Below are 72089 nucleotides of genomic sequence, written 5' to 3' on the forward strand. Positions count from 1 at the left end.
GTATTCATGTAGTATTCATGTAGTAGTTCATGTAGTATTCATGTAGTAGTTCATGTAGTAGTTCATGTAGTATTCATGTAGTATTCATGTAGTAGTTCATGTAGTATTCATGTATTAGTTCATGTAGTATTCATGTAGTAGTTCATGTATTAGTTCATGTAGTATTCATGTAGTATTCATGTAGTATTCATGTAGTAGTTCATGTAGTAGTTCATGTAGTATTCATGTAGTAGTTCATGTATTAGTTCATGTAGTAGTTCATGTAGTATTCATGTAGTAGTTCATGTAGTAGTTCATGTAGTAGTTCATGTAGTATTCATGTAGTATTCATGTAGTAGTTCATGTAGTATTCATGTAGTAGTTCATGTAGTAGTTCATGTAGTAGTTCATGTAGTAGTTCATGTAGTAGTTCATGTAGTAGTTCATGTAGTATTTATGTAGTATTCATGTAGTAGTTCATGTAGTAGTTCATGTATTAGTTCATGTAGTATTCATGTAGTAGTTCATGTAGTAGTTCATGTAGTAGTTCATGTAGTAGTTCATGTAGTAGTTCATGTAGTAGTTCATGCAGTAGTTCATGTAGTAGTTCATGTAGTAGTTCATGTAGTAGTTCATGTAGTAGTTCATGTAGTAGTTCATGTAGTAGTTCATGTAGTAGTTCATGCAGTAGTTCATGTAGTAGTTCATGTAGTAGTTCATGTAGTATTCATGTAGTAGTTCATGTAGTAGTTCATGTATTAGTTCATGTAGTATTCATGTAGTAGTTCATGTAGTAGTTCATGTAGTAGTTCATGCAGTAGTTCATGTAGTAGTTCATGCAGTAGTTCATGTAGTAGTTCATGTAGTAGTTCATGCAGTAGTTCATGTAGTAGTTCATGTAGTAGTTCATGTAGTAGTTCATGTAGTAGTTCATGTAGTATTCATGTAGTATTCATGTAGTAGTTCATGTAGTAGTTCATGTAGTATTCATGTAGTAGTTCATGTAGTAGTTCATGTAGTAGTTCATGCAGTATTCATGTAGTAGTTCATGTAGTAGTTCATGTAGTAGTTCATGTATTAGTTCATACAGTAGTTCATGTAGTAGTTCATGTAGTAGTTCATGTAGTAGTTCATGTAGTAGTTCATGCAGGAGTTCATAGGTGAATAAATAAGTTAAGATAGACACATAACTGATATTAAATGTACAAGATGAGACGACTGGTCTGGAAATACAACGTACCGGTCATGATTATTATCACATTACAGCACATTAGCATCAACGTTATTAATAAATTACCGACTGTAATTACATTAATTAATGACAGAAAACGGATGAAGATTGTTTTTGCATTAATTTCCCCCAAGAATCAGACTTGTCGTCGTGCCTTTTACTGTTTATTGTGGCTTTATTTTGAAAGGAATAACAGGAAGTACTTTTGTCATTTAAACCTTCTAACTTTACACTGACTGCAGTTACCTTGTATAACCGCTAGAGGGCGAACTGTTGCAATCCTTTATTGAAAAAACACCATAGAACTCGGTTTATTACATAATATATATGGTAAATCTACATTCCATACAAATACATTTGTAATTGAAACGAGGTTGATAAAGGGAACAGTAGATTGGACACTGTATGTTCGTTCGTTTTTATTTATTTCAACATGTATAAATGTATTTAATCCCACCCCCTTTCCACAACTAAACTTCCTCCCACTCCTTTTCGAACATGTAACTGAAATATGTGTTTTGATGTGTTTTTTTTCTTTATGTGGTGGAATGTAACCTGTATTTGTTTTCTTATCTTTTCTTTTTTTTATACATAAATTATATGTCTGTATTTACTTTTTATACTATACACTAATTTGTATAAATAAATATATATCATCTTTACAAAAATAACCTGTTTAATACCAGATGTAAGCTCTATCATAAATATAATATAGTATGTAAACCTGAGAATAAAGTGTGTAGAGATTGAATGTCCCATGACAATTATACAGTAATATAATATGAAAATAATGTACAAACAATAATAAATAAATTAAATACATGACATTTAAGTAAAATAATACAGCAAAGTCCATCATACAAGGGGTAAGTAAGGATATCAGTCTTCTAAATCAGTGGGAAAATGTCTTAACACTTCATACATTTCTTGTGCTTTTGTTTCAGTTATTAGTTTTAAAGATTTTAAATATAATCCAAATTAATTTAAATCACAGCCGGTATGTTAAACATGTCCGGTCCTCGATTCTTCTCTTTTTTAGGTTTCATGATCTGTTTTATGTTTCATATCTTGTGTCTTGTCAATATTGTCTTTTATTGCAGTTTTGCACTTTGGTCTGCTGTTATTGTTTAAAGTGCTAAAAAATAAAGTAAATACATAGCTTTCAACACTATTTTGTATAAAGTTTATACAGTTATACAATCTGCAACTTTACTGTATTAATAACAACACAAATAAAATGAAATACAACAAAATAAAAAACATTTGTAGCTTTTCTTTATTTTTCTACAGTTTCATGACTGGTGTTACGGTGTTACGACCGCCCTCTGGTGGTGACACTAGAAACTACAGTTTTGTTCCATTTAACGACATTATCGTCTGTAATTCATTTTAATTACAGAACTATTCATAGATTACCGACTGTAATTACATTAATTAATGACAGAAGACAGATGAAGGTTGTTTTTGCACTAATTTCTCCTCGAATCAGACTCGTTTTGCCTTTTTAACTGTTTATTGTGGATTTATTTTGAAAGGAATAAAAGGAAGTACTTTTGTCATTTAAACCTTCTAACTTTACACTGACTGCAATTACCTTGTATAACCGCTAGAGGGCGAACTGTTGCAATCCTTTATTGAAAAAACACCATAGAATTCGGTTTATTACATAATATATACTATAAAAATAAACTATATTATACTATAACTTTATTATACTATAACCGGAACTGTCACCTCGAGGAAAACCCTTAAAAAAGAGAAAAAAGAGACTCCTCTAACCGTGAAACTGTGGTTTTGTGTTGCTTCTCACAGCAGGTTTGGGTTTTTTTCTTAATTCTTTTATTCGTGTCAAAGGTTCATTCTAAAACAAACATGGTAAATCTACATTCCATACAAATACATTTGTAATTGAAACGAGGTTGATAAAGGGAACAGTAGATTGGACACTGTATGTTCGTTCGTTTTTTTTTATTTCAACATGTATAAAAAAAACAAGAAGGAAAGATAAGAAAACAAATACAGGTGGACATTCCACCACATAAAGAAAAAAAACACATCAAAACACATATTTCAGTTACATGTTGGAAAGGGAGTGGGAGGAAGTATAAATGTATTTAATCCCACCCCCTTTCCACAACTAAACATAAATTATATGTCTGTATTTACTTTTTATACTATACACTAATTTGTATAAATAAATATATATCATTTTTACAAAAAGAACCTGTTTAATACCAGATGTAAGCTCTATCATAAATATAATATAGTATGTAAACCTGAGAATAAAGTGTGTAGAGATTGAATGTCCCATGACAATTATACAGTAATATAATATGAAAATAAGGTACAAACAATAATAAATAAATTAAATACATGACATTTAAGTAAAATAATAAAGCAAAGTCCATCATACAAGGGGTAAGTAAGGATATCAGTCTTCTAAATCAGTGGGAAAATGTCTTAACACTTCATACATTTCTTGTGCTTTTGTTTCAGTTATTAGTTTTAAAGATTTTAAATATAATCCAAATTAATTTAAATCACAGCCGGTATGTTAAACATGTCCGGTCCTCGATTCTTCTCTATTTTAGGTTTCATGATCTGTTTTATGTTTCATATCTTGTGTCTTGTCAATATTGTCTTTTATTGCAGTTTTGCACTTTGGTCCGCTGTTTTTGTTTAAAGTGCTAAAAAATAAAGTAAATAAGTAGCTTTTTTTTATTCTTCTGCAGAAAGTTTGATGACTGTTGTTGCGATGATGAGAACAGACCGCCCTCTGGTGGTGACACTAGAAACTACCGTTTTCTTCCACTTAACGACATTATCGTCTGTAATTCATTTTAATTACAGAACTATTCATAGATTACCGACTGTAATTACATTAATTAATGACAGAAGACAGATGAACATTGTTTTTGCACTAATTTCTCCTCGAAACAGACTCGTTTTGCCTTTCTAACTGTTTATTGTGGATTTATTTTGAAAGGAATAACAGGAAGTACTTTTGTCATTTAAACCTTCTAACTTTACACTGACTGCAGTTGCCTTATATAACCGCTAGAGGGCGAACTGTTGCAATCCTTTATTGAAAAAACACCATAGAACTCGGTTTATTACATAATATATACTATAAAAATAAACTATATTATACTATAACTTTATTATACTATAACCAGAACTGTCACCTCGAGGAAAACCATTAAAAAAGAGAAAAAAGAGACTCCTTTAACCGTGAAACTGTGGTTTTGTGTTGCTTCTCACAGCAGGTATGGGTTTTTTTTCTTAATTCTTTGATTTGTGTCAAAGGTTCATTCTAAAACAAACATGGTAAATCTACATTCCATACAAATACATTTGTAATTGAAACGAGGTTGATAAAGGGAACAGTAGATTGGACACTGTATATTCGTTCGTTTTTATTTATTTCAACATGTATAAAAAAAAGAAGAAGAAAAGATAAGAAAACAAATACAGGTGGACATTCCACCACATAAAGAAAAAAAACACATCAAAACACATATTTCAGTTACATGTTGGAAAAGGAGTGGGAGGAAGTATAAATGTATTTAATCCCACCCCCTTTCCACAACTAAACATAAATTATATGTCTGTATTTACTTTTTATACTATACACTAATTTGTATAAATAAATATATATAATTTTTACAAAAATAACCTGTTTAATACCAGATGTAAACTCTATCATAAATATAATATAGTATGTAAACCTGAGAATAAAGTGTGTAGATTGAATGTCCCATGACAATTATACAGTAATATAATATGAAAATAAGGTACAAACAATTATAAATAAATTAAATACATGACATTTAAGTAAAATAATACAACAAAGTCCATCATACAAGGGGTAAGTAAGGATATCAGTCTTCTAAATCAGTGGGAAAATGTCTTAACGCTTCATACATTTTTTGTGCTTTTGTTTCAGTTATTTAGTTTTAAAGATTTTAAATATAATCCAAATTAATTTAAATCACAGCCGGTATGTTAAACATGTCCGGTCCTCGATTCTTCTCTATTTTAGGTTTCATGATCTGTTTTATGTTTCATATCTTGTGTCATATCAATATTGTCTTTTATTGCAGTTTTACACTTTGGTCCGCTGTTTTTGTTTAAAGTGCTTAAAAAATAAAGTAAATCTGTAGCTTTTTTTTTATTCTTCTGCAGAAAGTTTGATGACTGTTGTTTCGATGATGAGAACAGACCGCCCTCTGGTGGTGACACTAGAAACTACCGTTTTCTTCAATTTAACGACATTATCGTCTGTAATTCATTTTAATTACAGAACTATTAGTAAATTACCGACTGTAATTACATTAATTAATGACAGAAGACAGATGAAGATTGTTTTTGCACTAATTTCTCCTCGAAACAGACTAGTTTTGCCTTTTTAACTGTTTATTGTGGATTTATTTTGAAAGGAATAACAGGATGTACTTTTGTCATTTAAACCTTGTAACTTTACACTGACTGCAGTTACCTTGTATAACCGCTAGAGGGCGAACTGTTGCAATCCTTTATTGAAAAACACTATCGAATACAATTTGTTACACTATAATATATGAAATATATACTATAAAAATATACTATACTATAACGTGCTGACAGAGTACTATAATATATGATATATACTATAAAATATACTATACTATAACGTGCTGACAGAGTACTATAATATATGATATATACTATAAAAATATACTATACTATCACGTGCTGACAGAGTACTATATTATATGATATATACTATAAAAATATACTATACTATAACGTGCTGACAGAACGGCCGTCTTGGTCCAGACCTGGTGACGTCACATACGACCAGTGGAGGTTAGTGGTATTTCAGAATCCTAATTACTAATTCATCACAATCAGTCCAATTTCAATTTCACCCTTTTATTCACTGTACGCGGCTATTTGATTGAATTAAATGTTTGACTATAAATACAGTTTGGATTTTGTGTCCACAGTAGCAAACCTCCAAAGCTGTGATAATGCCCGACTTTTGTTCCACCTGGATGTTCAATTTACAAAAACATTTAGAGAAAAAAGTGTGTGCTGATGGAAGCAGAGAAGTCCCATTTTAATGTGACTTTTTTAACGGTTTACGTCCTTCTGTGTTGTGGCTCTGTCGTCTCCACCTCGTCTCTCTTCATTATTTAGCTTTTTATGTGTAAAACAGCGTAAATGTTACGTGGTGAAAATGCGGCTTACAGAGACATCGGTAATAAACCACATTATCATCTTCCATCTACAGGTTCAAAACCAAATAGCCTACAAAGAAAAGATTTTTGCCAAATACAGAGCAGAGGAGACATGAGGTAGTGATTGTGTGGGGATTCAGCATAATGTACGTATATAAAATGGTATATATAATAATGATCATATTGTTTATGATAAGATGTGTATATTTATATATATATATATATATATATATATATATATATATATATATATATATATATATATATATATATATATATATATATATATATATATATATATATATATAAATTATATGTTGTATATGTATATTATTTATAATTGCTCTGGTATATTATTTATTATAATATTTAGAATGCTCAGGTGTAATATTGCAATGAAGTGCTGTAATATTTTTATAATGTAATAACAAGTATATTTTTTGAGAAAGTAAAGCTTGCTGTTATATTTATTTATATTTATTTTTATTTTGTATTCAAGCCAAATTGAAAAAGAAACCAGCGTTAGGACCTCATAAGTTTTTACTTCCTCCTTTTCGGGCATGAAGGTTTATTTCCCTTTGATTTGTTTAATGACTGTTTATTTGTATCCTTTTCTGATGTTTTGTGTAATTGTTTTTCTTTTTTATTTAATATGTTCGAAATAAAGATTCCAATCAATTATTATTTATATGTTTAATATTACTTGCATTAAGTATAAAGCTCATGAGTGTGTTGAAAATTGTCTGTTTGATAGGAAAAGGTTCGTCTATTGACCAACGTGGTGATGCAGTGTCCAACTCTCACCAGCAGAGGGCGCTGCACTGTGTTCGGGGACAATGGAAGTCTCGCGGGATTACAGTGAGAACGAGAACACACTTGAGAGAGAAGACGTGTGCGGCGTAACGAGGATAAGTAATACTTATTTCTTGCTGTTTGCAGGTAAGAATGGAGAGTTATAATCGTGTACTTGATGGGTGAATGTGTAATGTGTGAGTTTATGCTTGGATTTTATGTTTGTATTGTTGATAAACGTAAACCTAACGGAATCAGCCGGTGGGGCTCGTTGCCTAGCAACCGCGTAAGGCGGGAAAGAGCTCTGAGCCCGGACTGCTGGAATTAGAACTGATATTAAATGTAGAGTTCATAGATGAATCAATAAGTTCAGATAGACACAGAACTGATATTAAATGTACAAGATGAGATGACTGGTCTGGAAATACAACGTACCGGTCATGATTATTATCACATTACAGCACATTAGCATCAACGTCATGAAGGAAATAACGGCGTGTGTGTTGATTCCTCAGTAAAGTAGCAACATTATTAGTGCAGTTATGGAGGGTTTTTAGTAGCAATACTTGACTAAAGTGACAGCACTCTTGCAGGGTTCTGGGCTCGTCAGCATCTTCAGCGGGATGTCAGAAACAGAAACATGGACTGTTGCTGTCGAGGACCTAAAGGCCAGTGGGAGTTTCTACGACGGCTCATTCACCACTTTACCACCATGGAAGACGGGAGGATGCTCTTCCTCTTCAAACGGTGAGCAAAACGCTTTTCTTCCTGTGTGCAGTCACTGAACTGCCCATTTAGCAACTTGTTATTGTTGATGTTAAAAAGGAGAATTGGGGTCTCCAGGAAATATCTGGTTTAGAGCGGCAAGGTATGTATGTGTGTCCAAGTTAAAGGACACGGATACGGATTTCCAGGTCAGATGAATTTATTTAACTGTGGTCTGTAACAATACAAACAAGAGAAAAAACCTATTAATATACCGAAACCAGAATACAAGTAAATAACATAACATAAATGTTTCATTAGTCATTAATGTTTTCATCAATCAAATAATACAGCAAATGACCAATTAATATTAACACACCACCTCCAAAGAAGTTTATAAACAATAGAAATGAACATAGTTGCATAACTAATATATTATATAACAGCAATTCAACTGTAGCTTAAACAAAGTGTGAACGGATAAACATGCTGATGTTCATTTCACCTTATAATGTCAATAAGCTCACCTTTAGGAATCTACACACAGTAATAAACTCAAAAAACAGGCGGATGGCTAAAACAGACGAAGAAAAGAGCACCATCTATCGGCAGCCACATGAAGGAAAAAGTAAACTGCCTTCACTCGACGGCGTCGGCACATAACGGTTGTGGTGCATTCAGGGACCGTTGGTAAAGTCTGCCGAGTCCAGTAACGTAAGACAATTAAAACCACAATGGAAAAATGAATAATATAAAATACTATGAACTAGTAAACATAAACAGTGTGGGGTTTCTAACAGATGTGATTATTGTCCTTTGCTGCTTTGATTAAGCAGCACATGAGTCCACTGAAGTTGTTGTTTACTTTTGTTTATGTGGAAAAATTAGCCCCACGGGTTGTTGTGAGGCTGAATAATGATCATTTACATGTAGTATTATTATTATTATTATTATTATTATTATTATTATTATGATTATTATTATTATTATCATATATATACAGGATGAGGAAAAGGTAAAAGCATTTGTGCTTCTCAGACTGATATATCAAAGGTGGTTGCATACATTCATGAGATGTGTGTGTGTGTGTGTGTGTGTGTGTGTGTGTGTGTGTGTGTGTGTGTGTGTGTGTGTGTGTGTGTGTGTGTGTGTGTGTGTGTGTGTGTGTGTGTGTGTGTGTGTGTGTGTGTGTGTGTGTTATGTCTCACCCAGCAACCACTGCATCTATAAATATCTAAATATCTGTCTCTAAAACTGAGACCCTTTCGGTTCCAATTAACACCAAACATTTGTGGAAAGCAACTAACTTTGTTTTCTTGGCCACGCTGGTGCGTCTAGTGCACTTTTCCACCAGCACCTACTCGGATCATCTCATCTCAGCTCGGCTCGACTCGGCCTGGTTTCTTTTCCATAACAAGTCACAACTGGAGCAGAAGTAGGAGGTTGGAGTGAAGCTGCTGTGACGTATTTGATTGTGTATCTAAACAGAGACAAAAGACAACAACACTAAAGATGTAGAACCTGGAGAAGATGATAGATGTGCTGCTGGTCTGTGGCTTGTGTTCCATATAAAGTTAAAAAATGAGAGTGAGAGAAGCTTCAAACGGCAACCATTTTAAATGTTTTTTGTTTATCTCTGCGCTGCTAAAAGGTCAGCTGGAGCAGTGAGCAGCTATGAAGAGACAGAGCTCCTGGTGGATCTGGTCGTTCCTTATCTCCCGTCTACATCTTTTTAATTCTTTCCTCAGCCACCAGGTTTATGAACATCTGCACATCAGAGTTGGATCACCAAACAGACTTCTGCTGCCGTTGCTGCTGGAATAAAATGAACAAGAAGCCGTCAGAGTCGCTCTTTCTCTGATGTCACATCCTGACTCAAACGTCTGACTCCAACCCCCCGACCAATCGGTGGCCTGGAGTGTGATGACATCACAGCCCGACTCAGCTGCTTAGAACCTCGGCAGAGAAATTACGGAAAAGTATCTACTCGGCACGTTAGACCCCTGGTGGGAAAGAACCAAACCGAAGCGAGTCGAGTCGGGCTGAGTAGGTTCTAGTGGAAAAGCTCCAGAACATTCATCAGGTGGATGCAGGACTTTTCATGCCCTGACCCGAGTTCAGAGAACGACACCATGATAAGAAGCCAGTTTAGGTGGTTAAAGTGAGCACTGATAAGTTAAAGTGGTTCTGATCCACATTTGTACACCTGTCCTGTATTTGAAATAGTTACCGGTGCGCTTTAGGCGTCCAGTGAAAGGATGACAGAGAGAATTACAGAAGTGGACGATGAAACTGCAACCAGTTGTAAAACATGGAATATTGTGGAATTTGCTCATATCTGAGTCGGGGTGCCATCAATGTTACGGTCTGATAAAAGTGGAGGTAATGCAGATTGAGCAGCACTCCTGACCCTCAGCAGAGACACTGACAGCAACTGAAACCTTTCTGAATCCAAACTTCTGAACCTAAAGATGAAAACTTTGCAGTTTCTGTAAATGAAACTGCAAAGTGACAGATTCTACACAACGTTGTACGACTGAAGCCCCTAAAACAGGTCCAACGACGTCCCGACCTGGACTGAGAGTCTTTTCTCATCGTTCTGCCTGCAGTCCCACGTTATGGTCACATGACTTCAGCTATTTTTGAAAAGATTGGTTTGAAATGAGTTTCTTTACAAAACAAATACATTTACACAAACAAATGTGTTTTTGGAAAAATCTCTGAACACTCACGACCACCAGGGGGCGACCATGCTCTCTCTTCTCAGCAGTCACGTGGTTTCTTGTAACTGCAGGGAGGAAGTGCAGCTCTGATTCTAACTGGTAAAAGTATTCAGAGTTCAGACTCCATGTTGATGTGGACGGAGCAGCAGAGGAGACCAGGTTAGTGTTGGTTCAGTCTTCTTCTGCTGTTTAAATGTCATTTCTGTGGTTCTGGTTGGAGTCCAGCTGAGGGGTGAAGTGAGATCTGAGGTTTGGGTTCAGATGGAAACACATAACAGAAGTATAGAAGGTCCTTATAAGGACAGCTGGACAGGCGTGTGTGTGCTGAACTTCCTGTTTCTGAACATTTCCTGTTGTGGTGGTTTCTGTTATATCTACATTTTAACAGGTCAGTAAACTGTATTTATGCGATGATTCAGTCTCATGAAGTTGATTTAATGTACAAAGATCTCAGGGAAGGTGTTACTTTGGGTATGTGGTGACTTAAAAAGACTTGAATCTTGTTTTTCTGCTGCGTGACGTCGTCTCCACAGACAGATGTGTCAGGTTCTCAGAGGTTCTCCACGCTGGAAATAACTGTTTGATCAGATTTGATTGAATTTGTTGCCAAAACTTTGCTGCATTATTTTGAACATGCAGATAAATGTAATGTGACGAAAATAGCCACTACCTGTCAATAACGTGTGTGTGTGTGTGTGTGTGTGTGTGTGTGTGTGTGTGTGTGTGTGAGAGATCCTGATGTTCAGAAGAGTTTTCCGGATTCTACAAGTTTGATTTATTTCAGTAACTGAGACTTTTTTAAGCTCCAAGTTTCTATTTTCTTCAGAACTTTAGACTTCTCTCTGACACTTGAATTTAACACAAAGTTCTTTGTAAGTCTGTAAGTCAGGGGGTTGTTTACCGAACAAAGAAGGAAGTTAGCGTTGAGCTAACAAAGTAGGATTCATGGTTAAACTAACCAACATCTGAAGTCCGACTGTTTCCTGAAAACTGTTGTTTTATGATCTCAGAGAAATAAACGGATGTTTTTGTGTAGAAAACTGAACAGGAGCAGGTAACGTTCAGGTTGGGGCTCTTTAGTGAGAATCAGTGAAGAAGTGGTTTCCTGGATGACTTCATCAGTCTTTCTTTGAGTGTTTAATGAAACAGAAAATATCTTCTCCAGGTGAAGACTCGGCTTCACAGATCCCACCTGGACAGAAATGTTGGCGTCAGGTTAGAGGAGACTCAGCTTCAGGTCTGTCTCATCGTCAGTATCAGTAAAACCACTTTCTTCCTCCTCAGGAGTTTTGACAAAGTCCTTCAGTGAACGTTTTTAAATTGATTTCATGACTTAGTCGTGTTCTAATAAAGTTTCTGTCTACAGATTCAAAGATGGTCGGTGTTTCTGGTTCATGTCTCTGAATGACTGAAGTCCAGAAGATGGATGATTGTGTGGAGGAAGAGGAGGAGAGACCAGAGTCTCCAGGATCCAGCTGTCCGTCTATGAAGAGTGACCGGTCCAAAGAAAATCCTCCAGACTTCAGTAAAGAACCTGGACCCTCAGACACAGAGTAAGACAACTGCTGTTAACTGATTCTATGACTCATCATGACTTTATATTTTCTGTCCATGGTGGTTTATTTGATGATTTAGTTTCTTCAAACATCACTTTTTCCTTCTGGTTCCTGTTTTTCCACCACGGAGTCTTCTGTGTTGCTCAACCATGTGGTCCTGCTGGTTCAGAGAGCAGAGTTTGGTTCAGGATGAAACCAGCTCTCCAGATCCTACTGATACTAGTACTACTACTACTACTACTACTGCTACTACTGCTACTACCACTACTACTACTACTACTACTACTACTACTACTACTACTACTAGTACTACTACTACTACTACTACTACTACTACTACTACTACTAGTACTACTACTACTACTACTACTACTGCTACTAATAATAATAATACTACTACTACTACTACTACTACTACTACACTGGTTCAGGATGAAACCAGCTCTCCAGATCGGTCCAGGAGAGTCTGCAGCAGTTTTAGGACTCTAGTTCTCCTTCATCACATTAAAAACGAATCACTCACACATGTTTTGTTAGTAATACATAGATAGATTAAATACAAATATAAAACAACATAAACTTCCATATAATTGCATGATGGGATTTAGTTTTAATACATTTTTTATTTATAAACTAGATTCAATCCTATCACACCTCCTATTGTTCTCTTTCTATATTAATAAACCTTTTATTTACTGTTACAAATGTAAGGCATTAATTCATGTAAAGGTTTGACACAAGTAAAACAGACAGAAGCTGCTGCTTCCTGCTCTCATGTATTATGAGCCGCCAGCGAGAAACTCTCTCTACTGGACAAACCATGGTGACTCGTTGATGACATTAAAAACTATCAGTTAAAGATGTTTTGCTAGTTATAAATAGATAGATTAAATAAATCAATAAGATTATCAAAGAATGAAAATCAAAGAATTGATATTAGACATTAATAATAGTACCAACCTTTCTCAAATACAAAAATGAGAATATTTACAATTTGCAATAAGAAAACTCTCTGTTGCTTTTGGTAAACGGATTAAAACATTGCTCCATTATTACTCTAGTCAGAATCGGGGGGAAGAAGATAAAGTAGGAATCTCAAATACTCAGACTCAATCAGAGCAGTTGGACCTTAACAAAGCCCCGGGTGCTTTTGTCAGATCACGGTCCAAGTGGCAGAAGATGGAAAATCCATCCTTTATGAGACTGGAAAAACCAAGACAAGGAAAATCTGCTGTTTCTTCTTTATTGATTAAAGGGGAGGAATGTACAAACTCAAAAATAATATCTAAAGAGTCTTTGAATGTTTGAATGATGCCTCTGCGATAAAGTACGGCCGAGCAAATTAGGAAGGAATCTTTGCCATTTTCTCCACTTTCTGCCGTCTAGCATTGCCACGGTAACACTATTGAGGGAGAAAAGTAACAGCCATGGAAGGCACGATGGAGACGCACGTGTAGATGTCTGCCATGCCTGGGAGCACGTTACGGTCCGGGACGCATTAACGGATGAAAAAACGCTTGGAAGAATAAGTGCAAGAAGAAAAGGGAAACCGATCCTGGATCCTAATATCTCGCCCGGGCAAACTGGTTTTCCTTGTTTTTTCTGGTGTTTCTCTTTCTTCCACTACTGGCATACACATAAACTTATGAATGTAAAACATATACACTTAAATAAATGAATGTGGTCTTCCAGAAGCATCAGTTTTATTCCCGTCTGGAGGCTGAATTCAAACAGAAAAGCAGCCGCACTTTTACTCTCTGAGACCACCTGAGCTTCTGGACACTGTTGACTCATCTGGATGTTTTTCTACAACAGTCAGAAATGACTTTAGTGATGAAGACATGTTTTCACAGAGGGAGGAAGAGGAGAAGAGTTGGTGTGGAGGAGCAGCCGTCCAGTCAGAGCAGAACTGTACCAGGTAAGACTGAACTTCTGTCTGCTGATGGACTCATTTCTGACAACTGGAAACACTTTTGTTCTGTAGTTTCAGAGTTCTTCTTGTCTTTCAGCAGATGCTGGTCTGCAGGAGGTCCTAGATGAACACAAGACCAGTCTGAGGAGCAGATGTGAACATGTGACTGAAGGAACTGATGAACCAGGAAGTAGAACCCCCCTCAACAGGATCTACACGGAGCTCTTCATCACAGAGGGACTGAGTGAAGAGGTCGATACCCAACATGAGGTGAGGCAGCTGGAGACAGCTTCCAGGATGAAGAGCCGCCATGACGCTCCAATCAGGTGCCAGGACATCTTTAAAGCCTTACCTGACCAACGTGGAGCCATCAGAGTGGTTCTGACGAACGGCGTCGCTGGCGCTGGGAAAACCTTCTCGGTTCAGAAGTTCTCTCTGGACTGGGCCGAGGGCTCGGAGAACCAAGACGTCACCGTGGTGATTCTGCTCTCGTTCAGGGAGCTGCACCTGATCGGAGATGAGCAGCTCAGTCTTCTCAGGCTGATCCAGGTTTTCCATCCATCGTTACAGAAGCTCACAGCAGAGCAGCTGGCTGCCGGGAAACCGTTGTTCATCTTTGACGGTCTGGATGAAAGCAGACGTTCCCTGGACTTCAACAACGGTCCGGTCGTGTCTGACGTCACACAGAGCTCATCGGTCAACGTGCTGCTGACCAACCTCATCCAGGGGAACCTGCTTCCCTCAGCTCTCATCTGGATCACTTCCAGACCTGCAGCAGCCAATCAGATCCCTCACAAACACGTGGACAGGGTGACAGAAGTACGAGGCTTCACCGACGGCCAGAAGGAGGAATACTTCAGGAGGAGGTTCAGGGATGAAGAGCGGTCCAGCAGCATCGTCTCCCACATGAAGACATCCAGAACCCTCCACATCATGTGTCAACTCCCGGTCTTCTGCTGGATCACTGCTACAGTTCTGGACCACATGTTCACCACAGAGCAAAGAGGAGAGCTGCCCAAGACCCTGACTGACATGTTCTCCCACTTCCTGCTGGTCCAGACCAAGAGGAAGAGGAACAAGTACCAGGAGGGACATGAGACGAGTCCACAGGAGCTGACGGAGGCTGACAGGGACCTTCTCCTGAAGCTGGGGAGGCTGGCGTTGGAACATCTGGAGAAAGGAAACATCATGTTCTACCAAGAAGACCTGGAGCAGTGTGGTCTTGATGTCCCAGAGGCCTCGGTGTACTCAGGAGTTTGTACCCAGATCTTCAGGAGAGAGTGTGAGGTCTTCCAGAAACCCGTCTACTGCTTTGTTCATCTGAGCATCCAGGAGTTCCTGGCTGCAGTCTACGTGCTCCACTGTTGGTCCACCGAAAACACAGATGTGCTGGAGAACTTCCTGGGAGGAAACTACAGATACTCATCTCTGGATGAGTTCCTGGAGAGAGTCATGGAGAAATCCCTGGACAGTAAAAATGGCCACCTGGACCTGTTTGTCCGCTTCCTTCATGGTCTCTCTGTGGAGTCCAACCAGAGACTGTTAGGAGGTCTGCTGGACCTGACGGAGAACGATCCAGAAACCATCCAGAGAGTCATCAACAACCTGAAGCAGAACACTGGCAGTATCTCTCCTGACAGAAGCATCAACATGTTCCAGTGTCTGATGGAGATGAACGACCTCTCAGTCCATCAGCAGATCCAACAGTTCCTGAAGTCAGAGAACAGATCAGAGCAGGAACTCTCTGAGATCCAGTGTTCAGCTCTGGCCTACATGCTGCAGATGTCGGAGGAGGTTCTGGATGAGTTGGACCTGAACAAGTACAAGACAACACCATTGGGTAGACTGAGACTGATTCCAGCTGTGAGGAACTGCAGAAAGGCTCGGTGAGTCCAGATGGATCAATAACACCATCAGTTAGCAGTTTAGTTCTTCAAATCTGGTTTTGATCTTGCAAATGAAAACTTTTAAAGTCGGATGTGTTTGTTTTATTCTGGGTCACCTCAAGTCACCTCAACCAGAGGTTCATGTTTCAAACACTTGATCTAGTTGATGTTTCTGCTGCTCAGAGATGAATCTATGTAACGGAGAGAGATGAAACATCAGAACCACATTTTGTTGATGTGAACTTACAGACAGTTTTACAGAGAACTCATCACATCACACATTTTCATTGAGATTATTGAAGAAGTTTACCAGTTTAAACGGCTCAGAGTTGTAAACCTACAATAGTTTTATGTGGACACAGTTGTACTTGGTACGTGACTTTAATTCTGGTAACTCTGGTTCTGTGATCTCCTGCACCGTCCTGTAACTCCTGTGGGTCAGTCTGGCTTTAAATCAGACTTTATTACAACTGACATCATGTTTTCTCTCATCACAGATTTGTTGGTTGTTTTCTCTCAGAGACTGAATGTGAAGTTGTTGCATCCGCTCTGAAGTCCAACCCCTCCCATCTGACAGAACTGGACCTGAGTCAGAACCAGAAGCTGCAGGATTCAGGAGTGAAGGTTCTGTCTGGTGGACTGGAGAGTCCAAACTGTAGACTGGAGACTCTGAGGTCAGTCCACTGGAGATGTTTCCACATTTATCCACTTATCATCCTCCAAAGATGGAACTGTCTCCAAAAGTTATGTCTCTAATAGAATAGAATAGAATAGAATAGAATAGAATAGAATAGAATAGAATAGAGGTTTATTAGCATTTGCACCAGACGGTACCGGTACATTGGAATTCTTTCTTTCGTTCTCCCAAAGTCAGGCAAGGATAAATAACTATATAACGACAATTAACATACATTGCAATAACAATAATGTACATATAATACAAAAATATATACACCGGTATACAATGTCCTTGTATAGCTGAGGACCCTGAGTTGCATCACCGTTAAATACAGGACATTTACCAGGTAGATGAGAGATTTATTGTACATTTTACTTCTGCTTTCAGGGCTTTCCACAAGCGCCGGCTACCGGCCATATAGCCGACTACACAATTAAGTCCAGCCGGCTACTTTAATGACCATTATTTTTATAGCCTATAAATATTATTTTTCGATTTTAATAAAATTAAATGTTTTTCTCACAGACTGATAATAATGTCAAACTGAACCGCACTCATTAAAGTTGTGATTCACTCTGCTTGTACTGATAATAACCTCAAATTACTCTGATCACCGCTGACTTCATTGAGAGAAACTCCGCTGCCCGACATGGGTGTGTGCGCGCGCTCAGCGGAGTGAATGTGTCGGAACTCGGAGGCAACAAGCAGAGCTCACCATGATGCTTCTTTTGTCACCATAAAAACGGTACGTCCCTACTTACTCAGGCTATCCCCTGCAAAATTTCACCAGTTTAACCAGTTTGTATTAAAAAGAGACGCCAAAAGAAAGCCTAACCGCATTGCATCGTTTAGCCCAAAACGTTCTACCGGTAATCCAGTCTTCTCTTCAATAGTTCAATTAGCACCACCTGCGACACGTGAGAGTGTTTTCATACACTTCATTAGTTACGCTAATGAATAAAAGAAGATGCAATATGTTGTTGTAATAATAATGATATGATAATAATATATAGAGTAGATATTGATGGTGATAATAATAATAATAATAATAATAATAATAATAATAATAATATAGCAAATGTCTGAGAAATTCATATAGCCTGCCTATTACGCAGGCACACTTAGACTAATATAGTGTTTCCTACAATTGTACAGGCTTGGCAGGGCGCCAGGCCAATGGGAGCCCCCGCCAGGCCAGAAAAGAAAAAAATATGCCAAAAATAAGCGACGTATCTATCCATTCATTCAGAAATCAATAATAATTTCCATTTGGGAGCCTCTGTGCGGCGCTGAATATACAATGCGGTGTGTTGCGACTTGCCGCCGCCTTCTCAGTGAGTAAGTCACTTTAGGCTAATACTGTGAGAAATAACCTCTCATAATAGCGGTACTACAGTTAATAAATGTAATAAATGCTCCTACTGCTGTTTCTGCCGGCTACTGAGTCCCGTAAGTGTCGAGTGAGTTTTAACTCCTTAATTACTAACCAGGAATGTGACACCATCAGTCACGCACAGTACACAAACTGTGATGTTAGAGAGCCACCTTTTGGTCAATTTAAGCAACAGCATCGCCAGCTGCTTGACAGTGGCTCAACTCATATTAGTTTACTGTTTTTGTTGTTAATAATTGCAATTGCATTGCAATTTAATCTATGCAATTGTGAAAATAAATGAAAAACTGTGAACAACCGCATTCGGTAGGCTATTCGGTACTCAGTATTCAGCCAAGTCTTTACATTTTATTCGGCTTCAGTTTCGGCCTCAAATTTTCATTTCGGTGCATCCCTAGTTTTTTCTGTGGGCACCACTGGTAGCATTTTGGATTTTTGTTTAATAATGTTGAACTTGACTCCCCAGTTGTCTATATTTTTTGTTTTGTTTTTATTTTATGTTTTTACTATTTCAATAAATATGAATATGTTATTATTATTACATTTAAGACCAGTGTATATGATTGTGGCTACGGCGTGACCACCAACAACAACCCCCCACCGGCTGGCTACTTATTTAATATGGCTGGCTAGTCTGTGCCTTAGTGGAACGCCCTGTGCTTTTGTAAGTATTGCATTGTACGTTGTGAGGGGGTTGAGCTTTCTTCACCAGAGCTGCAGTGTGTTTTGCCCAGCTGAGGCTTCACTGATCTGAAGGCCCAGGAACCTGTAGCTCTCAGTCCGCTCAACCACAGTCCCCTGAGGAGAGGAGGCTGCAGAGGGGGGGCTTTTTTCCTGAAGTCCAGGATGACTTCTTTTGTTCTGTCCAGTTTCAGAACCAGATCATTGTCTCCCCCATAGACAGTGATTTAGTGGACCAGGTTCCTGTGCGATGACTCGTCCTTCCCTGTAATCAGACCAAGGATGGTTGTTAGGCTCGAGGGAAGGAGGGCAGACCCAAATGCAGGAAGACACGGGCAAGGTTCAGAGTTAACAAAGTTTAATAAACAAAAGGCACTCCACCCGAGGAAAGGAAGACAAACACAAAATCACGGCCCGTAAAAACGCGGCTTGAGAAAACAACGGGAAACAAAGTAGCGGCAAGGCAAGTTCAGGAAAACAGGCGGAGTGCGGGGCTCTGAGCAGGAGAATAATCCGACACCGCAGCTTGTGGGAGGTTTATGAGCAGGCTGGATGATGAGGCTGAATAGTTGTGGAGAAAGTGATCAGGATCAGCTCCGGCCAAGTCTGACCAGGCTTTGGCGCCCTCTGGCGCCTTACCGGGCCTGTCGGGGTGGTCGTGGTAGAAGGCCCGGAGGAGGTCTTTGTCCAAGATATGTCGTCGTGGGATCCATAACCGCTCCTCCGGGCCGTACCCCTCCCAGTCCACGAGGTACTGGAACCCTCCACCTCTGCGGCGGACGTCCAACATCTCCCAAACGGTGTATGCCGGTGCTCCATCCACGATCCGGACCGGGGGAGGATCGTCGGCTGGGGGTGACAGGTCGGACTCCACCACCGGCTTTACCAGGGACACGTGAAAGGTGGGATGGACCTTCATGGAGTCCGGGAGCCGCAGTCGTACCGCCGCTGGGTTGACCATCCGGTCGACCTGGAAGGGGCCACGTACCGCGGTGCCACCTCCACCCTCAATGGCAATGTCGTGTCCTTCACGTGTGGTCGTGAACTTACTGATGACGTCATGTTTCCTCATATTCTGCACTTCACTGCATCACCAGTGAGTGTCGCCAACGGACAAAACCTCTGAAATGTGCGTACGCCAGACATGATGTGTGGGTGAAAGACCGCAACTTTCCACGTTCAAATCACTTTTTGAACATTCGACCGTGAGCGTAGAAAGTGGCGTACGCACGTTTTTCATGCGCCGCACGTTTTGTACATGAGGCCCCAGGTGTTGCAGAATTGAAGTGCCAATGCCACCGCATCATCCACTGATCTGTTGGAGCGGTAGGCAAACTGAAGAGGTCAACAGTGTCTGGCAGCACAGAGTTGAGCTGTCGGAGGACCAGCTTCTCCAGACTCTTCATGGAAACTGAAGTGAGTGCCACGGGTCTGAAGTCCCAGTACATCAGGTCAGAGTACATGTTTGATAAGTACTTTGTACTTTCTTATGTTTGTAGTCTGCAGTTTCCTGAGTCTGAACTAGTTTTAAAACAGCTGCAGGTTTTGGCATGAGGTGAGATTACAGAACCCAAAAGCAGGAGACCCAAAGGTGACAGAGGGCAGCAAAGTCCTTTATTTGAACAAAACATAAACACATACAAGAGAGAAACCTGAAGATGACTGGAAGGCGTGCAGACTGACAACCAGCACAGAGCCCCCTCAGGGACCGACGCCACCCTCCATGGTCTGTTCCAGTGGGGGGGCTACAACCTGAGCATCAGCACCTACAGAGCTTCTACAACAGATTCTACCAGCTACTGTAAGGCTGTTGGCTCCGGACACCAAGGAGGGAACCCCCACTCTCTCACTCAGAACCATGAACCCCCCGGGACTCTGGGACATGCACAATACTTCCTAGGTAGCTGTTTTTAACTTGTACAAATGGCAGTAAACTCTGTTCTGTTCTATTCTATTCTATTCTATTCTATTATATTCTATTATATTCTATTCTATTCAATTCTAGCAGAAAACTTCAGGATGTTCATTAAAAGGTGAACATGTCAGAGGAACAAACAGGAACCAACATCATGGACATAGAACTTTTAAACCTGTTTTATAAAGTCCCGATACCAGTGATGACCCACATGAACTTGATGACAAAGTTGATATTTGAAGAAATTACTTTTTGTTCAGATTGCAGGACTGCAGGATGTCAGAGATCAGCTGTTCTTCTCTGGGCTCAGCTCTGAAGTCCAACCCCTCCCATCTGGAACATCTGGACCTGAGTCTGAACTACCTGCAGGATTCAGGAGTGAAACATCTGTGGGGTTTTCTGAAGAGTCCAGACTGCAGACTGGAGACTCTGAGGTCAGTTCACAGATTTAAAACATCGTAGACGCTTTGAAAAGTCCGTCCAAACAGATCCTCCATAAACACAGATGAAGCTAAGGAGTGTGTTCAGTCAGAGACGTCTTCAGGTTCTCCGTCATACAGACGGCCGCAGGAGTTCATTCCTGAACACACCTGCCAACTTCTAGAAAGACTCTTTCTAATGACTCTGTAACACTGACTCTTTCTGCTGCAACCATCAGTTCCCTTTAGAGGTCAATATAGTATACGGTAATTCATTTAATTAAACATGTCCAGAAGTTTATTTCTCCCTTTTGTCCTGGAAGAGATGTGTGATGATGTTTAAAGTGTAAAAGTTGGAGTTGAAGTTTAAAGTGCAGTCTGAGTGGAAGTGTAGCGCCTCTCCAGTGGATGTGACCAGAACGAGGTGCTGACCTGAGTTCTTTGAACCTTCAGAGAACTTGGGGTTCCTACAATAAAGACAACAGAATTCAGCTGAGGTGCAAGCGATCGTTCATCTTTAACTAATATAGTCTTTCACTATGAGGGACTCTTCAATCATGAATTCCTGCTCTTCAACATACAATTACAAGTAATTCAATGTCTCTGAACTTACTTTTCACTCTTTAAACCATTAAACCTCAAATAACTGCCAATTTGCATTAACTACTAAAATGATCAAAAGTAGAGAATAAACACACATATCAGGAAAATTATGAAACATTTACTTAAAGAAAACAGAAATAGCAGTTAAATATTGCTTTCAAAAGTATTCAGAAACACTTCCAACCCTCAGGATGATAAAAGCATTCAGAATGGTCTCTATCAAACTCAGAGACATCCTTTGGGCCCATATAATTAACTTATAGTCGGCAGTAAAATAAAGTTATACTCAAATGTCCAAATGTTGCAGCCACCAACAAACGAAGGCTGAATAAGACAATGGTCCCTTCAGAGACGTTGCACCACCCCAGTCTTGGAGGATGAGCAGAGATATCCAGCAGCTGCAGAGATGACTCAGCCTCACGGTCGCCTCCGTCCGTCCCCTCTCACGGCGACGCTGTCAGGCTCCATCACTTCTCCGTCAGGCTCACAGATCCACCCGGGCTCTGCCGATTTAGCCTGCAGGCCGCTAGCCTCTTAACAAAGTCCATGCCAAGCAATTAGGACTGTCTTAGCAGCAACTCGGTCAACGTCTTCATTGAATGAGTGACTTGAACTGACCGACTCTACCACCACTTCAGTTTCTGAGAGTCCTGGTCGGACACCTGAGAGTCTCCCGTCACAGCAGATCACACGTGTCATCCTGCAGCAGACGTTAGAGGTTTACTAAACACTAACTAGAGGTTTACTAACACTAACTAGAGGTTTACTGAACACTAACTAGAGGTTTACTGAACACTAACTAGAGGTTTACTAAACACTAACTAGAGGTTTACCGAACACTAACTAGAGGTTTACTAAACACTAACTAGAGGTTTACTAAACACTAACTAGAGGTTTACTGAACACTAACTAGAGGTTTACTAAACACTAACTAGAGGTTTACTAAACACTAACTAGAGGTTTACTAAACACTAACTAGAGGTTTACTGAACACTAACTAGAGGTTTACTAAACACTAACTAGAGGTTTACTGAACACTAACTAGAGGTTTACTGAACACTAACTAGCGGTTTACTGAACACTAACTTTTAAAGGTGGAGGTGGTCTCAGCCTCCTGAACCCAAACTGGAAGTTGTTTCCATAGTAACGGTTCCTGGTAGCAGGAGACCCGTCCTCCAGATCTACATGTGGATCCTCTAGGAACTAGCAGTAAACCTGAACTCTCAGAACGGAGAACTCTGTTAGGAACATGAGGAACTATCAGGTCCTGCAAATATCGTGGAGTTAGGCCGTTTTGGACTTTATACACAAGTAATACCATTGTAATTGGATTCCAAGTTTTACGGGGACCAGTGGAGTGAGGCCAACACCGGAGAGACGTGATCTCTCTGCTTGATTTTTCTCAACAAGAGAAAAAACATTTTTGAGTAGTCGGGCCGGGGTCTATCAAACACCGGGATGATTTAGCTTTATTGACGAATGAGGTCAGCTCGGGGAGGTCTACAGAATCGAAGCAGTCTAGAGTCAAGTCAGAGCCTGAGGAAGTCGCTAAAGCTGAAGAAACGGCCACAGCGGCTACCGCGTCGTCCTGGTTGATTTCTACTCTGATCCTGATATTTTACTGCTAAAGAAGCTTATAAAGTCGTCACTACTGAGAGCTGCAGGAAACTCAGCTCAACAGAGTTGTGTCTCTTTGTCAGCCTGGCTACAGCGCTGAACAGAAAACGTGGATTATTTTTATTATCCTCTATCCACGATGAGTAATGAGCAGTTCTAGCTGTGTGAAGGGCTTTTTTATAGACTAGACTTTTCCATGTACGATAAGAGTCTACAGACTTACAAGAGAACCACTGCCTTTCCATTTTACACACTTTTCTTAACATTTCAGCTTCAGAGCTGTTTAACTATGAACTTATTTACACAAATATGTTTTCTGAAACATTTACTTCAACACGGTTACAGAAGTTATCAGCTGTTTCTTCTTCATTCAGGTTGGAGGGTTGCGTGTTGTCAGAGATCAGCTGTTCTTCTCTGGTCTCAGCTCTGAAGTCCAACCCCTCCCACCTGAAACATCTGGACCTGAGCTGGAACCAGCTGCAGGATTCAGGAGTGAAACATCTGTGTGGTTTCCTGGAGAGTCCAGACTGCAGACTGGAGACTCTGAGGTCAGACATGTTTTAGTTTTGTGTTCAGATGAATCTGATGTGAAAGTTGTGTTGACACTAACCTGCAGACATCAGGCTGATCTCCTGCTGACCATCTTACTGCTCTGGTTTCTTCTTCTCTGGTGTCTTTCTGCAGCTTGCAGTGCTGCGGTCTGTCAGAGATCAGCTGTTCTTCTCTGGTCTCAGCTCTGAAGTCCAACCCCTCCCATCTGAAACATCTGGACCTGAGATTCAACTACAAGCTGCAGGCTGCAGATGTGGAGCAGCTGTCTGATCTGGTGGAGAGTCCACACTACCAGCTGCAGACTCTCAGGTCGGTTCTGACTGGAGCTTTTGGAGTTTTCTTGGAGGTTTTGGTTTTCTCAAACAGAGAAGACTCCGTCAGTCCAGGTGAAGGTTTTTCAGGTGTTGATCGTCTGAACCTCCTGCTGCTTCTTCATCATTCAGTCACATTTCATGTGAAACCTGCTGTGATCCATGTGTGTTCTGTTAGAACCACACACACCTCACCGTCACACATGTGTGTTCTGTTAGAACCACACACACCTCACCGTCACACATGTGTGTTCTGTTAGAACCACACACACCTCACCGTCACACATGTGTGTTCTGGTAGAACCACACACACCTCACCGTCACACATGTGTGTTCTGTTAGAACCACACACACCTCACCGTCACACACGTGTGTTCTGTTAGAACCACACACACCTCACCGTCACACATGTGTGTTCTGTTAGAACCACACACACCTCACCGTCACACATGTGTGTTCTGTTAGAACCACACACACCTCACCGTCACACATGTGTGTTCTGTTAGAACCACACACACCTCACCGTCACACATGTGTGTTAGAACCAGACACACCTCACCGTCACACATGTGTGTTCTGTTAGAACCACACACACCTCACCGTCACACATGTGTGTTAGAACCAGACACACCTCACCGTCACACATGTGTGTTCTGTTAGAACCACACACACCTCACCGTCACACGTGTGCGTTCCTGCTGTCATGAAGCAGCTCCAGGTCCAGACAGAACCTGACAGAACCAGACAGAACTGAGGTTTTTCTCCCACTAGGGGAGTTTTTACCTGCCATTGTTTATGTAATAACTGCTCGGGGGTCATGTTCTGGGTATGGGTCTCTGTAAAGCGTCTAGAGACAACTCTGTTGTATTAGACGCTATATAAATAAAATTGAATTGAATTGAATTGAAAGTTACATATTCATCTTTGAATCCTCTATGAAAGCTCATCTCTGACGGAGACAGACCCCCCTGAAGACACAGACCACACACGTCCTGAAGGAAGACGGGTTTCTGCTGACGGCTAACAAACTAACATGTTGTTCAGGTTTCAGCGGACTGGGCTAGAGTGACGGCTGACCAGGAGTAAAGAACCCTCTGATCCAAATAGGAAACAGAGGGGATCAGGAGAGGCGAGATATTGACCATGCAGGGACGGGCCACCGGTCCAGAGACCAGGACGGTCTGTAGTTCGGTTAGTGTGAGGCAGAAGACGGATCCAGGAACAGCGGGCCAGGGTCAGACCCCAAGACAGACAGATAAGCTCAGACAGACGTAGCGATCAGGGCTGGACCTGAAACAGGTCCAAGGACACAGATCCGGTCCAGCATAGCAGTCCCAGGAGAACTGCTGGAGACCGGTATCTGCAGGGAGACCACAAACCCAATCTGGCAGAGTGAGAGCTGCAGACGGTTTAAATAGAAGAGGTGAGGATGATGAGGGGGATCAGCTGGCAGGAAACTCTTCATTTCCCTCCAGAAGGTTCTTCATGGACCGCTGTAGTCGCTGTGAGGTTGAGGTTTGTCGGTACCGCCGTATCTCTTTACAGCAGACGTTCTCCCCCGGGCTCCGCTGCTGCACATTCACTGCACGTGCACCGTCCCACATGTGAACATATTGTAGAGTAAAAGTGTTGCTTGAGTCAACAATGGAAGCATCCAACAGCTCTCTCAGTCAGCAGCTCCCCGGTCCAGAACTCATGAGTGACGTTCAGAAGCTTCCTGCAGCCGTTGTTGTCCTGGTTCTGGAGGAACGGAGACAAACGCTCGTTGATAAACTGGTCTCCACGCCAGAACCAGCACCACGCAGGTTTTCCCATCAGCCTTTAACACGTGTGGCGTCTGTGGAGGGAGGAGCAGCAGAGGCTGCAGAGAGCAGCAGGAGGAAAGAAGCAACAGGAAGTAACATTAGTCTGTCAATCAACACCACTCTGATCATCCCAACCTTTATTCCATGAAAATAGATTTTATCTGTAATAAGTAGATAAAGTTGTGATCCAGTGAAAGGACCAGCAGCTCTTCCTGCTGCTGCTCCCTCAGACAGTCCACACCAGATCCTGGAGCAGAAGATGTTCAGCATCGTTATGTCAGATATCACATCTCACAATCAACAAGACCAAACTGCTGCTTTCCTTCATGAAGATGCTCCAAACACTGTAAAATAAAACACATCTGTGACTCCGCAGAGCTAAAAGTAAAACATATAATCAGCTGAGAGAGTCAAATGTAGTTTTGAACAACAAAACAATTTGTTTACTTTCAGGAATATTGTTGAATAGTGTTTAATAATCTTATTACTATCAGTGGGATGATGCAGGTCCTGTATGGAGTTCTCCAGAACCTCTTCTCCTCCTACAATCACTTCTGTTTGATTGTGATAAGTCTGTCATTTGTGTTTCATCCATTATTAACAGAAATATGATGAAATAATTATAATAATTCTGATAAAAATACCAAAACATTGATGAATGTTGAATTTGACGGCAGCAACAGAACCAGTAAAAGTCCAGTCCTGCATTCCCAAGTCCATACAGGGTCTCCATGATCCCCGATAGTAATCAGAGTACTCACCACTACTCTAGAATACTTTGTTACCACATTCCTGAAAGTAAACGTAGTACTTTGTTGGCTGTCGTTAAAAATGATCATCTGATCAAAGAGACGACCCGGTATCTCCGTCCTGCATTTAATGTGGAAGCTTCAAGAATCCTGACAGACGTGTTTCTGAACTGTGGAGTTTCTGAGTGAACATGAGGGAAGATCCTGGAAACGCCAGGCAGAAAGAACCGGGCCAGGATTTGGACCAGGAACCTTGTGACTGTGAAGCTCCAGTGTTGCCCACCACACCCCCCTGAACGGAGGAGGAGAAAACACTCATCTAGATGTTTATCTGTGTTTTATTCTTTCTCCAGGTGGGAGCGCTGCAGTTTGTCAGAGATCAGATGTGATGATCTGGTCTCAGCTCTGGAGTCCAACCCGTCTGATCTGGAACATCTGGACCTGAGTAACAACACCCTGCAGGATTCAGATGTGAAGCAGCTGTGTGTTCTTCTGGAGAGTCCAGACTGCAGACTGGAGACTCTGAGGTTTGTTCTTTGACTGAAGTTGTAACAGTTGTGAGTTCTGCAGCCACAAACACCTGAGCTGCTCTGAACCATCCTGGTCTCTGGACTCATCTGCTCCTGACATCATTAGAAACAAGCTGAAGTGTCTGCAGGCTGCTTTCCTCTCCGTGGAGCACAAGTGTGCAGTATAGAGTGGTGAACGATATTCCCTCAACAAAGACGTCTTCATTCCATCCCAACATGAACTGAACCTGTGCAGCAGAATGTTTGTTTGTGCAGAGATCGTGCAGCATCGTCTACAAACATCTTCATCTTCATCTGTCCAACATGTTTCATCTGATCCAAACACTGAGATTCTAACGTTTGTACCGACTGAGATATTCCAACACAACATGAGTTTGTATGGATGATCCACTGGTGGAGCTGCAGAGCTGCAGAGCTGAAGTCACTACGTCTTTATTGGAGCAGCAGCATGATGTCATGAATATTGATGAAGCTCTTTTTCACTGGTTCTGTTGGAACCTGCACCCTGGTGGTTCAGCTAACATCTTTTATTCTTCATGCAGGTTGGAGAAATGCTATATGTCAGAGATCAGCTGTTCTTCTCTGGTCTCAGTTCTGAAGTCCAACCCCTCCCATCTGAAACATCTGAAAGATCTGGACCTGAGTGACAACAAGCTGCAGTATTCAGGAGTGAAACATCTGTGTGGTTTCCTGGAGAGTCCAGACTGCAGACTGGAGACTCTGAGGTCAGACATGTTTTAGTTGTGTGTTCAGATGAATCTGATGTGAAAGTTGTGTTGACACTAACCTGCAGACATCAGGCTGATCTCCTGCTGATCCACACTGACCATCTGACTGCTCTGGTTGTCTTTCATAATATTTCTCTCGATGTCTCACTATGGGATGCCCCGCTGCATTAATCTCATTACACCAATGCTGATTGGCTGGTGAAACGTGTCCGTCCCCCGCAGGACCAGCTACCTTAGATATCCCGTGTGGACGACACCACGTCCTTCAACCTCCTCTTCTCACTCGGAGCTCATCTGGCGTTCTGGGCTTGTTAGCTGAACTGTCCCCAGACAGATCTCACTAGCTTCTGTCTCCGGGCCCTAACCAGCCTTGGATGTGTTTATCTGCTGCGTCGGTCCCACCAGCTGGAATGTTGTTCTTTCCTCGCCCTCCCCGGCTCGGTTGGCACCGTCACGACGCCTCACCACGGCTGCTCCAGTACCGAGTGTTAGCACAGCAGCTCCTGGAGGTGTCTGGAGGACACCGGCGGTGTCCTCCAGGTCCTCCACCAGGTCCCTCCACCAGGTCCTCCTCCACCAGGTCCTCCACCAGGTCCCTCCACCAGGTCCCTCCACCAGGTCCTCCTCCACCAGGTCCTCCACCAGGTCCTCCTCCACCAGGTCCTCCACCAGGTCCTCCTCCACCAGGTCCTCCACCAGGTCCTCCACCAGGTCCCTCCACCAGGTCCTCCACCAGGTCCTCCTCCTCCAGGTCCTCCACCAGGTCCCTCCACCAGGTCCTCCTCCAGGTCCTCCACCAGGTCCTCCTCCTCCAGGTCCTCCACCAGGTCCTCCTCCACCAGGTCCTCCACCAGGTCCTCCTCCACCAGGTCCTCCACCAGGTCCTCCTCCACCAGGTCCTCCACCAGGTCCTCCACCAGGTCCTCCTCCACCAGGTCCTCCACCAGGTCCTCCACCAGGTCCTCCACCAGGTCCCTCCACCAGGTCCCTCCACCACCAGGTCCTCCTCCACCAGGTCCCTCCACCACCAGGTCCTCCTCCACCAGGTCCTCCTCCACCAGGTCCTCCACCACCAGGTCCTCCACCAGGTCCCTCCTCCAGGTCCTCCACCAGGTCCTCCACCAGGTCCCTCCTCCAGGTCCTCCACCAGGTCCTCCTCCACCAGGTCCTCCACCAGGTCCCTCCTCCAGGTCCTCCACCAGGTCCTCCTCCACCAGGTCCTCCACCAGGTCCTCCACCAGGTCCCTCCACCAGGTCCTCCACCAGGTCCCTCCACCAGGTCCTCCTCCACCAGGTCCTCCACCAGGTCCCTCCACCAGGTCCTCCACCAGGTCCTCCACCAGGTCCTCCTCCAGGTCCCTCCACCAGGTCCTCCACCAGGTCCTCCACCAGGTCCTCCACCAGGTCCCTCCACCAGGTCCTCCACCAGGTCCTCCACCAGGTCCTCCACCAGGTCCTCCACCAGGTCCTCCACCAGGTCCCTCCACCAGGTCCTCCTCCACCAGGTCCTCCACCAGGTCCCTCCACCAGGTACTCCACCAGGTCCCTCCTCCAGGTCCTCCACCAGGTCCTCCACCAGGTCCTCCTCCACCAGGTCCTCCACCAGGTCCCTCCTCCAGGTCCTCCACCAGGTCCTCCTCCACCAGGTCCTCCACCAGGTCCTCCACCAGGTCCCTCCACCAGGTCCTCCACCAGGTCCTCCACCAGGTCCTCCACCAGGTCCCTCCTCCACCAGGACCTCCTCCACCAGGACCTCCTCCACCAGGTCCTCCACCAGGTCCTCCACCAGGTCCTCCACCAGGTCCTCCACCAGGTCCTCCACCAGGTCCTCCACCAGGTCCTTCCACCAGGTCCTCCACCAGGTCCTCCTCCACCAGGTCCTCCACCAGGTCCTCCTCCACCAGGTCCTCCACCAGGTCCTTCCACCAGGTCCTCCACCAGGTCCTCCACCAGGTCCCTCCTCCACCAGGTCCTCCACCAGGTCCCAGGCTTCTCCCCGTGTCCAGACCACTGGTACCACCATGGGATCTGGCTGTGGTTCTGGAGGGGCTTAAGGCCCCCCTTTGAGCCCCTGGAGGGGGCAGACGTGGAACACGTGTCTCTGAAGGCCGTGTTGTTGCTGGCGCTGGCTTCGGCTAAGCGGGTTAGTGACATCCACGTACTTTCGGTGCAGCCGTCGTGCACTCAGCTTTTTCCGGGGGATTGAGGAGGATTTTGAACCCCAACCCGGCATTTGTGCCTCAGGTGGGGGTTCATGTTCTTCCCTGGACCTCGTGGTTTTGCTGCCCCGTGATGACGTGGTGTCGTCCACACGGGATATCTAAGGTAAGTGGTGCTACCTGCGGCGGAAGGAGACGTTTCACCAGCCAATCAGGATTGTTGTAATGAGATTAAAGCAGCGGGGCATCCCATAGTGAGATATCTCACTCATATTACTCAGAGAACCGGGGTTATGTAAATAACCTAAAGTTTTTTCTTCTCTGGTGTCTTTATTCAGGTTGGAGCACTGCGGTCTGTCAGAGATCAGCTGTTCTTCTCTGGTCTCGGCTCTGAAGTCCAACCCCTCCCATCTGAAACATCTGAAACATCTGGACCTGAGTGCTAACTACCTGCAGGATTCAGGAGTGAAACATCTGTGTGGTTTCCTGGAGAGTCCAGACTGCAGACTGGAGACTCTGAAGTCAGACATGTTTTATTTGTGTGTTCAGATGAATCTGATGTGAAAGTTGTGTTGACACTAACCTGCAGACATCAGGCTGATCTCCTGCTGATCCACACTGAATATCTGACTGCTCTGGTTGTCTTTCATCCTGTAGCGGAGCAGGCGGGGGGGCAGGGGGGGCGGCCGCCCCGGGCCCACTGCTCCGGGGGGGCCCACTCCGAAGAGGAAAAAAAAAAAAAAAAAAAAAAAAAACTCCGAAGAGGAAAAAAAAAAGTGTTCTGAATAAAATAAGGACAGTTGGACTGTATAAAACTTGTGTTCATAAGGATAAAGTTGTTTAAAAAATAAAAATGAAACAAATAGTCCCTTCTCCCCGTGTGTGTCTGCCTGTCATGCACGGGTTCGCACGCGCATCTGTTTAAGGCTGATTTATGGTTCCGCGTTACAGCAACGCAGAGCCTACGGCGTAGGTGCGCGTCGCCGCGTAACCTACGCCGTACCTACGCCGTAGCAATGCGTCGAGCCAGTTCTCGCATCAGAGCCTTAACTCATGCTGAGTTTCAGCAGCTGCAGTTGATTAAAAACTCTCTCCGGGCTGCATGGATGGGGCCAGACTACCAAACCTCACCTTGCTCTCATTTGAGAGGGACATCGCCGTTGATGAGAGCAAGTTTATTGTGACCAAAAAGACGAGTCATTAAGAAATCCAGTGCTGAGGTTGCCACATCGGACAGGTTCCAGCCCAAATGTCATTGTCATTGTCATTGTATTCTTTATTTCATTCAAAAAAACAAAACAATTTAATACAAACACAAATACAAATGTTCCTAACTTATGAATGAAAAGGAGCAGAAAGAAGAAGAATCTTATCTGATCTGCCCCTTTCACAAATAACATAAATTAATAATAATTAAAAAAACAAAAAAACAAAAAAAAAAAACAAATGCAACGTAAAACCCACCGAAATAATGAAAAACCACCCCGAATCTTACATTCTCTTGTTAAAACCATAAATTATGAAATGCGTAATACATTTCATCTTCACATTACTAAATAACCTAAAAAAAAGTTCAGGCTCCAAACAAAAACTACAATAAAATGGAGTAGATTAAAGCAAATATATTATCAGTGAGTTTATTGTGTAAATTTCTACTTTTCTCTGCCATAATGGAAACTTTTTTTTGTTAATAATTTCTCCTAAATATTAAGTAAAACCCAGGAAAAGCAGCCCAAATATATATTTTTTAGCCCAATTGGGCTGAAACCTGCCCAACCTGGCAACCTCACCTTGCTCTCAATCCAGAGGGATTTCGCCGTTGATAAGAGCAAAGTGATTGAAAGGTGAAGAACCGGCTGATGGTTCGGAAATAGTTCGGATTTGAAAAAGTTTTAAAATTAAAGTTTTTGCATTTTGGATCGTTCAATGTGCTACCCCCCAGCCCAGATGGAAATATGTTTTGTTGTGGTTCTCCGCCCACCGCTGGATGAAACCATCATTGGTAAACTGTCATAATATTAATTATTTCTGATGACATTGCCATAATGCTGAATATATTACCTTTCATATATTGTTTGTTGCCGTTTGACCGCCGTGTCTGATTGTGTTAAATACATGTCGTCGTCGTGGAGGTTGAACACGTGTGTCTGAATTGTGCTACTTGATATCAGACATCTATGGCTAAGATGAAGACTTAGCCTTAAAAATAAAAATATCCCCACGATAAGTCATAATTATGAGATAAAAAAGTCGAAATGATGAGATAGAAAGTCGAAATGATGACTTTTTATGTCATAATTATGATTTACCGTGGGGATATTTTTATTTTTAAGGCTAAGATTTCATCTTATTTTTTTCTTTTACTGGCGGAAATGGGCTTCCATAGACATTACTGGATGTCATTAGATTTTTATCTCCAGTTTGATACTTATATCTTAAAGTCTGCATTAGGGTTATAGTTAGGTTTGACATAATGACTGGTAAATCCATGGTGCTGAAACCTCATGTGAATGGTTCTGACCGTGTCGCTGCTGCTGTTGGAATTGTGGTTGGTTGGGCCTGATCTGTGGCATTTTTATCGATTATGTTCTAACGGGGATGTTTAGGCCACAAGGGCCCATCTAGAATGCTTCGCCCCCCTAGGCTGGGACCCCTGCTCCGCCCCTGCTTTCATCATATTTCTCTGGATGTCTCACTATGGGACGCCCCGCTGCATTAATCTCATTACACCAATGCTGATTGGCTGGTGAAACGTGTCCGTCCCCCGCAGGACCAGCTACCTTAGATATCCCGTGTGGACGACACCACGTCATTCAACCTCCTCTTCTCACTCAGAGCTCATCTGGCGTTCTGGGCTTGTTAGCTGAACTGTCCCCAGACAGATCTCACTAGCTTCTGTCTCCGGGCGCTAACCAGCCTTGGATGTGTTTTATCTGCTGCGTCGGTCCCACCACCAGAATGTTGTTCTTTCCTCTTTCCTCGTCCTCCTCGGTTGGCCCCGTCCCGACGCCTCACCACGGCTGCTCCAGTACTGAGTGTTAGCACAGCAGCTCCTTTCTCCCACCTTGGTGGAGGAACCGGAGGTTAGCGTGGGCTGGGGCTCCCAGCTCCACCCCCGCCCCGCAGGAGGAAGACGTCCTGGAACTGGACTATGGGGACGATGAAGAAGACACCTGGGACCTCCTCATATCAGAGGATGAAGACGAGGACGACCTCTTCATCACTCCGGCTCAGGCTGCACAGCCCGCAGCCTCCGTGGCCTCTGGCGATGGAGATGTGAGCAGCATCTGCCAGGAGACCCGGTCCCCGGGGCCTCGTCCCTCCACTGCCAGGCCATGGAGAGCTGGGGCTGCTCCGCACGCCTCCCATGGAGCCCCGGCGGTGTCCTCCAGGGGCAGGGACGGTCTTTCACCCCCCAGAGCGCCTGGCGTTGTGGTCTCTGCCCCTGAGTGTCTCCAGTTTCATTTGTGGGCCTTTCACAGCGGGTGCTCAGCTCATTACTTGGTGCTGGAGCCTCCTCCACCAGGTCCCTCCACCAGGTCCTCCACCAGGTCCTCCTCCAGGTCCTCCACCAGGTCCTCCACCAGGTCCTCCACCAGGTCCTCCACCAGGTCCTCCTCCAGGTCCTCCACCAGGTCCTCCACCAGGTCCTCCACCAGGTCCTCCACCAGGTCCTCCACCAGGTCCTCCACCAGGTCCTCCTCCACCAGGTCCTCCACCAGGTCCTCCACCAGGTCCCTCCACCAGGTCCTCCACCAGGTCCTCCTCCACCAGGACCTCCTCCACCAGGTCCTCCACCAGGTCCTCCACCAGGTCCTCCACCAGGTCCCTCCACCAGGTCCTCCACCACCAGGTCCTCCACCAGGTCCTCCACCAGGTCCTCCACCAGGTCCTCCACCAGGTCCTCCTCCACCAGGACCTCCTCCACCAGGTCCTCCACCAGGTCCTCCACCAGGTCCTCCACCAGGTCCTCCTCCAGGTCCTCCACCAGGTCCCTCCACCAGGTCCTCCTCCACCAGGTCCTCCTCCACCAGGTCCTCCACCAGGTCCTCCACCAGGTCCTCCTCCAGGTCCTCCACCAGGTCCTCCTCCACCAGGTCCCTCCACCAGGTCCTCCTCCACCAGGTCCTCCTCCACCAGGTCCTCCACCAGGTCCTCCACCAGGTCCTCCACCAGGTCCTCCACCAGGTCCTCCACCAGGTCCTCCTCCAGGTCCTCCACCAGGTCCCTCCACCAGGTCCTCCTCCACCAGGTCCTCCACCACCAGGTCCTCCTCCACCAGGTCCTCCACCAGGTCCTCCACCAGGTCCTCCTCCACCAGGTCCTCCACCAGGTCCTCCTCCACCAGGTCCTCCACCAGGTCCTCCACCAGGTCCTCCTCCAGGTCCTCCACCAGGTCCCTCCACCAGGTCCTCCTCCACCAGGTCCTCCTCCAGGTCCTCCACCAGGTCCTCCACCAGGTCCTCCACCAGGTCCTCCTCCAGGTCCTCCACCAGGTCCCTCCACCAGGTCCTCCTCCACCAGGTCCTCCACCACCAGGTCCTCCTCCACCAGGTCCTCCACCAGGTCCTCCACCAGGTCCTCCTCCACCAGGTCCTCCACCAGGTCCTCCTCCACCAGGTCCTCCACCAGGTCCTCCACCAGGTCCTCCTCCAGGTCCTCCACCAGGTCCCTCCACCAGGTCCTCCTCCACCAGGTCCTCCACCACCAGGTCCTCCTCCACCAGGTCCTCCACCAGGTCCTCCACCAGGTCCTCCACCAGGTCCTCCTCCACCAGGTCCTCCACCAGGTCCTCCACCAGGTCCTCCACCAGGTCTTCCACCAGGTCCTCCTCCACCAGGTCCTCCTCCAGGTCTTCCACCAGGTCCTCCTCCACCAGGTCCTCCACCAGGTCTTCCACCAGGTCCTCCTCCACCAGGTCCTCCACCAGGTCCTCCACCAGGTCCTCCACCAGGTCCTCCACCAGGTCCTCCTCCAGGTCCTCCACCAGGTCCCTCCACCAGGTCCTCCTCCACCAGGTCCTCCACCACCAGGTCCTCCTCCACCAGGTCCTCCACCAGGTCCTCCACCAGGTCCTCCTCCACCAGGTCCTCCACCAGGTCCTCCTCCACCAGGTCCTCCACCAGGTCCTCCACCAGGTCCTCCTCCAGGTCCTCCACCAGGTCCCTCCACCAGGTCCTCCTCCACCAGGTCCTCCTCCAGGTCCTCCACCAGGTCCTCCACCAGGTCCTCCACCAGGTCCTCCTCCAGGTCCTCCACCAGGTCCCTCCACCAGGTCCTCCTCCACCAGGTCCTCCACCACCAGGTCCTCCTCCACCAGGTCCTCCACCAGGTCCTCCACCAGGTCCTCCTCCACCAGGTCCTCCACCAGGTCCTCCTCCACCAGGTCCTCCACCAGGTCCTCCACCAGGTCCTCCTCCAGGTCCTCCACCAGGTCCCTCCACCAGGTCCTCCTCCACCAGGTCCTCCACCACCAGGTCCTCCTCCACCAGGTCCTCCACCAGGTCCTCCACCAGGTCCTCCACCAGGTCCTCCTCCACCAGGTCCTCCACCAGGTCCTCCACCAGGTCCTCCACCAGGTCTTCCACCAGGTCCTCCTCCACCAGGTCCTCCACCAGGTCTTCCACCAGGTCCTCCTCCACCAGGTCCTCCACCAGGTCCTCCTCCACCAGGTCCTCCTCCACCAGGTCCTCCACCAGGTCCTCCATCAGGTCCTCCACCAGGTCCTCCACCAGGTCCTCCACCAGGTCCTCCACCAGGTCCTCCTCCACCAGGTCCTCCACCAGGTCCTCCACCAGGTCCTCCTCCACCAGGTCCTCCACCAGGTCCTCCATCAGGTCCTCCACCAGGTCCTCCACCAGGTCCTCCACCAGGTCCTCCTCCACCAGGTCCTCCTCCACCAGGTCCTCCACCAGGTCCTCCACCAGGTCCTCCACCAGGTCCTCCTCCACCAGGTCCTCCACCAGGTCCCTCCACCAGGTCCCTCCACCAGGTCCTCCACCAGGTCCTCCTCCACCAGGTCCTCCACCAGGTCCTCCACCAGGTCCTCCACCAGGTCCTCCTCCACCAGGTCCTCCTCCACCAGGTCCTCCTCCACCAGGTCCTCCACCAGGTCCTCCTCCACCAGGTCCCTCCACCAGGTCCTCCTCCACCAGGTCCTCCACCAGGTCCTCCTCCACCAGGTCCTCCTCCACCAGGTCCTCCTCCACCAGGTCCCTCCACCAGGTCCTCCTCCACCAGGTCCTCCACCAGGTCCTCCACCAGGTCCTCCACCAGGTCCTCCTCCACCAGGTCCCTCCACCAGGTCCTCCTCCACCAGGTCCCTCCACCAGGTCCTCCTCCACCAGGTCCTCCACCAGGTCCTCCACCAGGTCCTCCACCAGGTCCTCCACCAGGTCCTCCTCCACCAGGTCCTCCACCAGGTCCTCCTCCACCAGGTCCTCCTCCACCAGGTCCTCCACCAGGTCCTCCATCAGGTCCTCCACCAGGTCCTCCTCCACCAGGTCCTCCACCAGGTCCTCCTCCACCAGGTCCTCCACCAGGTCCCTCCACCAGGTCCTCCTCCAGGTCCTCCTCCACCAGGTCCTCCACCAGGTCCTCCTCCTCCAGGTCCTCCTCCACCAGGTCCTCCACCAGGTCCTCCACCAGGTCCTCCACCAGGTCCTCCTCCACCAGGTCCTCCACCAGGTCCTCCACCAGGTCCTCCTCCACCAGGTCCTCCACCAGGTCCTCCACCAGGTCTTCCTCCACCAGGTCCTCCACCAGGTCCTCCTCCACCAGGTCGCTCCACCAGGTCCTCCACCAGGTCCTCCTCCACCAGGTCCTCCACCAGGTCCTCCACCAGGTCCTCCACCAGGTCCTCCTCCACCAGGTCCTCCACCAGGTCCTCCACCAGGTCCTCCACCAGGTCCTCCACCAGGTCCTCCTCCACCAGGTCCTCCACCAGGTCCTCCACCAGGTCCTCCACCAGGTACTCCACCAGGTCGCTCCACCAGGTCCTCCACCAGGTCCTCCACCAGGTCCTCCTCCACCAGGTCCTCCACCAGGTCCTCCTCCACCAGGTCCTCCACCAGGTCCTCCACCAGGTCCCTCCACCAGGTCCTCCTCCACCAGGTCCTCCTCCACCAGGTCCTCCTCCACCAGGTCCTCCTCCACCAGGTCCTCCACCAGGTCCTCCACCAGGTCCTCCACCAGGTCCTCCACCAGGTCCTCCTCCACCAGGTCCTCCTCCACCAGGTCCTCCACCAGGTCCTCCACCAGGTCGCTCCACCAGGTCCTCCACCAGGTCCCTCCACCAGGTCCTCCTCCACCAGGTCCTCCACCAGGTCCTCCACCAGGTCCTCCACCAGGTCCTCCTCCACCAGGTCCTCCACCAGGTCCTCCACCAGGTCCTCCACCAGGTCCTCCTCCACCAGGTCCTCCACCAGGTCCTCCACCAGGTCCTCCTCCAGGTCCTCCTCCACCAGGTCCTCCACCAGGTCCTCCTCCAGGTCCTCCTCCACCAGGTCCTCCACCAGGTCCTCCACCAGGTCCTCCTCCACCAGGTCCTCCACCAGGTCCTCCTCCACCAGGTCTTCCTCCACCAGGTCCCTCCACCAGGTCCTCCACCAGGTACTCCACCAGGTCCTCCTCCACCAGGTCGCTCCACCAGGTCCTCCACCAGGTCCTCCACCAGGTCCCAGGCTTCTCCCCGTGTCCAGACCACTGGTACCACCATGGGATCTGGCTGTGGTTCTGGAGGGGCTTAAGGCCCCCCTTTGAGCCCCTGGAGGGGGCAGACGTGGAACACGTGTCTCTGAAGGCCGTGTTGTTGCTGGCGCTGGCTTCGGCTAAGCGGGTTAGTGACATCCACGTGCTTCAGTGCAGCCGTCATGTGCTCAGCTTTTTCCGGGGGGTTGAGGAGGATTTTGAAACCCAACAGCATTTGTGCCTCAGGTGGGGGTTCATGTTCTCTCCTGGACCTCGTGGTTTTGCTGCCCCGTGATGACGTGGTATCGTCCACACGGGATATCTAAGGTAAGTGGTGCTACCTGCAGCGGACAGAGATGTTTCACCAGCCAAACAGGATTGTTGTAATGAGATTAACGCAGCAGGGCATCCCATAGTGAGACATCTCACTCATATTACTCAGAGAACCGGGGTTATGTAAATAACCTAAAGTTTCTTCTTCTCTGGTGTCTTTGTTCAGGTTGGAGCGCTGCGGTCTGTCAGGGATCAGCTGTTCTTCTCTGGTCTCAGCTCTGAAGTCCAACCCCTCCCACCTGAAACATCTGGACCTGAGTGACAACGACCTGCAGGATTCAGGAGTGAAACATCTGTGTGGTTTCCTGGAGAGTCCAGACTGCAGACTGGAGACTCTGAGGTCAGACATGTTTTAGTTGTGTGTTCAGATGAATCTGATGTGAAAGTTGTGTTGACACTAACCTGCAGACATCAGGCTGATCTCCTGCTGATCCACACTGACCATCAGACTGCTCTGGTTTCTTCTACTCTGGTGTCTTTGTTCAGGTTGGAGTTCTGTGGTCTGTCAGGGATCAGCTGTTCTTCTCTGGTCTCAGCTCTGAAGTCCAACCCCTCCCACCTGAAACATCTGGACCTGAGCAGGAACTACGACCTGAAGGTTGCAGATGTGCAGCAGCTGTCTAAACTGGTGCAGAGTCCACACTACCAGCTGCAGACTCTCAGGTCAGTGGAGGTTGGAGTCGGTCCTGCTGCTTCCAGCAGTTTTCTACTAAAACCAGTGTCTATCAAAGATCCAGTGTTTCCAGTGAAGCTGCAGCTTCTCAGCGGCTGCTTTCCCCAGTAAAGCTGTGAGAGGAGGATGATGACAGGCTGCAGGATCAGAGGATCCAGATGTGTGTTGTAGACCAGTGTTGTGCTGGTGTTCACGTGTCCACAAATAAAGGAGTATTCCAGCTGACGGCCTTCCAGGATGTTCAGACACACAGCTGCTCCACTGCAGCTCTGAACTCTGAAGGAACCCAGAATGGAAAATCCACCAATAACCTTGTCCATGTGGCCGTTTCACACGGAATAAAAACAGGAACAAACAAGAATGGAATTAAGTTTTTGAACTGCAGTGATAATTTAATAATATATAAAAAGGACAGAATTTTTCATAAAAATGTAATGTTTGTGCAGTTATTTCATCATAAATAGGTTCAGTTGATGGAATAGTCGTCGTATTGGTTCATCCAGGTTACGAACTCTGCAGAACTCTCCTTGTTTATGAGCATAAATATGTAAACTTATCATTTCATGTGAGTCTCTGAACAAGGGAAGTCAAGACAAAACTGAAACACGAGTACACGAGGTTTCAAAATAAAACAGGAACCTAAACACCAAAACTGGGACATGAACTCCAAACCGGGACAGAACTGAGGGGAGAACATCAACATTAAATGGACCTGACTTCCTCCAATAAATGTCCTTAACGTCCAACTGTCCAAAAGCTCCGTGACTGAGAAGAATCCAGGCTTTCATCCATCAGCCGTCCTGGACCAATAAGTGTTTCATTACCAGCTGAGATCTCTGTGGTCCAGCAGCCTCGTAGAGCTTCAGAAAAGTAGAACAGTCTTCCTGGTCCAGTTCTGGGTTCTCTGCTAGTTCTTCTCTCATCCAGACGTTTGGGGTTGAATGGTGCCCACAGTTCCCAGAATGACAGAGAGACTTGACTGAATGTTCCAAGTATTGACTGATCTTGTTCAGGAGGAGATTCAGTCATTCTTGATCAGATCTCTGGAGGAAGGTGTTGAACTCCAGGCTGGTTTCCAGCATCCTCAACCATGGCAGCTAAAGCGTTGGCTCTGGATTGAACATGAGCTTCAGGAAGAAACCCAGGTTCCTCATCAGGAAGGACGGGTTTGATACCAGACCCAGAAGCAGCTTCAGCATCAGACAGAGCAGCCAGTTCAGTGTGAGCAGAGGTGCATGCTGGGACGCTGCACGCACCTCTGCCTCACTCATCATTATTTACCTGCTCACATTCATTAGAGCCACCATGGTTTTACATGTCAGTTTCCATAAACTCTCATATTTTTACAGTCTTGTTGTGATTTCAGCTGTAAATTTAAAATTATTTCCAGATGTCATGAGTTTAGTGTCAAATAAAACAACAGTCTCATCTGTTTTTATCTGCAGAACAAATTGGAGCCAAACAGACGACGGTGGACCAGGTGGACTCTTCACAGAGGAGACGTCCTCCTATAATCTCTCAACACCAGCAAAGGTTGGTGAAGCTTGTGGCTCCACCAACCTCCACCTCTCCCCTCATCAAACACCCTGGTCTGCTCCCACCGCACCTTCCTGCTCTCAGACTAACATTCCTTCTGTCCCTGGTCCTAAATCTGCTGAAAGCGGCAGTGAAGAGACACAACAGCGTGAAGAAGACTCCAACCTGGGAGAAGGATGTGAGCCTTTTATCAGAATGAAGGCGATCCCAGCGAGCAACGCTCCGCCTTCCTCTGGTCCTCTAAAACTCTCCACCACAGGTTCCTGTGAGAGGAAGGAAAAGTCCTGCAGCAGGTCCCGTTCAAGCAGCTTTCCCTCGCCCACTCATCAACCTTCTGCAGAAAGCAGAGCCCTAAAAAGATGTGGAAGTTTCCCTGCCGGGAACCTGAGCAGCAGCTTTGAGGAGTTCACACCTGCCTGCACTGATGAGTCTGCTGGTGAAAGCTACAGGTTCCAGTGCTCCCGTCCAGGTCAGTACCAGTGCAGAGAGACGGCTCTGGTGTTCCACATGAAGGACGGAGGCCAGGTTCTGTACAGGATCCTTCCTTGGAGCAGGAGCCAGCTGAGCCCACATCACAAGAAGCCTGCAGGACCCCTGTTTGACATCAGGTGTGTGAAGGAGGGGTCCATGTGTCAGCTTCACCTCCCTCACTGTGAGATCCGCTCCACAGGGGGATGTCGCTTCTTGTCGGTCGCTCACGTGAACGATGATGGCATCGAGTTCATCAGGCCTCAGAAGATAACAGAAACTCATGTTGTCATCGACGTCACAGGGTTTTCTTGTTACGGTAATGTCAAAGATGAAGCCTCTCCCTCTGTTCCGATCCGAGCGTTGGTTCTGCCGTTCTACAAGCCTCCACAGGATCCAGACACTGAACACATCATCAACGTGTTGCTGCTCCCAGATAATGTTTCTGTCAGTGATGTTGTTCGCTCCAGGAAAAAACTAGACAGAGATGAGACGTACGTACGAACCCCAGCTCGCTGTAAACTGCAGCCCCAGCAGGTTTACTCTCTGACCACCAGTCCTGGAGGAGACTCCGTTGAAGTCCAGCCTACAGAGGCTGAATTTTTTGAAGACTCCTACAACAACTACTTAGAAACGTTCCAGCTGATTTATGAAACGAAGATGAAACACATCAGACTGAGTTTGAAGGACAGCAGCTCCAACGGTGTCTGGGAAAGACGGGTTTGTGTTTCTTCCTCTGAGGTAAAAGCGTCTCCTGGATCAGCCCGTCTGAACCTCCCGCCACAAGAGCAGCTGCTGGAAGTCCGGAGCAGCCTCGTTGAGAGGATCTCAGAACCTAACCTCCAGAGCCTGCTGGACAAACTCCTGGAGAGACGTGTCATCAATTATGATGAGTTGGAGACGGCAAAGGAGAAGACAAACAGAGGAGAGAGAACTCGCTGTGTTGTTGATACGGTGAGCAAAAAAGGTCGAGATGCAAGTTCAGAGATGATTGAGATTCTCAATGACCTGGACCCGTTCCTCTGTCGAGATCTGGCCTTGATCTGAAGAGCATTACTGCCCCCTTAAACTGCACATGTGTGGAAGCTGCATCATGATTTCCAGGAAGGAGTTTTGATCCCAACTCTTGCCATCAGAAATATCTGCTCAACTAATCACCACAGAGGGTTTTCTCTGAAACAGCTGTTCTAAATCTCCTGGAAACAACATTCCTGGGAGGTTTACCCACACACACCGTGCATCTCTGCAGGATGGAGGTTTCTTTCCAGTAGCAAGTTGCTTTATGGCGCCTCAGCTGTTGGTAAGTGTCTGCATTGCCAGGAACGGCCCTCCAACAAGAATTATGGGAAAGTTCTGCAAGGCAAAGACGAGGTCCTGCCTCATGTTAAGTGTTAACTCGGTTCTTCAGCAGAAGATGATCTGCAGCCCTCCTGACGTTCCCTCACACTTCTACACTTCTAATTCATGTTGATCGTTGCTGTTTATGCAAAAGCAGCAACAGAAACTCAGCAACCATCTCAGCTCCTTCAGGTTCATCTGCTCGTTGCTGGTTTTGTCTTCTTGGTTCTTCTTCATCGTCTGTTTCATTCACTGCAGTGGTGGCTGGCCACCAGCAGAAGTGGCACACTACTGCCACCTAGTGGTCCTGAGCAGGACTTTGCTGAGCCAGCGGATCCTCCCAGGTCCAGCCCTGTAATGGACACATGACGGCTGAAAAGACGGAGGATCTGGTCGTACCGTTACCTTCCAGCCTTCCAGCTTTTATCCTGAGTGGATGCTGATGGAAACCCACTCATCTGACTATACTTGGCCTCCCACTCAAGACGCTTTCTGTTTCCAGGGTGTAATGTGTCTCTCCAGTCCAGTTGTGTCTTAATCTTGGTAGTTTTCTTGTTTTCTAACTCTTCAGACAGATAAGATGGATGTTTGATACCAACTATAAACATGTATCTTTAACATGAATTAACTGTAGCTGTGAACTTATTTTGTGGACGTGTTGTTTTCCCACAGAAATATATTTGATCATACAAAGACCTCATAGTTTCTTCCTGCAGCTCATACAGGGTTTCCACTGGGTTTTGAAAAGTATTAAAAAGTGATAAATGAAAATTGCCAAATTTAAGGCCATTAAAAGTGTTAAATTCACTGCCAGAGGTGTTATTTTTTTTTATTTGGTATTATTTTTTACCTTTAACATTTTAAGCAGTCTATTTTATTGTCATTCACAAAGTGAAATAAATGTGAAACATCTGGTCAACATCAGTTGTCTATAAATCTGTTCTGTATAGTGTTCTATAGGTCAAAATCTGTATTAATGTTAAAAGGTGATCAACACTTAATGTTGTGACAGTTTTTTAAAAAAATCTGAAGGTAGTGAAAAAGGTATTACATTTGGTATTAAATTTAACATAAGGATTGCTGTATAAACCCTGTCATAAAAGAGCCTGTTGCTCAACAAGATATTTTTCTGTTACCTTTTAAGGTAAAAGCAGCAAATGAAAGCTCTTAACCTTTTCCCCCCCGAGGGATTTTGGAGGTAAATTTCACCTGAAGAGGCCTATCCAAATTAAATCCACAATATCTCCACAATTATATGGACAATATGCATAATGTTGGTCTCAATGGATAGTTAAGACCTCCCAGCATGCATTTCCAGTGTCAGAAAAATTGTGAATGTTCACATGTCTGAGCAAATTGTGATAAAACAAAGAAAAAATTGAAATGTTTATTCTTGTTTTTTTCAGTGGAAAACACCTGGATAGCAATGCATATAATTATAAAGACACCACTGTCTGAATTCAGCAACTCCTTGACTACAACTGTACCAAGTTACATGAGAATAGCTTAAAGCACATGGATTTTATAAAGGTTTTAGTGTGGATAGTACCAGGCGGAATACCTGTCAAGTTTTGGATATAAAAATACGTGAAATGTTCCCGCCGCTGTCCCAGCAGCTCAACCGAGGTCCAGTATCTTACATTTAAGACAGATTTAGGAGAAATCCAAAATAACAAGCTGTCAACCACTTACAAACTACAATTATGTGCTCGTAGCCTGATAGGACGACCTTTGTTGACACTGAAATGCTGTGTACTTCCTATGTATGTAATTCCTATAATAGAACCTAAATGAAAACACAAAGGGGAATTAAAGCACATTTATTTTTTTAATATTTTCAGTTTATATACACATTGATTGTCTCTCCTGCTTATCTTTAGGAAAGTAAATTCAGTTTCCCATTTTTAGAGATATTAACACGAAGTCTTTGCTTTTTGTGCAGAAATGTCTTCTCTCTCTGGTTACATCCATCCAGCTCTGATTTGTTGTTCAGGCTGCTCCCGTTGTCACCTCTAACCTCACTAGAACTGCCACCCAGGACGCAGCAGGAGGCAGCTATCGCGAGGCTAGTGACAACTCAGTTTGCAGTTTAAAATTATTATATTATAAAACGGGAAATTCACGGGAAAATACTAATACGGGAGGGCGGCGGGGCAAAAGGGTAAAATACGGCAGTTTCCCGGCCAAAACAGGAGACTTGACAGGTCTGCCAGGCGGACTCTCTTTTTGGTACTTGGATACCTATACTGGGCTAAAATGTTTTTTTTTACCCTTTTTTGAAGGGAATATGGTTATAAAATACTTTGATGATTTGATGATACATGATTTCAGAGGATCAGAGGAGGCTGGTCCATAGAGGCAGGGGAGGCTGGTCCTCCTCTATTTTTGAGAGGCAAGAGGGAGATTAAAATATTTAAAAAAAACAGTAACTGGTTGAAATAAACCATTACCAAATCTCAGTATCATTTATAAAATATTTTTTTCTCTCTTCTTTGGAAGAAAATCCATAAAAAAATGGTTCAACAGTGACACCTCAGGCCACAGCAGGCTAGAGGAGAAAGAGCAGTCTGTGTGAGGAGAAGGGGGTCTAAGGGAGGCTGGGGGGCTTCTGTCCTCCGGGGGAGGGCTCTCCTTCCATTCACTCAATGCATTCATTTTTTTTTTCATGCTAATCTGTGATTGGCCAAAACACGTAAAACGACGCGCCAAGGGAGGCCAGCCTCCTTCCCAATCAACAACCAGAATACAGGATTGACATGTGTTGGTCCAATCACAGCTTCCAAATTTCATCTTCAAATTTCATCATCGACAACAGCCACTCTGCCTTGTGACTTTACAAGATCTAAAGAAAAGGTGAGTATTCATAGTTCAATTTAGTTTCAACTAGTTTTAGTTTTTCCAATCACTATCACGCCTGTTAAGAAATTTGCTCCGAAAATTTCGGGATTTCTGTCTGCCTGCCGGCTCCGAAGCTGATTTATGGTTCCGCTTTAAATCGACGCAGAGCCTACGGCGTAGTAGGGTATACCCTGTGTTGAAAAAAATCGATTCTCCGATTTTAAATCGATTCTCATATTAATTCCTAAAAATCGATTCATATGTCTAAAGATCGATTTAAAAAAAAAACTTTTTTTTTTTTTTTTCATCATTACATTACAACTTTTGGTACCTTTTTGTTTATGCCCAAAAAAGGAATATTTTGTTGGACACGAGAATAACTGGTGCCATGTTTTTGCCTTTAAATATGTTTAAAGGTTTGAAAACATTAAAGTTTTCAGTTATAATCGCATAAATTGTCTATATTTCTTTGCTTTATTATACTGTCTTGGCGTTAAATTTGCATAAATGTTAAAAACCAAATTCTCATGAATGGGGAAAAAATAAAAGCGATTTTTCTTTCGTCCTCTGTTTCCTCCCTGGATGTGTTTGGTAATTCTGACCCACACGATGTTTCTGTTTCAGTTCTATCAGCATTCTGGGAGGTGATTGGTCCTTACAGCATCATTAGCTGCCAATACTTGCTGTTGAATCTCAATATGATACTAGTATTAATATGTTGCATAACTAGACAGTCATATAATTCATGCAACAGCTCAAAAAACTGTTTTATTAACAGTAACCCAAATCAATATCGGATCGAATCGAATCAGATCGTGATAATCGATTCTGAATCTTAAGAATCGGAATCGAATCGATTCTTGATATTTGAATCGATCCCCAGCCCTAGTAGGGTACGGCGTACGGTTGCGCGTCGCCGCATAGCCTACGCCGGAGGTTCTGCGTCCGGCAGGCAGACAGATATCAGCCTTTATTCTGCAGAGGTTGCAAAAAACTTGCAAAAAAGTGATTATGTACATTCACTGAGTGAATATTATGAAAGTAAAATATATATTTCTCGCTGTATGACGATGAAAAGCATTCTGGGAATTTTTTTTGTCCCTAGAAAACTATTTTTTTCTTTTTAAATCAGAGGGTGTTGTGTAAAATTCCCACTGTGACGTACTGGGTGCCTTCACAAGTGTTGAACACTGGGCTGCTTCTTGTTACACCTCACATCCTTAAATACTGTAGTAGGCCTGTATGGTTCATCTGGAAACAACAGGATTGAATAAAATGATGTTGTTGTTAAGAAATCTTGTAAGCCATTCTTTTACTGCTTAATTTTTGTTGAATATAAGAAAATAGGGATAAGTAGTCAACTAATATAAAATAACGTGACGCCGTGGGTTGGTTTTCCTCCCGTCCTCCCCAATTTTTTCAGTCACCAGCCGCCACTGATATATATATATTAAAAAAAAAAAAAATATATATATATATATATATATATATATATATACTGTATATATATATATATACCGGTATGTATATATATATATATATATTATATATATATATATATATATATATATATATATATATATATTATATATATATATATATATATATATATATATATATATATATATATATATATATATATATATATATATATATATATATATATATATATGTATATGGCTCCAGAGGTCTGATGGAGGAAGTCTCTTCAAGTGGAACATCTCGTCTGAAAGCTTGCGATATGTAGAATGTCAACAAAGTTTACGTCAATTCCCAAAAGCCATGAGGAGTCAACTAAATTGCCGGCAGTTATTGATGAGAGTCAATCTGGATTTATGCAGAATCGTCATATTTCAAATAACATAAGATTAATTTTAGATATAATTGATTACCCTGAATTTGTGCAGGATGACAGTTTTATTCTTTTTCGATTTCTATAAGGCTTGTGACTCCTTGGAACATGCTTTTATTATTACTGCTTGAATAAATTTGGCTTTGGTCAATCCTTTTGCAATGCAGTTCACACATTATATTCTAATAGTAATAGTTCTATAAAACTTGCTAGTGGTACTTCCCCAAGGTTTTCTTTGAAACGTGGAGTTAGGCAGGGGTGCCCCCTATCAGTGTATCTTTTTCTCCTTTCTGTTCAACTCCTTCATTCACATCAAACTCAGCTCTTAAAGGGTATGGTTGTCGCTAATAAAGAAATATTCATAAGTCAACTAGCAGATGACACTGCTCTCTTTCTCAGGGAAGTTTCTCAGGTATCAGTAGCAATCAACTATTCAGTCCTTTTCAATCGCCTCTGGACTTTCCCTTAATCTTAATAAATGCAAACTTTTGCCTGTTAAAGACTGTCTGGCAGCTTAAATTCATGGAATCCCTGTGAGAAACTGTGTAACTTACCTCGGTATTCAAATCACTAAAAACCAGCACTCCAGATGCTTTGTAAACTTCAATCCTATTATAGAAAAAAAGAATAATACAGTAATCCTTAATCACTGGCTGCAGAGAGACTCGTCTTTGAAGGGAAGAGTTTTGCTGTCGAAGGCTGAAGGAATCTCACGTCTAACCTGCTGCTTAATCCTTGATAACACAACCTGTAAATCAATTGATAAAATTACACAATTTTTTATGGAAAAACAAAACCCACTACTTACGAAAATCTGTCACTTTAAGCTCCTATGACAAAGGTGTTTTGAATTTTATTGATTTCAGCGCGCTTAATAATACCTTCAAGATAAACTGGATCAAAAAGTATTTGAAAAAACCCACATCTATTTGGAATTTTATTTCTCACCACGTATTCTCAAATTTAGGTGGCCTTAATTTCATGCTGCTCTGTAATTATAATATTCCAAAAATACCACTCAAACTTTCTCACTTCCATCACCAGGTTCTCTTAGCATGGACATTGATTTACAAACACAATTTATCTCTGCAAAGTTGCTTCATTTGGAACAACTGTAATGTTGTTTACAAAAACAAAACATTATTTTTGGATAAGTGGTTTGACAATGGAATTGTTTTAGTTAGTCAATTGTTCAAAAAAGATGGGTGGATGTATAATTACTCCAAATTTCTAAGGAGATATAAATTACCAATAACAGCTAGAGAGTTTTCAGTCGTGTTTGATGCTATTCCTTCTGGTCTGTGCATGTTATTCAGCTGCTCCTACAGTTCTCCTGCTCTATCATGCTCTATCTATCTCTATATATCTATCCTCTACCAACAACCCTCCTGATGGGTCCCAGTCTTCTTTTGGTAGTGTTTGCTTCTCATCTGCTAAGCTTCCGAATGCCAAAGTAAGAGCCGTGTTTCAGGACGGTTTAACTTCCATCCCACCAGCCACAATTTATTGGCTCAATTTCGTGACAGATATTGAGTGGACAAAGATTTGGTCGTTACCACAAATATTCTTTCTAACAAATAAAGTCAAAGAGATCTCTTTTAAATTGATACACAAATTACCCTGCAAAACAATATTTATCAAAATTTAAGAGTTATGTTAATTTTTTCTTTTTGCCAAAGGCATCCTGAAACATATTCTCACTTGTTCTGGTCGTGTGAATTCACTTATAAATTCTGGAGGGACTTCCACAAGTACATTGCTGATTCTTTTCTGATTTTCATCTTTATTTTAAGAATGTTATTTTTGCTTTTCATAATTTTAATCACAAAGATAGGGACGCTTTCTTTTTTATAAATCTGTCTTTATTTTTAGCAAAGTTTCACATACATAAGTGCAAATTCATCCACAGAAAGCCTGAACGCTTTATACTCAAAGAAGAACTTGATCAATATATGAGGACGATCTACTCATCAAAAACCCAAAGGCTCAAAAGACAATCTGCATCTGTAAATCGCTGAATTTGTTTACATGAAACCTACTCTCGCACATTATGCTGCTTTTATTATCTTTTTAATTTACATTCAACTGTCTTGTCCTTTACTGTATATATATTCTATTGTTTATTTCCTTTCAATTTGGTGCTGGAATCTCTGTATTTGTATGTTGTGTTTGTTCTTAAGTTTTCATTGTATTTCAAGATTTAAATAAATAAAAAAGTAACTTGTTACGCGTGCTTATTGGATGTCTGCTGCAGTTGTGCTAAATAAACGAGTAACTATGATCAATAGAAACAATATTTCAGTAAAATTTCAGAAAACTGTCAACGATCATAATATGTCTCCTTTAATCATTTCATTTTAACCTTGGAGAAAAACATTATGAGTTCACATGAACTCCTGCATGAACTACTGCTGTTGGCAGCAAGTCTTGCTCGTGTCTAAAGTCTTGCATTCCTCGGTTCTGTATTATGAATGCTCAGTCTCTCTTTATAAATGTCAGAATTAACCTGTAGTTTAGTTTTCTGCCACCTGCGTTCAGCTTTTCAACACTATTTTGTATAAAGTTTATACAGTTATACAATCTGCAACCTTACTGACGCAGCAGTATTAATAACAACACAAATAAAACGAAATACAACAAAATAAAAAACATTTGTAGCTTTTGTTTATTTTTCTGCAGTTTAGTGACTGGTGTTACGGTGTTACGGTGTTACGACCGCCCTCTGGTGGTGACACTAGAAACTACAGTTTTGTTCCATTTAACGACATTATCGTGTGTAATTCATCCAAACTACAGAATGATTGATAGATTACCGACTGTAATTACATTAAATAATGACAGAAGACAGATGAAGATTGTTTTTGCGCTAATTTCTTCTCAAAACAGACTCGTTGTCGTCATGCTTTTTACTGTTTATTGTGGATTTATTTTGAAAGGAACAACAGGAAGTACTTTTGTCATTTAAACCTTCTAACTTTACACTGACTGCAGTTACCTTGTATAACCGCTAGAGGGCGAACTGTTGCAATCCTCTTATTGAAAAAACACCATAAAACACGGTTTATTACATAATATATACTATAGAAATAAACTATATTATACTATAACTTTATTATACTATAACCGGAACTGTCACCTCGAGGGAAAACCCTTAAAAAAGAGAAGAGACGAGCGGAGAGGAGCCGAGTAAATGGAAAAGCCCCAGAGGCCGCGTCGTTCTGGGAGAAAACCATTTCATTGTTTTAAACAGTTATTTAAACATATGCATTGATGAACATTTGTTTAACACCTCTTGCATTTGTCCCCCAAACTGACTCCTTTAACCGTGAAACTGTGGTTTTGTGTTGCTTCTCACAGCAGGTTTGGGTTTTTTTCTCAATTCTTTTATTTGTGTCAAAGGTTCATTCTAAAACAAACATGGCAAATCTACATTCCATACAAATACATTTGTAATTGAAACGAGGTTGATAAAGGGAACAGTAGATTGGACACTGTATGTAAACCTGAGAATAAAGTGTGTAGAGATTGAATGTCCCATGACAATTATACAGTAATATAATATGAAAATAAGGTACAAACAATTATAAATAAATTAAATACATGACATTTAAGTAAAATAATACAACAAAGTCCATCATACAAGGGGTAAGTAAGGATATCAGTCTTCTAAATCAGTGGGAAAATGTCTTAACACTTCATACATTTTTTGTGCTTTTGTTTCAGTTATTAGTTTTAAAGATTTTAAATATAATCCAAATTAAATGAAATCACAGCCTTAAGACAGAATTGTAAGCGTAAAGCCTTGTTTTTATTTTCCAAACAACTTCCAACAGATCTTTGTTTCTTTCAGGAATCTCATTCCTTATAAGAATAAGAATAAGAATAAGAAATCCTTTAATAGTCCCACAGAGGGGAAATTTCCAGATTACAGCAGCAAAGGGGATAGTGCAAAACACAAGAGGCATCAATATCACACAGTAATAATAATAATAATAATAATAATAATAATAATAAACACTATAAACAGTATATACAATAATAATAATAAGAAGAAGGAGAATAAAGATAGTAATAAAAAAATACAAGTATATAAAAAGAATAAAAAGAATAACAGATGGATAATTACAGATGTTATTTACATAATTGCACGTTGCAGAGAATATCTTATCTGCAGATGTAAATGTTTGGAGGTCACAACGGGTCATGACATGTGGTTTTCTCCCAGTTCTGAGCGTCTGCTGGAACCAGCACAGATAAAAATGTCTTTACTGGAGATTCCTGCATGCAGACTGGGACAGCCATGTCATTACACTTTAGTGCTAGTTACACTTAATAACATTACTTTGATTACTGCTAACATTTATGGATACAATTCTAAACCAGAAAATGATCGTCTTCCTGACTGGATAGAAAATACAATGTTATTATTATTGTAATTTAACCTTAGATAATATAATTGATAGATGCCTCCATGGAAAAATGTGATATTGTGGATGTTTGTTGAAAGGGTAAAATAGGTGTCACATCCAATATCTGAACAGGTTCTGGTCTCAGAGCAGAGATCCAGGAAAAAACCAGAGAGGAGACGCACACTTTTGCTCCCAGTGCAGATTTATTTAGAACTCACACGGGACGTTTCCAGCACATTTTGCTCTTCAGACTAAATGTAGAAACAGAAGACGCCCCATTTTCAGCCTCCCCAGGGTTTACATGGTATAGAAAAGAAAGAAATCTATTCACAACACCTGGTGTAAAATAAAATACAAAGTTCATGTATCCAGATATCCAAACATCTTATAACTAGAAAAGGAAACATCAGGCCAGCTGGCCGTCATACATATCTAGTGATTAAAATAAAACCAGAAAAAAACAAAGGTGTCTCTTAGTTTCAGGATGGCTACATTTTAAAGTTCATACAAGGTTGTATTTTTATAAAAAATGAACACATTTCTGTTAAAAAGACAACAAAGGACAAATCCACCCATAGGTAATCAACAATAACAATCCTTTGTCCAGATCAATGATAAAAGGAATTGAACTGTAATTTATGAATAAGTCTTTTTACAAACGTTTCTCTCCCCAGTCCAATTAACTCTCCAGAGGAAAAATCTGTTTCTCATTAAAACCTGAAATACTAACAGGAAAATACGAGCTCTATTCCAAAGAGACATTATGTTACTGCTTATTGGAATCAATTTATTAAAAATATTAACTGGAAGAAAGTGTGGATGCTCCCTCATAAATCTTTAATTTAAACAAGGTTAAGGAGTTTCCTTCAAAATGATCCATAAGTTTTACCCGGCCAGTCATTATATGTAGAAATAAAAAAAATAAAAAATATTAATAGAAACTGCTCATTTTTTTACCTTGATCCAGAAACTGTTTTACATGTTTTGGTTTTGTTCTTACACTAAAACATTTTGGGCAGAACCCGGTAGATTATTATTGATCCTCTCACCCAAGATTTTTCTTTGCTTTGGGAAAATGTTGTGTTTGGTTTCCTATTATGTCTTAGAGAAGAAGAAACATGTTACTTTTTAATAAATCTAGTTTTAATTTTGGCAACATTTTTTATATATAAAAGTAAATTCATTATCAAAAAACCTTGTTTTGTTGTGTTTCAGAAGGAAATGTAAATGTATTTTAAATCACTTATTGATTGTTCTAATCAAAAGGCGATTAAGACTGTGAATATTTGCAGCCTCTCCAAAGTTTGTATATAATCCACTGTAACCCCTGGCTCTTCTGTTCTCTGTTCCACCTGTTTACTGTTCACTGGACGTTCAGATCTTTATACTGGATATTGTAATCCTTGTCAATAAAGATTTATTTAAATAAAACATGTCCGCTCCTCGATTCTTCTCTATTTTAGGTTTCATGATCTGTTTTATGTTTCATATCTTGTGTCATGTCAATATTGTCTTTTATTGCAGTTTTGTACTTTGGTCCGCTGTTTTTGTTTAAAGTGCTAAAAAATAAAGTAAATAAGTAGCTTTTTTTTTTATTCTTCTGCAGAAAGTTTGATGACTGTTGTTGCGATGATGAGAACAGACCGCCCTCTGGTGGTGACACTAGAAACTACCGTTTTCTTCCACTTAACGACATTATCGTCTGTAATTCATTTTAATTACAGAACTATTCATAAGTTACCGACTGTATTTACATTAATTAATGACAGAAGACGGATGAAGATTGTTTTTGCACGAATTTCTCCTCGAAACAAAGTCGTTTTGCCTTATTAAGTGTTTATTGTGGATTTATTTTGAAATGAGTAACAGGAAGTACTTTTGTCATTTAATTCTTCTAACTTTACACAGACTGCAGTTACCTTCTATAACCGCTAGAGGGCGAACTATTGCAATCCTTTATTGAAAAAACACCATAGAACTCGTTTTATTACATAATATATACTATAAAAATAAACTATATGTAGCTGCTCCCAACTTTTTCCAACTGGTTAATGAAAGTGCAACGCTCCGACTGATGGTTGTAAACGTTTTATTACAGTATTTTCTGTCTTGTAAACGCCCAAGACCAACGTGAACACTGAAATAAAATACACAGTGGCAAATATTCATCAGTGAAACCGTCATATTCCCATATATGAATTGCTTAACTGAAACTTATTAAACAAAATATTAATTCTCTCAAAATACAAATTATACACATATAAAGAAGAATATTTCACTCAATTGTCCATACCGTTTGCCCCTCCAACCAGAATGTTAGGAGTTGCTAGAAGTCCATTTCTTCTGTATTTCAGTTCTTTGTCTTCCAATTACTGCTTGCACGCACCAACAGACCATGAAAAACTCACGTCTCTACCAAAAGGCATCACGTGACCACGTGATGGCGTGGTCAGATGGAGTTATTAATTAACCAATTATCTCCAAAGTATGCACACAATAATCAAAATATAAATGGATATTAAAGTAAAATAAATCAATTCACACAGAAAATAATGTTTATGTGTGTGTTCGCTACACTGCCACCAAAATTACAAAAGATTAACTTTCATCATATTCAAAGAAATAAACTTGTAATTTTCCAATAACTTCAAACTTAACCATTACACATAATTTCCATCAACACCTGTTATATTAAGTGACTGATTCTTTCATTTTCATGTTCATGCAGAGTTCATTTGACTAATGTTCAACTAACACCACTAATTTCTGCACTGGACGCTCAAGGAATGACGGTTGCGTTAAGCGCTCACCCTTTGGTCCTAACTTATTTTGGCCTACTTGTATTTTCACCTTTCGCACGAGACCATCATCATCTTCCTGTGCCTCGACAACTTTAGCTAGTGGCCATTCATTTCTGGGAGTGTTTTCATCCTTAACAATGACTACATCTCCAACCTGCACGTTTCGTCTGGTCGCATGCCACTGCTGACGAAGGTTGATGTTGGTTAAGTATTCTCTGCGCCACCTGCTCCAGAACTGTTCTGAGAGATACTGCACTTTGCGCCATCTTTTTCTTGCATACAGATCTTCTTGAACGAACTTTCCAGGAGGTGGAAGGGGTAAAGTAGGCTTCATAGTAAGCAAGTGATTGGGTGTTAAGGGTTCAACACTTTTGGGATCAGTGAGGGTGTTTGTTGTCAGCGGGCGACTGTTGACTATGGACATGGCCTCGTAGAAGAACGTTCTTAATGAGGAGTCATCTAGTAGTCCTTTAGCCTGAGCAAGGACAGAGCTCATCACGCTCCTGGTCGTCCGAATTTGACGCTCCCATATGCCTCCCATATGACTGGCTTCGGGAACATTCATAAGAAAGTCACATTCCTTCCTTGCGAGATAGGTCGCAATCCTTTCCTTGTCAAGTTCCATCAAACACTTTCCCAATTCATTCTTTGCTCCTATGAAATTTGTGCCTTGGTCGGACCTGATTTGTCTGACTGTTCCTCTTATTGCAATGAAGCATCTTAATGCATTTAGAAATGCATCGGTTGTCAGGTCCTCGAGCATCTCGATATGAATGGCCCGTGAGCTTAGGCATGTTAACAGCAACCCATATCTCTTGTACTCTTTTCTGCCCTGCTTTGTGTAGAAAGGGCCAAAACAGTCGATGCCTGTATATGAGAAGGGAGGAGATGGCTCCACGCGATCAACAGGTAAGTCAGCCATGCGCTGTTCTTCAGTTCGACCCCGCATCCTCCTACATGTCACACAACTCCTGATGTGCTTGGCCACAACTTTACTAGCACCCATTATCCAGTATCCGTTGGCTCTGAGTTCGTTCAGTGTTTGCCCTCGGCCTTGGTGCTGTGTTCTTTTATGGCAATGATCAAGTATCAGGTGCGTTATGATGCCTTCTTTCGGGAGTATTACGGGATGTTTGAACTCCAGTGACGCTGATGACCTTCTTAACCTGCCACCAACTCTGAGCACTCCATCCTCCAGAAATGGGTCAAGCTCAAACATTTGGTGAGTTCTCTTGAGTTTTTGTGATTGGCCGAGCAGTTTCAGCTCTTCTCCTAATGCTTCCTTTTGTGTCGCCTTGATCAGCACTACAGCTGCTTTCTTTCGCTCCTCTACTGTAACAGGCCCAGATATGTCCCTATGAGCCAGCCTCTGAATGCGAGCAATGACGTTGAGGCAAGTGACCCAGTCTGAAAACCTTGCCAACCTTTTCAGGAGGTCATCTTCTTGCACAACATCAGTTTTCAAGACTTTGACCTCTGGGTCACCTATGAGAAGCTCTGGGGCCATTTGGTTAGTCACAATTTCCTGTTCCCATAAGAACTTGGGTCCTCTTAGCCAATCTGATGCCATTAGATCTGCCACCTTGAGTCCTCTAGATGCATGATCTGCCGGGTTTTGAGTGGTTTCAATGTAAAACCATCGATTGGGGTCAGTGGCGTCTCTGATCTTCTGGATCCGATTTGCAACAAAGACATGAAAGCGCCGGGCCTCATTCTTGATGTACCCCAGTACCACTTGTGAATCCGTCCAAAAGTACTCAGCATCGATTTTCAAGTCTAACTCTTCTCTGAGTATCTTGCTTACGGCTGCAGAGATTGTGGCAGCGGTGAGCTCTAGACGTGGGATACTGACAATCTTCATGGGTGCTACCCTAGCCTTGGCCATAACTAATGTGCAATGCACTTGTTCTTCAGCCACGATCCTGATATACGAGCACTGCCCGTAGCCATCGTTACTGGCATCAGAAAAGTGATGCAGCTCAATCTTCTGGATCGTGCCAAGATTGTTGGGAACAAAGCACCTTGGTATTTGAGTGGTTTGAAGATTGTTCAGGTCATTGAGCCATGTCTCCCACTTTGGCCTTAGTTCTGGCGGGACAGGCTCATCCCAGCCTACACCTTGCTTGCACATTTCTTGCAAGATTCTTTTCCCAGTCAAGATGTAGGGGGCCAAAAATCCTAGCGGATCATATATGCTGGCGACTGTGGATAAGATGCCTCGTCGAGTGGCTGTTCTTTCTTGTGGGACCACATTGAATGAGAAGACATCCATCTCAATGTTCCACTTCACCCCTAGCACTCTCTGGGCTGGTATCTCTGTATAGTTTAAGTCCACGTCCTTGACTTCTGGAGCACGTTCACTCTCTGGAATGGTCTCCAAGACGGCTCTGTTGTTGCAAACAAACTTGTGCAGTCGCAGTTGTCCCTTCTGACAGACTTCTCTTGCTTCATAGACAAGTTGCTTGGCCTTTTCAACGGTATCCAGACTCACAAGACCATCATCCACATAAAAGTTTCGCCGGATGAAGCTTGCTGCCATGGGGTACTCAGTCTCATATTTGGTGGCAAGGTATTTCATGCCATAATTGGCACATCCTGGTGATGATGCCGCTCCAAATATGTGCACTTTCATGCGGTATTCTTTGGGCTCAGTTGTTGTGTTCCCATTCTCCCACCAAAGGAACCTCATGAAATCCCGATCTTCTGGAGTGACATGAAAGCGGTGGAACATTTTCTCCACGTCGCAGTTGATCGCAATTGGATACTGTCGGAACCGACACAGCACTCCAGTTAAGGTGTTGGTTAAATCAGGTCCCGTGAGGAGGTGGTCATTCAACGAGGTGCCTTGGTATTTGGCAGAGCAGTCGAAGACAACTCTAATCTTCTCGGGCTTTCGCGGGTGGTACACACCATGGTGTGGGATGTACCAAGTGTTCCCGTCTTTTGGTGTTGCATGCACTTCCTCTGCATCACCATCTTTGAAAACATTGACCATGAACTGAACATAGTCCTTCTTGTATTTTGGATTTTTGTCCATCTTTCCTTTCAGATGTTTCAGCCTAACTGTGGCAAGATGTTTGTTGTTAGGCAGCTGGGGCCGCTCTCTAAAAGGCAGAGGCATCTCCAGATGACCATTGTCATTATGATGAACTCTCTCATTCAGAATTTGTAGGAACTGAATGTCTTCTTGAGAGATCGTTCCATCTGTAGGATTTGTATCCTGAAAATCTTTCTCAAGAGCCTTAATTGCACATGCAGGGGTAATAGGTGGAATTTCCTTTACAGAAATGCGATAGCAGAATCCGGTATTTGTTCCTCCACCAGTAGTAGGCGTTTTGGCACCAACCACGCTCCATCCGAGGTCTGTTTTCACTGCATATGGCTCATGCTCAGCTCTGGATACGACTTCTTTCGGTTTTAGAGCTCTGACGCAGTCGTAGCCTATTAGCAGTCCAGCAGGACAGCCTAGCAAGTCTGGCATCTCGTCAGCTATGCTAAGCAAGTGTGTCCATCCTTTGGCTGTACCCCGAGTTGGAATGCTGGTCTTCTCCAACGGAATATCTTCTCGAGTGTAAGCTGGTGGTAGTTCAATGCATTCTTCGGAACTGTATCCTCTGACCTTTAACCCACTGACTCTGTGACAATTTACTATTGACCTGTCAGTCATTGTTGACAACTTGAGTTTAACAGGCTCAGTGTGCACTTCCAGTTTTTCGCACACATCTTCAGTGACAAATGTATTGCTACTTTGTGTATCTAACAGAGCATACACTAAGATCTCTTTGCTATTCTTGACAGTACTAGACAGCCACACCGGGACTATCATTGAAGTGCGGTCAGCAATGGTCATGTTCATACTACACAAAGCAGTAGAGGTTCTGTCTCTCTGTGGGTTTGCTTGAGGTTTTTTCTCTTGAGCCGGTTCGTCATGAAGCGGAGTTGGATGGTTCTTTCTACAAACATTGCATGTAGCCCTTTTCCGACAATCTTTTGCAACATGGCCAACTCTCAAGCAAGCGAAGCACATATTGTTGGTTTTCACAAACGCTTTCTTCTCATCAAGAGTCAGAGCAGTAAATTTTTCACATTTGTAAATGAAGTGGTTCTGTTGACAGCATATGCATTTTATTTGCTTATTTGTTTGAGCAGCATATGGATTAACTGTCGAGTCTGTTGATTCATCTGAATCCTTAGCTGGGTGGCCTTTTCCTTGTGCAACCTTTGTTGTTGTCACTAGGGTTCTGGCTTTGATGCGTTTTACTTCTGTGGCTGATTTCTCGTCTGTATTTTTCAAAGCATGAAGGGAGGAAACCGGGTTGCAGGCAACGCGTGCCTCCACGGCTAAGAAGTTTGAGAATGCTTCAAAACTTGGGTATGGCTTGCCATCATCCAATTCCTTGGTGACAATGCGATTCCATCGAGCTGTGGCCCAATCAGGAAGTTTCTGGAGTAGCTTTTGATTCTCCTCACAATCATCTAGAATTTTAAGACCTGATATGTGAGGCATTGCATTTTTGCATGACACAAGAAAATCACTGAACTCTCTTAATTTTAGTGGCTCTTTTGGTCCTATCTTGGGCCAGCTACTAAGTTTACCCCTAAAGGCTCTTTGCACTATGAATGGGTGGCCATAGCGCTTGTTCAGTGCATCCCAGGCTTGCGTATATGCTTCATCATCACTTCGGTAAAAGGTTCCTTCCAGCACAGACAGCGCATCTCCGCTTATGTATTTTTTGAGATAAAACAGTCTATGTGCTGGGCTTGTACAAGTACTCTCTATCAAGGCCTTAAAGCTAGTTCGCCATTCAGTGAACTTGAGAGGATCACCAGTAAACACAGATGGCTCAGGTGCCGGAAGTCTTGTCATTATCAGAGATTCTTTGAAGGCTTGCACTAGTGTCGCGTCATTCACTTTTTGCTCTGACTGATTCTCAGAATGAGAAGGGACTGGTGTGTCATGGAGAATCTGAGCATATGGAGCTGTGTTATGCTGAGTCTGGAACTGACTCAGAGGCAGAGTTATGTTTTTCCTTTGTCCTTGGGGCTGACTTGGAGGCAGAGTTATTTCTTGCTTTTCTCCTTTTTCAGCATTCATTTTCATTTCCTCCTCCTCATACACATCATATTCAGCTTGCATAGCTTCCAGATCCCTTTGGTTTTCCAGCATTTTCAGTTTCTCTTGCTGAGCAAACACTTCTTTTCTTTGTGTAGCTATTTCACTCTGTCTGTTTATTTCGGCACGTTTTGACGCTAAGCGTGCTGCTGCTTCTGCTTTCTTTGCAGACACCTGACTTACTGCTACGCTACTTGCGCCAGCTCTTGATACAGTGGACCCATATATTGATTTTGCATCGTCTCTCTGAAGTAATTTAAGGAGTGATTCCTTAACTGCGGCAGCATCAAACTCTTTGCCTACTTCCGAGCTACGCATTTTCAACAGAGCAACTACTTCCATAGTTACTGAAGTGCAGCTATCCATTCGCCGTCTTATGTCTTGACTTGGTGTGGTCAATGCACGTATGCTTTCATACTCCTGCTTTAAGTTTGACTCATATTCTTCCAAAGTAGCTGTCATACCTTCAAGAGTCTCTTTGTCACATTCTTCTTTGAGTTTGCACCTAATGTACTGAACCTCACTTTTGAAGGTTACATACGTTAGCATAAACTTTCTTTCCTTTTTTGCACTCTCTTGTTTTGCATAGTCAAGCCACTTTTCAGTAGGTTTTCGCTCTCTTTCTGATCGCCTAGGTTGTTCATGTTCAGAAGTTGGTTCTTGGCTCTCTACGTTATGTTCTTGCAGAGTGTTATTAATTTCAGCAATGCGTTCTGTCATTTGGTCTCTTAAAGCTGCATCTGTTTCAGTTTCTAACCCGTTTTGTAATTCTATTTTTTCTTCTTCAAGAGCCTGAATTACACCCTCAAGTACATGAACACTTTCTTCATTTTGATCCATTTTCTGAATTATTTTGAAACAACACTAATAGTAGTAATCAAAATCTTAAACCTTAAGCAAAACTTGTGCTATAAATCGCGTAATCCTCAGTATTAATTTCAAATACCAAGCATACACATTTTAAACCAAACAAGAAATCCAAGGTAGGAATGTCAAATTACTTAGTAACACAGGCCAGGAATATTCACACAAATATGCACACAATGGCCTTTCACACTTCAATTCTAATATTTACAAGTTATAATGTCCGTTTCTTATCAACTGAAAAAACCTTAAAGCCAAGGGCTTGGTGTTTCCACTCACGACAACGGCGCGTTGCTGCTCTCTTGTGGTGAGTTGTGGAACTGCAGTCTTAATCCAGCCGACCCAAGCGCAGCGGTCCGAGCAGATTGCGAGTTGATTAGACGAGCCGTCACTACGAGCCGCCGACGACTTGTAATCTTCAAGCTGCGACAGTCCTTTCTTGCTCTCTTCTGTCCATCTCATCATGGCTTGCGAGAAGTTAACAGCTTGCATTCACCGCGGCATCCCTCCATTTTCTCGGGCCTCGGGCTGCGCTGCACACGGTGCACGTGTTCACTGTAGCTGCTCCCAACTTTTTCCAACTGGTTAATGAAAGTGCAACGCTCCGACTGATGGTTGTAAACGTTTTATTACAGTATTTTCTGTCTTGTAAACGCCCAAGACCAACGTGAACACTGAAATAAAATACACAGTGGCAAATATTCATCAGTGAAACCGTCATATTCCCATATATGAATTGCTTAACTGAAACTTATTAAACAAAATATTAATTCTCTCAAAATACAAATTATACACATATAAAGAAGAATATTTCACTCAATTGTCCATACCGTTTGCCCCTCCAACCAGAATGTTAGGAGTTGCTAGAAGTCCATTTCTTCTGTATTTCAGTTCTTTGTCTTCCAATTACTGCTTGCACGCACCAACAGACCATGAAAAACTCACGTCTCTACCAAAAGGCATCACGTGACCACGTGATGGCGTGGTCAGATGGAGTTATTAATTAACCAATTATCTCCAAAGTATGCACACAATAATCAAAATATAAATGGATATTAAAGTAAAATAAATCAATTCACACAGAAAATAATGTTTATGTGTGTGTTCGCTACACTATATTATACTATAACTTTATTATACTATAACCGGAACTGTCACCTCCAGGAAAACCCTTAAAAAAGAGAAAAAAGAGACTCCTTTAACCGTGAAACTGTGGTTTTGTGTTGCTTCTCACAGCAGGTTTGGGTTTTTTTCTTAATTCTTTTATTTGTGTCAAAGGTTCATTCTAAAACAAACATGGCAAATCTACATTCCATACAAATACATTTGTAATTGAAACGAGGTTGATAAAGGGAACAGTAGATTGGACACTGTATGTTCGTTCGTTTTTATTTATTTCAACATGTATAAAAAAAGAAGAAGAAAAGATAAGAAAACAAATACAGGTGGACATTCCACCACATAAAGAAAAAAAACACATCAAAACACATATTTCAGTTACATGTTCGAAAAGGAGTGGGAGGAAGTATAAATGTATTTAATCCCACCCCCTTTCCACAACTAAACATAAATTATATGTCTGTATTTACTTTTTATACTATACACTAATTTGTATAAATAAATATATATAATTTTTACAAAAAATAACCTGTTTAATACCAGATGTAAGCTCTATCATAAATATAATATAGTATGTAAAACTGAGAATAAAGTGTGTAGAGATTGAATGTCCCATGACAATTATACAGTAATATAATATGAAAATAAGGTACAAACAATAATAAATAAATTAAATACAAGACATTTAAGTAAAATAATACAGCAAAGTCCACCATACAAGGGGTAAGTAAGGATATCAGTCTTCTAAATCAGTGGGAAAATGTCTTAACACTTCATACATTTTTTGTGCTTTTGTTTCAGTTATTAGTTTTAAAGATTTTAAATATAATCCAAATTAATTTAAATCACAGCCGGGATGTTAATGTAGCGAACCCCAGCCAGACAATGGTGAAGCGTACTGATGTTTCTCAAAAGAACTTTATTTATGTTCAGCCGTCATCCTTATGGTTTGAACACACCATGAAAAGCCTTGAAACACCTTCAGAATACACCTTTGGAAAACACCTTAAGAAAACACCGTAAGAGCTAGATAAAACAGATAAATAAATGCAATTAGCTCTTACAAACAAATAAAACCTGTATGACTGTCAGCTTTGTGGTCATTTTTAAACACTTTACCTTGTTCCCAATTCCAACTAGGCGCTTAATAAACAGTAGATAAACCTTTAACAGTAGAACACACTCCTTTTCCATACCACACGTGCTCTGCTTCAGCGCTGAGTTCAATTGACCTACTTTTCAGATGCGCGATTGTTACTTCCGGTGAAGAGTACCAAAATAAAAGCATGTAACATGAAATCCGGTAAAACAAATAAAAGCATACAGGAGCGGTTACCTTATTAAGGGAACATATTTAAGAGTTACTTACACTCCCACCAATCATGAGTGAATAATGGAACAGTATACAATTTGCATTAAGCACGAATGATTTCTCAAATGAAAATGAACCTCCTCACATGGGAGCACATAGCTTCTAACACAGATAGAAAACCTTTAAACCTTTATCCATTGCATTTAAATAGGATGCTATGAGAGTGGGGGTATTATGAACCACAAGGGGGGGCAGATTTAGCCTGTCTCTAGCAGCAGGACAAGTTTCTGGACTGGGCGCTCAACTTCAGACATCTTGTGGAGACGCTCCCCTTTTTTGCCAAGCTTCCTGTCACCAAGGCAAATCTTCACCTTCCTTACGAGTCCGTCTTTATCAGTAGTGGTTCCTGAAACTCTCCCTAATCTCCACTCATTCCTGTGCACATCATCTCCTTTCATGAGTACAATATCTCCAACTTGCATATTTCGTCTTGGGATGTGCCACTTTTGTCTTAGAGCAATGTTGGAAAGGTATTCCTTTCGCCATCGACTCCAAAACTGTTCCGCTAGGTATTGAACATGTCGCCACCTTTTCCTGCCATACATGTCCTCCCTGACGAAGTCTCCTGGGGGGGGTAAGGCCTTGGCAGATTTCATAGTCAGGAGATGATTAGGTGTGAGTGGCTCGAGACTATGAGGGTCACTGAGGTTGTTAACAGTCAGAGGGCGACTGTTGACGATTGCCATAGCTTCATAGAGGAAAGCCCTTAGCGAAGCATCATTTAGTCTACCAGGGGAAAGAGCAAGCGTGGACCTTAGGACGCTTCTCACGGTCCTGATCTGTCTCTCCCACACCCCTCCAACGTGACTTGAATAGGGCGCGTTCATAACAAAGTCACATTGTTTTTCGACAAGAAATGCAGCCAGCCGGTCTGCACTAACTTCTTTGAGAGCTTCTTTGAGTTCATTTTTGGCTCCGACAAAGTTGCTTCCTTGGTCAGACTTAATCTGACGAACAGCGCCACGTATGGCAATAAAACATCTCAGGCCATTAATGAGGGAGTCCGTTGACATGCTGTCAAGCATCTCAATATGGATGGCCCGGGAGCTGAGGCAAGTGAAGAGAAGACCGTACCTCTTGCTCTCCTTTCGTCCTTGCTTGGTAGCAAAGGGACCGAAACAGTCCATCCCGCAGAAGGTAAAGGGGGGTGATGGTTCCACGCGTTCAGGGGGTAAATCAGCCATCCTTTGCTCTTCAGTTGGTTTCCGATGTCGTCTACAAGTGACGCAGTAACGAATGTAGGATGCTACTGCCCGGTTAATTCCTGGAATCCAGTAGCCATTGGACCTGATGTCATTAATGGTGAGGCCTTTACCTTGATGTTTCATCCTTTCGTGATGGTGAGCAATCAAGATCTTTGTGATGTGATGGTCTTTGGGGATGATCGCAGGGTGCTTGATGGAGCTGGGAAGAGAGGAGTTGCTCAGTCTTCCTCCCACCCTGAGGACACCATCTTGGTCAAGGAATGCATCGAGAGAGTATAAGGGATTGTGAGATGGTAGGGGAATCCCTTTGCTCAACAGCTTTAACTCTTCTTGATACATATTTTCCTGAAGATCCTTGATTATGCGATGTTCTGCATATTCTCGTTCTGTTACAGTTGTGAGACTGTTTGACCTGTTTTTGCTGATGCGCCTTAAAATCCGTGCAACAGCTCTAGTAGCCAGGGACCAAGATGAGAACTTGGACAAGCGATCAACCAGGCTTACTCGTTCAGTAGTTCCTGTGGTGAGTGCTAGAGCACTTCTGACCTCGGGATCTCCGATTGTTAAGTCCGGAGTTTCCTCTGCTGGTAGCTTCATTTCCTTGTTCCATAGGAACTTGGGACCAGTGAACCAGGTAGATGATAGAAGCTCACTGGTAGTCAAGCCCCGAGAAGCGTGGTCAGCAGGATTGTCACTTGTTGGAACATATCTCCATTGTTGAGGGGCTGACATGAGCTGAATCTTCTGAATGCGGTTAGCTACAAAGGTGTGGAATCGCCGTGCTTCATTTTTTACATATCCCAAGACCACCTTTGAGTCGGTCCAGAAGAACTCTTCAGTGTCAGCAGATCCCAATTCCTCCTTGAGCATGTAGCTAATCTTCACTGAAACAACTGCCGCCGTCAATTCCAATCGTGGAATGGTTGTGAGTTTTGTTGGTGAGACTCGTGATTTACCAACGACTAGGGTGCAGTGAACATCTCCATCTTCATTTTGCAGCCTGAGGTATGAACACTGACCGTAACCCTTTGTGCTGGCATCAGAGAAATGATGAAGCTCTGCCTTTGAAACCCTTCCAAATCCAGCAGGTGAATAAGTGCGGGGTATGGTAACATTATCCAGGTGAGACAGATCGTTTCTCCACTGTTCCCATTTTGGACGAAGCTCGTCAGGGAGAGGATCATCCCAGCCCGTGCCACGCCTACACATCTCCTGAAGGATGATCTTTCCTTTGAGCAGAACTGGCGCCACAAAACCGAGCGGATCATACAGAGAGGCCACTGTAGACAGAACGCCACGGCGTGTTGCAGGCTGCTCTTTGAGGTTGACGTTAAGCCTGAAGTGATCGGACTCTACATCCCATTGAATCCCGAGAGCTCTCTCGAGTGGAAGATCATCGAACATGAGGTCCATATCTGTCACATTGGTTGCTCGTTCAGAGAGGGGTATACTCTCTAGGACATCTCTGTTATTCGACACGAACTTGTGGAGTCTAAGACCACCAGTGGCGCAAAGTTTCCGTGCCTCTCTGGCAAGCTGAATAGCATCTTCAATGTTTTCTACACTTGTGAGGCCGTCATCTACGTAAAAATCCCTCATGATAAATCGTGAGCCTTGAGAGTAGATGTTGGCATTCTCCTTAGCTAGATGCTTCAGCCCGAAATTAGCACATCCAGGAGAGGACGCTGCGCCGAACAAATGTACCTTCATACGGAACTCACTTGGCTTTGAGTTCACGTCTCCTTGCCTCCACCACAGAAAGCGCAGGTAATTCCGATCAGCTTCATCAACATGAAATTGATGGAACATTTTCTCAATGTCACACATCAGTGCAATAGGGTGTTGACGAAAGCGGATGAGAACTCCACTTAAGTTGTTCAACATGTCAGGCCCGGAGAGAAGATGGTCATTTAAGCTGGTACCTTTGTATCTGGCTGAGCAGTCGAACACTACACGAAGTTTATCAGGCTTCTTTGCATGACGAACACCATGATGGGGAATGTACCATCTTTCTCCGTTGCTCCCACCATTTTCGATCTGCTCTGCATCTCCTCTTTCGATGACCTCTTCCATGAACCTGACGTACTGCTCCTTATATTTTTCATCCCGTTGCAGTTTCCTTTTAAGGTGGTTGAGGCGTATCATGGCTGAGTCTCTGTTGTCAGGCAAGTAAGGTCTGGTTTTGAAGGGCAGAGGCATTTCGTAATGGCCATGTATGTTTTTCCGTATGCTCTCATCTAGCTTGTTGAGAAAGGTGATGTCATCTTGTGAAACCGTTTTACCATCTTCACTTCCATCCTTGAAGTCAGACTCCAGTATACGGATCACATCAGCGGGAGTTGCTGGAGGCAGCTCTTTAACTGTGATTCTATGACACAGATAACTTGTGCTCAGTGAGCCATGGCCTTGTGAAGAGCGCCCCACAATGCTCCATCCTAGGTCTGTCCGTATAGCATAGGGTTCTTCGTCTCCTCCTAGAATTACTTGTCTTGGAGCCATGGCTCTAGAGCAGTTGTAGCCAATGAGAAGCCCAACTTCACAGTCCTTCAGCGGTTGAATTTCTTCAACTATTTCTGTGAGATGACTCCATTGTTTAGCCGTCTCACAAGTAGGAATGTGAGCGCGGTTCATCGGTATACAGTCCTTTGTGTAGGCCACCGGAAGATTGACTTGAATGACAGAACTGTATCCCCTTACTCGAAGGCCAGAAACACTCTCACTTTCGATAATGGTGTCTTTTCCACTCATGGTGGTCAACTTCAGCTTCACTGGATGTTTGTCGGCATCAAGACTGTCACTCACTTCTTGGTCAATGAATGTAGTGTCACTCTGGGTGTCGATAAGAGCATAAACAAGTTTTTCAGCAGCTGGGTTATTTTTGGATGACACCCACACTGGTATCACCATCGACGTGTTAGATGAGCCTTCTCCTGCTACACTGAGGGAAGTTGCAGCAGGACCTTGATTTGCCCCTGTTTCTGGTGAAGACCTTGCTCTTACATAGGTGGTGTCATGAAGGGCTGTTGGATGCTTTCCCTTACAGGTGTCACAGAAGTGACGGTGGCGACAGTCTTTTGCGCTGTGGCCAGGTTTTAGGCATCCATAGCAGAGTTTCTTCTCCTTTATGTAGTTCCGTCGCTCAATCAACGACATCTCTGTGAACTTGGAACATGCATGAAGCTGGTGTCTAGTATCTTGACAAAGAATACATGGAGTCTTAGCTTTTCTCTGGTCTGACCTTTGGTTATCATTATTTGCAACTGTTTGAGTGGTAAGAACACTGGCCTTGTTTCTCTTCACATCTCTGAGATTTCTCTTTTCAGTGCTCGAGTCTGAAGAATGAAGAGCATGAAGAGACGTAATGGGATTGCAGGCAATCTCAGCTTCAGTTGACACGAAGCTAGCAAAGTCCTTGAAGCTGGGGAATTCTTGCCTCTCGTTCAGGTTTCGTGTGACTTGACGGTTCCAGCGTGAAGTCACCCAGTCTGGTAGTTTATGAACGAGCTTCTGGTTCTCCTCGCAGTCATTTAATATGTCAAGGCCCTTGACATGAGGCATGGCATCTTGACAGGCATTCAGAAAGTCTGAGAAGTTTCTGAGCCCCTCAGCATCCTTATTTTGAATCCTTGGCCAATTAGAGAGCCTTTCTCTAAATGCTCTCTGAATGGCGAATGGCTGGCCAAAGCGGCAGTTCAATTTGTCCCACGCATCTTGGTAGGCTTCATTGTCACTTCTGTAGAAGGTGCCATCTAGAGCCTGGCGTGCTGGGCCACCAACATATTTCTTGAGGTAGTAGAGTTTTTCAGCTGGAGTGATTGCCCTTTGGTCGATGAGCGAGGTAAACGCTGCTTTCCATTCAATAAACCGTATTGGATCACCGCCGAAGACGAATGGCTCGGGAACAGGCAGCCTATTTAAGGCTATGCTGTCTTGGAAGACCTGAGTGAGAGAGGAAAGGTCTGTATGAGAAGGTACAGAAACATGGGGTGGCGGGACTGCAGTTACAGGCACGTTCTTTACTTCCTTGTTCCTTTCATCGTTAGTGTAGTAAGCAGCGTCACGTTCCGCCTCCTTATCATATATCTTCAGCTTGGCCTGGGCTGCCCGCACTTCTTTCTCTGCCTGCAATCGCTCCAACTCACGCTTTTGTGCCTTTAGAGCCTTCCGTTGTTGTTCCTCTAACTCTCGTATTGATTCCTTTTGTCTTTCTTCCTCTTGTAGCATCTTATAATTCACTTCCTTCGCTGCTAGTTCAGCTGCTGCATCTGCTCGTTTGGCGGCTAGTGAAGATGCAACAGAATAGTGGTCTGACTTGCTGTAACTTGTCATGGAAGCAGCGGATCCATAAATGGATTTTGCATAGTCATGGCGGAGAAGTTCATGAAGGCGGCGTCCTTCCCGTTTCCCATCAAACTCAGCTTCTTCATCTATCACTCTGCTGTGGGCAATGTTAAGGATTTCTGTGGTCACTGATTCACATGTATCAACTCGTCTTCTTATGTCAGTTGAAGGTGTAGTGAGATCTCGAATTTCAAAGTATATGTCCATCATGTCTATTTTTCCTCTCTTAAGTTCGTCAATGAGAAGCCAGAGCTCACTCTCTTGCATGTATGTCTTTAGCTGTTCTCTCGCTTTGCGTATTTGAAGCTTCCATTTCTCATACATGGATAGCAGCCTTTTCTCCCTTTTCTTGGCCTCTTCCTCTTGGTGCACACGCATCTTCTCAGTAGGATTTCGTGCACGCTCAGAGCGACGGAGACCCTCGGGTGGGTCATCAGTAATCTCAACAGTGTCCTCCAAACATAGTCTCTCAGCATCTGCAGATATGGGGAGCTCATTTTGTGGCTCTTGAACTTCATGCTGGACACCAGCCCTCTGCTTCTCCAACTCTTTATCAATAGCTGATTCTGCCATTATCAACTAAATATTTTTAACTTTTAACTTTTAAGTTGGGAGAAAACCTTTTAGCATATATAGTTAAACCATGCAATGAATCACATAAGTATGTGGGTACAAATAGTTGGCACAGATGCAAAAAAATAGAGACACTTAAATAACTGTAACTGTAAGTGCAAATACCACAGTAAACACAATTTTCAAAGAACTTTAAATGCAAAGTCCAAAAGCAAAAAATGTCCCTTAGCTATAAATAGTCTGTTTATAGCATGTAACTTTAACAAAAGTTCCCTTTGATGTCGTTGAGCAGGTGAGTATTAAATGGTTTGTTTTTTTTTTTTTTTTTTTTTTTTTTCCTTTTTTCAATCCACGAAATTGTTCATCCGTTGCTCATCTGTGGTCTGTATAATTGTAGGTTAATACTCACAGTTCTGCTTCAATATCACTGAGTATAGCCGTACTTGACCATTGCATCAAATCCTTGTGACTGCTGCCTGGATCACCGTAGATATGGCACCAACGCATGGAGATGTGCTGCTTGATGGATCCGCGTGGACAGCAGGTGGCGACGCAGCAGTAGCAGCATAAGCAGACACACCGTGGAGATCCTCCGTCGGGACTCGTCATGGGCAGCAGGTCATCAGGATCGATGAGGGTCAAGCTCTTACTGTAGCGAACCCCAGCCAGACAATGGTGAAGCGTACTGATGTTTCTCAAAAGAACTTTATTTATGTTCAGCCGTCATCCTTATGGTTTGAACACACCATGAAAAGCCTTGAAACACCTTCAGAATACACCTTTGGAAAACACCTTAAGAAAACACCGTAAGAGCTAGATAAAACAGATAAATAAATGCAATTAGCTCTTACAAACAAATAAAACCTGTATGACTGTCAGCTTTGTGGTCATTTTTAAACACTTTACCTTGTTCCCAATTCCAACTAGGCGCTTAATAAACAGTAGATAAACCTTTAACAGTAGAACACACTCCTTTTCCATACCACACGTGCTCTGCTTCAGCGCTGAGTTCAATTGACCTACTTTTCAGATGCGCGATTGTTACTTCCGGTGAAGAGTACCAAAATAAAAGCATGTAACATGAAATCCGGTAAAACAAATAAAAGCATACAGGAGCGGTTACCTTATTAAGGGAACATATTTAAGAGTTACTTACACTCCCACCAATCATGAGTGAATAATGGAACAGTATACAATTTGCATTAAGCACGAATGATTTCTCAAATGAAAATGAACCTCCTCACATGGGAGCACATAGCTTCTAACACAGATAGAAAACCTTTAAACCTTTATCCATTGCATTTAAATAGGATGCTATGAGAGTGGGGGTATTATGAACCACAAGGGGGGCAGATTTAGCCTGTCTCTAGCAGCAGGACAAGTTTCTGGACTGGGCGCTCAACTTCAGACATCTTGTGGAGACGCTCCCCTTTTTTGCCAAGCTTCCTGTCACCAAGGCAAATCTTCACCTTCCTTACGAGTCCGTCTTTATCAGTAGTGGTTCCTGAAACTCTCCCTAATCTCCACTCATTCCTGTGCACATCATCTCCTTTCATGAGTACAATATCTCCAACTTGCATATTTCGTCTTGGGATGTGCCACTTTTGTCTTAGAGCAATGTTGGAAAGGTATTCCTTTCGCCATCGACTCCAAAACTATTCCGCTAGGTATTGAACATGTCGCCACCTTTTCCTGCCATACATGTCCTCCCTGACGAAGTCTCCTGGGGGGGGTAAGGCCTTGGCAGATTTCATAGTCAGGAGATGATTAGGTGTGAGTGGCTCGAGACTATGAGGGTCACTGAGGTTGTTAACAGTCAGAGGGCGACTGTTGACGATTGCCATAGCTTCATAGAGGAAAGCCCTTAGCGAAGCATCATTTAGTCTACCAGGGGAAAGAGCAAGCGTGGACCTTAGGACGCTTCTCACGGTCCTGATCTGTCTCTCCCACACCCCTCCAACGTGACTTGAATAGGGCGCGTTCATAACAAAGTCACATTGTTTTTCGACAAGAAATGCAGCCAGCCGGTCTGCACTAACTTCTTTGAGAGCTTCTTTGAGTTCATTTTTGGCTCCGACAAAGTTGCTTCCTTGGTCAGACTTAATCTGACGAACAGCGCCACGTATGGCAATAAAACATCTCAGGCCATTAATGAGGGAGTCCGTTGACATGCTGTCAAGCATCTCAATATGGATGGCCCGGGAGCTGAGGCAAGTGAAGAGAAGACCGTACCTCTTGCTCTCCTTTCGTCCTTGCTTGGTAGCAAAGGGACCGAAACAGTCCATCCCGCAGAAGGTAAAGGGGGGTGATGGTTCCACGCGTTCAGGGGGTAAATCAGCCATCCTTTGCTCTTCAGTTGGTTTCCGATGTCGTCTACAAGTGACGCAGTAACGAATGTAGGATGCTACTGCCCGGTTAATTCCTGGAATCCAGTAGCCATTGGACCTGATGTCATTAATGGTGAGGCCTTTACCTTGATGTTTCATCCTTTCGTGATGGTGAGCAATCAAGATCTTTGTGATGTGATGGTCTTTGGGGATGACCGCAGGGTGCTTGATGGAGCTGGGAAGAGAGGAGTTGCTCAGTCTTCCTCCCACCCTGAGGACACCATCTTGGTCAAGGAATGCATCGAGAGAGTATAAGGGATTGTGAGATGGTAGGGGAATCCCTTTGCTCAACAGCTTTAACTCTTCTTGATACATATTTTCCTGAAGATCCTTGATTATGCGATGTTCTGCATATTCTCGTTCTGTTACAGTTGTGAGACTGTTTGACCTGTTTTTGCTGATGCGCCTTAAAATCCGTGCAACAGCTCTAGTAGCCAGGGACCAAGATGAGAACTTGGACAAGCGATCAACCAGGCTTACTCGTTCAGTAGTTCCTGTGGTGAGTGCTAGAGCACTTCTGACCTCGGGATCTCCGATTGTTAAGTCCGGAGTTTCCTCTGCTGGTAGCTTCATTTCCTTGTTCCATAGGAACTTGGGACCAGTGAACCAGGTAGATGATAGAAGCTCACTGGTAGTCAAGCCCCGAGAAGCGTGGTCAGCAGGATTGTCACTTGTTGGAACATATCTCCATTGTTGAGGGGCTGACATGAGCTGAATCTTCTGAATGCGGTTAGCTACAAAGGTGTGGAATCGCCGTGCTTCATTTTTTACATATCCCAAGACCACCTTTGAGTCGGTCCAGAAGAACTCTTCAGTGTCAGCAGATCCCAATTCCTCCTTGAGCATGTAGCTAATCTTCACTGAAACAACTGCCGCCGTCAATTCCAATCGTGGAATGGTTGTGAGTTTTGTTGGTGAGACTCGTGATTTACCAGAAATTATGCAGTTGTAAAAATTATATTTGCACATGTTAAATAAATAAAAAATCACAATAACACACCTAATGGAATACAGTAATCCAAGTCTGTATA

The 72089-nt window shown here is 43.5% G+C and overlaps 1 protein-coding gene across 1 annotated transcript; it reads left to right on the plus strand.

Annotated features, from left to right (window-relative positions):
• Positions 1-11713: 11713 nt before the first annotated feature.
• Positions 11714-44012, plus strand: LOC133423109 (NACHT, LRR and PYD domains-containing protein 12-like). The gene is made up of 14 exons (XM_061713229.1): positions 11714-11889; positions 12019-12205; positions 14062-14126; positions 14218-16006; positions 16504-16680; positions 20935-21108; positions 23688-23861; positions 23998-24174; positions 27084-27257; positions 27803-27985; positions 30486-30668; positions 38336-38509; positions 38656-38832; positions 40288-44012. Exons 2-14 carry the CDS (start codon positions 12057-12059, stop codon positions 41891-41893), a joined length of 5202 nt encoding a protein of 1733 aa, XP_061569213.1. The 5' UTR covers positions 11714-11889; positions 12019-12056; the 3' UTR covers positions 41894-44012.
• The last annotated feature ends 28077 nt before the right edge of the window (positions 44013-72089 follow it).

Source organism: Cololabis saira, chromosome 22 (assembly GCF_033807715.1).
Source record: "Cololabis saira isolate AMF1-May2022 chromosome 22, fColSai1.1, whole genome shotgun sequence".
Taxonomy (NCBI): Eukaryota; Metazoa; Chordata; class Actinopteri; order Beloniformes; family Belonidae; genus Cololabis; species Cololabis saira.

Bases quoted from the DNA above. Each gene is read 5' to 3' on its own strand.
- LOC133423109 (XM_061713229.1), top strand. From the start codon at position 12,057: ATGACTGAAGTCCAGAAGATGGATGATTGTGTGGAGGAAGAGGAGGAG. The intron at 14,127-14,217 runs GTAAGACTGAAC...CTTGTCTTTCAG, and splicing joins TCAGAGCAGAACTGTACCAG to CAGATGCTGGTCTGCAGGAG. The intron at 38,510-38,655 runs GTCAGACATGTT...GTCTTTGTTCAG, and splicing joins TGCAGACTGGAGACTCTGAG to GTTGGAGTTCTGTGGTCTGT.